At 28.4% G+C, this 60,948-nt stretch overlaps 1 protein-coding gene across 1 annotated transcript; it reads right to left on the bottom strand.

Annotated features, from left to right (window-relative positions):
- Positions 1-14,710: 14,710 nt before the first annotated feature.
- Positions 14,711-34,577, bottom strand: LOC129987692 (zinc finger protein 234-like). The gene is made up of 2 exons (XM_056095643.1): positions 33,422-34,577; positions 14,711-15,776 (listed from the first exon to the last, which is right to left on the bottom strand). The coding sequence occupies exons 1-2, from the start codon at positions 34,002-34,004 to the stop codon at positions 15,010-15,012; spliced, it is 1,350 nt and encodes a 449-aa protein (XP_055951618.1). The 5' UTR covers positions 34,005-34,577; the 3' UTR covers positions 14,711-15,009.
- Positions 34,578-60,948: the final 26,371 nt, after the last annotated feature.

The following is a 60,948-nucleotide window of genomic DNA, read 5'->3' as shown; positions in this document are numbered from 1 at the left end:
AGCGGATGTTTTGTGCCTCCATCAAAGTTATATTTATAGAAATAAATTCTTAATAGCTATTTAAAAGTGAAAATGACAGACAAAATCTCGCTTTTTCTATTCATCGTTGATGAAAAAATTGTTTAAGAAAAACTATACATTTTTATAACTTGTTTGAGGCAGACAGCATGAAGACTAATATTAGGCATCATTTCCAACTAGAATTGTGTGTCTGTACAAATTAGAATTTACGATATCATGTTTCAAAAAATAGGCTAATTAGCTCCTTAAATATAATTTAATTAATTAATAATTAGTGTAATATGGTTTTTTCTCACTCAAATGAGTTTAAACATATATTAATAACCTACTGTGAAAAAACTGGATTTTTAAAGTTAAAATTTAAAAAAAAAATCTTCAAGTGTGTACGTACACCTTAAATGATTTTGAAAAAATAATCATTAGATATAAATGCTTACACAAATCGGTTCAAAACAATAGGAAATATACATGAAAAAGGACTTTGATGTTGTTTCAGTATATGCAAATGTAGCAAACAGATCACTCTGTTATTATTTTCCTTCATTCAAATTTTCGTTTTAAACATGAATGGGACAAATTTGCTGTAGGAAGGATAAATGGTTTTTTTTTATTCACAGTAACGGACGATGAAAAATGTCTAAATAAGGATTGGAAATGCATATTCATAGTTGCATTCAAATTTCCCCGTACATAAGAAATAAATTGTCTTTGTGGATTTATAACTCATAAATCGTTTACTTTAAATTAGGAAAAATGCTATATATATCCGAGTTTTTCTAATCTGAAGAATTTGATTATATATTAGAAATTGAGTTTTGCAATTTGAAAAAGAATGGTATGTGTAAATTGAGGTAGAAAGACAATCCTGCGCAAGAAAAATGACTTCCTAAATTTATAGAGAAAGTACATTTAAGGCAACAGCTTGAAAAAATTAATTCCGGAATAGCAAGCAAAATTTGAGTACTCATTTAGTGGAGTGTAAATCCAATTTTTCTTCTCGAAAAGCAGATTTGCTATTGGTTATAGAAACATCACTAGAGTTGCAACAAAATAAAATGTATAGTAGTATCAGCATAGCGACAACTTTAATCCAATTACGTAAGAAGATTAACTCACGTTTTCATTGTTTTTATCGTTTGTTAAATTTTCAGAGAATGGGGTTACAACAACGTGCAGATGCAGCTTGAAGAATTTCATGCTTATTTCCAATAAATGCTTAAGTATGAAATTTTTGTTTGGGGAATTGAAGGCTCTTATATTCAATAATAATTAAAAGTAAAAAAAAAATGAAAAGCTGTCATACCTCCTGTGAATGGCATAATATACATTTCTGAAGGTTACAAGAATACAATTAATTTATTTTCGCTAGATGGCAAGAAAAAAAATATATTTAAAAATATAATGTTTGTTAAAGTAAATTAATCTGCTTTAAAGACATTAAACTTAGAAAATTTATAAATTAATATAGTGGCAAATTCCACTAATTTTATTTCTCAACTTCTAATTTATCTTTAAATGCATAGTATAATTATATATATATATTATCACATTTTATGTCAACAATTCAAGACGGCGCAAATTCTTATGGATGTATAAGTGAATGTATAAGATAAGCAAGGAATGAGAGTGAAATGGAGTGCAGAATCTAAATGAAGATAAATCGGATGAAAACAAACAACTTTTAGTATTCAAAAAGTACACAAAATAAAAATTGGAAGTAAAGGAGAAATAAAATAAATGTAAAATTAAATATAGACAGTACACAAAAAAACTATAACACAAAACATTAAGAGTGAACAAAACTCATGTATATCAAGAAAGCATATACCTAGCGTAAGAAAATCAACAAAAAAAAAGAACATCTGAAAAAAAAAATATGAAAAAAATAAATAAAACAGGAAATAAAACCTACATAAAATTGAAAAGGCACTTCTTAAAATCTTAAAATTATTTACATAAAAATTTATTATTATTATTATTAGAAACTTTCATGAGAATTATAAAATTAAGTATCAAAATATATTTAAGCACTTAAAAAGAAATAGCACTGTACAATGTTGTCATAAATCAATTTAAATAAGGAAGCTCACTAGTAAGCTGAAAATGCTAAAGATAAGACACCTTCAATCAATTGTTTAGGCTCAAATCAATGAGAAAATAAAGAAAGAAATACCATACAATTAAGTTATAATGAGAATCGCTATACATTTAAGATTTAATGAGTAGTACCATACATTTACGATCTAATAAGTAGTTCCATACATTTAAGATCTAATGAATAGTACCATAAATTTAAGATATAATTGAATATTATCATACATTTAAGATCTAATTGAGTAGTACCAAACATATATCTAATTGAGTAGTACCATACCTTTACGATCTTTTGACAAAATTTTGATATTACTTATGATAGTAAGAGATCATAAGCAAAAGTTAATTATATAGAAGAGAGTTCATCCTGAAATGGAACATAAGTGGATGCCACCTGAAGTGGAACATAACGTAAAAAATCAATTATCCAAGTTTGTCAAATCAATACCTAATATTTTAGTTGCTCCATATTTATTTGTTTCACTACGGCTTCATACTTTTAATACTTTTAATCTTAAGCTTTTACTTTTGTATGATCAAGATTATGTTCATCAACGAAAATTAAACATCAACAATATTATTGGAATGTCTAAAGCTTCTTTTCACCGTAAGTGTGTTATGAATGTACTGCAAATTTTGTTTATAAACACCGATACATAAAAAAAATTAAAGAACATAACCAGAGACAATTAATTAATCAGTTAATTGTCCATTTGTAAAAAAACATGAAAAGTACCAAAACAATAGATTTTCTGAGAGAACTGTTAATCGTCTATGCAGTTAAAGTTTTCTATTAGAACTTCGCTCATCATCTCATCATATGAACACTTGTTCATAAAAAACAAAAACGTATTGTACTTGCGTCCAGAAGACATAATTTTCTAGTCTTAGTCTGAACTAAACTAACTAATTTACTTAGATTCGTGGATATAGATGCTATGGAAGTACGGATTGCAATGCCGGGATACCGAATACCGGTATTTTGAGCCATTTGTACAATTTTGTAATACCGGTATTCACAAGTTTAAATACCGGTTTTTCGGTATTTACTAGACATTTTTAAAATTGTCTCCACTATATGTTCAGGGATCACCAACATAGCAAAATAGTATACGTTTTTGTTTTTAAGTCTCCCTAACGGGCTAAATTAATTTGCTAATTAAATACTTAATTAATTGCTTAAATCTAAATTAGCGAAACATGGACTATCCCTGAAAGAAAATATTGTATCCATAACGACTGATGGAGCAACAATTATGAAAAAAGTTGGAAAGTTGATTGGTGCAAATCAGCAGTTGTGCTATGCACATGGAATTCAATTACGAATAATAGATGTATTATACCAAAAAAAAAAGAACAGAAGAATCCAAATATTGTGGATATAGAAACTTCGGATTCCAACTTAGAAGAGAGTAAGTGTGAGAGTGATATTGGCAATGAAGATAATAACAATGTAATTGTTGAAGAAGATATTGCTAATGAGGATGAAATATTAACCTATCAAGAATTGCTTCCTATAATTTATAAAGTTCGAAAAATTGCTAAGATATTTAAACGTTCCTCTATAAAAAAATTACATATTACTAAAATATATACTAACTGAAAATAAAACAGAATATATGTTAATATTAGATTCTAAAACACGTTGGAACAGTTTACTCTTAATGATGGAACGATTTTTGAAACTGAGAAATCCAATCCAAAAAGCAATAATCGACTTAAACTTGTAAATTATTTTTTTCAGATAGTGAATTCGACTTAATATCCAGAACTATATCAGCTCTACTTCCAATAAAATTGACTATTGAGGCATTATGTCTGAAAGATTCTAATTTATTAACAGCTAATGCAACAATAAATTTCATGTTGCAATCACTGAAAGAACAGCACACATCACTATCTGAAGAAATATATATTACATTGAAAAATCACACAGAAGAAAGGCATACCGAAATAGAAAATGTCTTATGGTATTTACATAATTATAATGATTTTAAAAATGAAAATGAAAAAGAAGAAAAGAAAATAACCAATTCAAATCTGATTAAGTTTAGAGTAAATTTTCTTAAAATTTTTTACCCACAAACCTATCCGCATTCAGAAGAATTCGGTTCAATTATAGAAGATTATGATGTCACTACTGTCGATAGTGAAAAGGAATTGTCTCTTGAACAAAAATTAGAATTAGCGATAAATAAAAAAAATTTCAACGAACCAAAATGCAATACAGAAATCAGCTATATCCAAAACCATCTGACGAGAAATCGATTTATTTGAAGATGAGTGATTTAGAGGTAAATACTTGAAAAAAATATATCTCTCATTGCTAACAGTACCACTAGCTAGCGTAGATGCTTAAAGAGCATTTTCGACTGCTGGTAAGTTTTACACAAAATTACTTTTCAGGCTTAATGACAGTACAATGGATGCATTATGTTTTTTTAAGATCACATTTCAAAAATTTGTAATAGTACCACAGACTGAATAGGGATATTTACACTTTTTTGTGATTTAAATAAATAAAATGTTCCTTTACTTTTTTGTGATTATATACTGTTATAATTTATACGTTACAAATTATTGTTTGTGATATTTACACTCTCTAACAAAACTGGCAAATAAAACAAAGAAACACCTGTGTGTTCTTTCTTTTTCTAAAATTTCTAATACCGGTATTAAAATCGGTATCCCGGTATTAAGATTTAAAAAATACCGAATACCGGTATTGAAATTTTGGTCCGGTATTGCAATCCCTAAATGAAAGTGATGTATTCCGTATTTCGACATATGTCTAACGAACTTTTTAAAATATACAAAGAAAATGAAAAGAAAAAAATATTTAATAAAAGAAGAATTGGACATTATCTCAAAGTGTAAAGAAATTTTTCAAAAAAAAAAAAATGGCTTAAAAAATGTTCTCTTTCTAAAAGAATTTATTTACAAGAATAAAAAAAAATCAATTAATCAAAACAGACTTACAAATACGCATTTTCTTTAATAAATTCGAATAATAAAATGTAAATTCTTAACTATTCTGCAATTCATACCTGTCTTTTAAAGGTTTCCTAGATTCAAAAACCCCTGAAAAAAAAAAAAAACGCTATTTTTATTAATTTCAATTCATTTATTAGAGATTTATACCATTCAAGCAATAGAAACGTTTTCTTTTTATTTCTAACAATCTTTTGAAACGAAGCATATTCCAAATTCCTTTTGAAGCAATTCTAAATTAGAAGAAAAAATATATTTCTATGGTCTTTTTTGATGAATGTATCTTCAATTAAAAACAAGTGACACATACGAAAAGGAGAACCGACAATTTCTTTTATTGAAATCAAAACCAAAAAGGCATTTAACATAGTAATATAAAATCATTCATCCGAAACAGAATTGTATACATTTAGATTGATTAATCAACTGATTTTCTTGAGGATGAAATCAAAATGGATCAAATAAAAGAACAGTTTATGTATGAACATAAAAATTGAGATAACAGTACTTTTCGAGTAACTATCAGCCTTTTAAGAATATATATATATATATATATATATATATATATATATATATTTAAATTTAATATTGAATATCATATTCTTAATTTCTTCTTAAAAACAATTACAGACCTTCTAAACTTGCATGATCCGTTTAAAATAGCTGCTATTATTCAAAGAAAATATAAAGAATAATTGAATAACTTTAAGTAGATATTTTTAATATTTATATTCAAAACATATTATTAATAGGTACATTAAAAGTACCTACGTACTTTTATGTACCTATTAAAAGTACCTTTATGTACCTATTAATAAACATATTATTAATAGGTACATAAAGGCCCAAAATCAAATAACATTAAAGAAAGCAAAAACTTGACTTTATACTAATAAAATGAAACAACATTTCATTTACTAACCCTTTACACTCGAACGTTGTTCTCAATCAGCATTCAAAACAGTGCATCATTTTGACATTTTATTTATTTATTTATTAAATTTTAATTGTTAAAAATACCTACAGATTGATAAAAAGATGCAGATTCATTTTTCAGGGAAATACAACTTGAAACAATTGCATGTACTTATTCCTCGCAACAATATAAAAGTTCATGCATTGAACGAATAATTATGCATCGATTTACTTTTCCGAGTGCAAAGAGTTAATAATTCAAAATGTAAATGAACAACATCTTAATACAGAATTATTTTTATATCTTATTCAATCACTATTATTTAAATTCTAAACTAAAAATACCTTTTCCTTGAGTCTTCTTGTGCATGGCTTTTAAGAAAGATTATTATATCGCAAATCAATTGTTTTTTTAAAATTTGTTATCGATTATTTAAACGAGAATTTCGGCAAAAGTTTCAATTTCTTTATATTACAATTGATTATCATATCTTAACTTCATACTATTATTATTAAGCATTTTATTTTGTATGATCAAGATTATGTTCAGTTAAATCAGGCTTTCTGGATGCTGTTTTAATACATATTATACAAATAAATGACTTTTCTGACGAGTGAATATTCAAACAATGGTGATGAGATTTCTGAGAAGATTTTCGAATGCAAATTTCCGTCGCATGGTTTTGCATTTATGAACAAAATAATGTCAAAATAAATAATATTTCTTAGAACAATGACTTCCTTTATGTTTCACAGATATACCTTTTATTTCGTATGAATTTGGTAATTCTTATTTAAATTATCTTTCCTAGAAAATGTCTCATTACATATATCACAGCTGTAACTCTTTTGTTTCGTATGAACCAAATAGTGATGATTTAAACTGGATTTTATGGGAAATGATTGCTTGCATACTTCACAAACGAATGGTTTTTTCTTTGGTATGAACAAGATAATGAAAATTTAAACAAGATTTCTGGGAAAATTTCTTACTACATATTTCACAGACAAATGGTTTTTCTTTGGTATGAACAAGATAATGATTATTTAAATAATATTTCTGGGAAAATTTCTTACTACATATTTGACAGACAAACGGTTTTTCCTTTAGATGAACACGCCGATGTCGATTTAAACTGGATCTGTGTGCAAATGTCACATCGCACACATGACAGCAAAATGATTCTACTTGTGTATGGATAAGATAATGTCTCTTAAAGCTGTCTTTTCGGTAAAATGTCTTACTACATATTCCACAAATGTATTGTCTATCTTTTTTATGAACAAGATAATGCGACTCTAAGTGATTTTTTTGAGAAGACGCATTACATACCTCACAGACAAACGGTCTTCACTTTTGAATGGACAAGATAATGTATTTTTAAATTCGATTTACTAAAAAATGTCTCTTTGCATATTTCACACGAATGTCGTCTTTCCATGGCGTAAGATGATGATAACGTAAAGCAATATAATTTGAAAATCCGTTCTGGCTCTATTCTTGATAAGTTATAAGAAGAAGAAAAAAAACTAATTAACTTGTTTATATTTTGATAATATTGATCTTCCACACAGGACGAATAAAAAATGTTCCTTCTTTGGCACAATGCTTCAAATAGAATATTCATAGAATTTGAATTTTAATAAAATTTTTGGAAATCAAAATCGTGATCTTCTAAACTACCAATACGATTGAATTTCTCGTAGTAATTCACAGATAAAAACTCTTAGATTCAATGGTAGAGATAAAAAACAATATAGAAAGCAAGAAGCGGTGAATAATATGCTTCTATCATACAGTAGTTTCAGAATTTATTAAAGTACTTTAATTCAGATTAAATTTGCATTTCACAATAAAATAATGAACTTTCTGGTTAAAAATCAAATGTCACTCGCAGTGAAAAACGCGTATAATGATATTACGAAAGAACGTTTACTTTCTAATATTGTTGCAACTGATGACGGTTTGAACATCCATTGTACGTAATTGCAATTGAATAATCCCGCCTACCTCAGGAATATCACGAGTTCCCAACGGAACAAAGGCAAAAATTGTCTCATCGGAACAACTGTTTGCCATTGTCCAATTGCGGTCACATGATATTCCAGAAGTAGGCGTGGCCTGTAGCTCGAAATAGTTGGTCTCGTGCGAACGCGCTTAAGTATTCCGTTCTCTTGTGATTAAATGGAACCCTTTTGCTCAATGGCACAGAAATAAGATTGATTATTTGATTTAATTTCTTGTCACATGCTTCATTTAGAAAAAATCTTATTTCATATCATTTTATTCAGAAAGCTTGCATTCTAAAGGAATAAGATAATTAAACTACAACTTCTTGTGTACAACCGATCACCCTGCCATCGTAGAACGAAGCATTAAAGACACAAATACTTGATAGCTTTTGGGAAATATTCGGATATATAGTAAATAAATTCTCATAAGATGTATAAATTCAACTGATTGTTGTGACTTTTATTATTGAGATTTCATATTTATTTACTATATACGCATTTCCTTCAAATAAAGAGCCAAACAAACAAAATGGTCTGAGCCTTAAAAAAATGAGAATAATAATCTAAGAAAATCAAATCACTGATTCTAAAAGATAATAGTTTTTCGGATGGCCAATAATGATCATAAAACCAAAAATGAAGGAAGATTTAAAAACCATCTATTCAAAAATGAATAATGGTCACATTTGCCTTCTTACTTTTTGTCTTCGTTGATATTTTGAAAATTCTGAAATAGAGATTTTCTGAGATCCGGTCATGATAATCCTGCGTTAGAGAATTGCCTCAAAGTTGGCCAAGAATTTCGAATCTAAAGGAAGCAATGTCACTGCTTTTTGCAATTTTAAAAGCATCCAATAAAGTTATTTCCCTTGACGGGGATGCATATTTCAAAAAGGCACATTTATTTCGCAATAGTTCAATATTTTAATTTTCGAAAATTCATGTTTTGCATCAGATTTAAAAAAAAGAGAAATATTTAATTTTGAAAAAAAATGTAAATAAATACTATCATTCTATTGTCTTTATGCTTGTGTAACATTTTTTTTTTGGGGGGGGGCATTTTTTGTGAATGCAGTCCTAAGTGTTTATTCTGATAAAATTGCTATTTTATATTGAATAATAAAGTTTTGTTTAAAAAATCAAGTTCCCTCATTTCAATGTAATTAGTTGTACCTTCTAATTTTCAATATAAGGAGAAACACCTACCTGAAAGTAGCAAATATTGTTAAATACATCTTTGGGAAATTTTTATATTCCATTATGGGATTTTTGCTAGAAATGAATTCTAATATTAAAATGAATTAATAAATTTAAAATAGGATCAAGATAAGAGAAATTAGTACGAAGAAAAAAAAAGAACGTAAATGTTTGCTTACTATAAGACTATATCAAACGTGGTTAAGCCCACTAACCTTCAACATGAGTCATAAAATTATTAGATCGCCTTCAGTTTGAACGTTAACAAATATATTTAGGATTTTATAATGCAACATTTGCTTAAATTCCTACTTTTAAATCATACGAAAACAAAGCTGTGAGTAGTTGAAGGCTACGATATCACCCTAGGTTGCAACATGAATTTGCTCTTGTGAAATATGCTAGCGCCATATTTTCAAGTTCCCCCAAACAGTTGAAAGCTGATATATTAGTAATATTAATGCAAAAAATGTTGTTCACAAATTGGGAAATATAAAACCAATTTAAAGTATATATTGAGGGACAATTATTTAAACAATTAAATTTTCATTATTAAAAAAATTGAAAAAAAAACTTAAATCAAAAGCATACAAATTGTTAATGGTCTCTTCTACTAGCGTTTTCGATTAGAATATCACTCGTGTAGTTTGGCTTCATCGCTTTATACACACTCTTGTTGTTCAAAAATAACAAATTATTGCAGCTGCATGTAAAAGATTTCATTTTCAATCTTCAATCGGATTTCAGCAGTACACTTTTATATTTTTTCATCATCGTAAAATATCCTACTTTAAGGAAAATAAAAGTTTTTAAACATTAATTAAAATAAAAGAGAAATTTTAGGAAATAGTCTGTCTGTCCATCTGAGGCTACGATAATATAATAACGATTTGAGCTCGATGGCTGAATTTTATATGTCGAATGACGATAAAATGTGTATATATGTATTAAATTTTGAAGACAATCCATTCACAGAAAATAAATCTGTTTGATAGTTCTAGATCGAGTAAATTTGATAATTAAAAACTTAGAGAGCTATATTAATAAATAAATATATAATATTGTTTAGCATCTAAAATAGATATGGTATTTTGTAATAACCCTTCAAAGTGCTAAGCATTTGCCGGTCTTTAATTTTTTGATGCATTTAAACAAATTAACTCACAAACACTTTGACACACTTCTGTACTCAAAGTTATGAACATTTTGGTTTTAATCAGTTGATAAAAATGTTTCCAATGTATATATTCTCGGGATTTAGTAAAAATGCTAGCTTCTTGTCAAAATAGCTTCTTTATTTTGCAACAAACGTCCACCAATGCCATGCAAAGTACTCGCGTCCTGGTCCTAAGTCTTCAATTTTATATAGAAGAAACCGGGAATATGTATTTTCTCGAAAATTATTTTTTGAAGTTTCAGTAGAGACCACTGCAGCTGGTTTTCATTAATTAAATGGTATATTCTGTTTGGAGAATGTTTCTGCATTGTTTATTACATTAAGAATCCAGATAATACTCAAGGGATTGCCGATTACGTTTAAGTTTTTCATAGAATTATTACCCTTTTGTATTACTTAATTTCAAATTAAACGCTCTGATTCATTTCACGTCAAATATCCAAGCACTATTATTAGAGGCGCATCCAAATGTACATTACAATATTTCAATTCTGCGAGAGAATAGTTTATTTTTGAAAAACAAAGCCCAGAATTGTTAAATAAACTTAAAAGCTTTTGTTTTATTATTTCAGTAACAAATTCTATAATAATGCACATTATAATTAAGCTTGAAAAATGAACAGTTAATTCGCTAAACATTTTGAATAAAGATGTAGGACATGCTGTACTGCTATATAGGGAAAATTTCTAAATAATCCATGAGAGGGCAAAGCAAAAGGAAAATATTTAATGGAAAAATAATTCAATATCTTAAATTGAGCACTAATTTTTTAAAGCGATAATTTTTTATCTACAGTTTTACTCACAAAAAGGCATAATAAATTCCATTGATTTAAATTATAGCGCTCATGAGTTATTGCATTTACATACATGTTAACGTACAGACAGACAGGAGATCAACTGTTTCACAGAGTTGATCAACATTTTTGATATTTATATATTAGATGCTAAACATGTTTACCAACTTACATGCGAAACTTCATATGCGAATTTACTAACGCTATATAAATATATATATATATATATATATATATATATATATATATATATATATATATATATATATATATATATATATATATATATATATTGTTTTTTGATGTTCTATACTTGTATAGCCATGCAGACAGATTTCTCATGGATAGATTTTACTCAAAATTTGAAGGGAAGTCTACAGATTCAGTTGTAATTTAATATGACAATTTCCAGTCATTTAGCCGAAAATACTTTTAAGTTATCATTTAACAGACAGACGTAAAGTCAGAAATGTTTTTTTTTGGGGGGGAGGGGGGATCAGATAGTTCTGAAAGGAAAATTTGCCAAAGTGTCGAATTTGAATTTTTTGAACGATTTCAATACTTTCTCCTTGTATTCTTCATATGCGAGAAATTAAAAATGATTCGCGTGAAACATAATTCATGTGCTTTTCTTTAAATCTTCAAATGCATTATCTCTAAAAAGAATGATTTTATTCTTTTCTTGAAAAAAGTTGATTCAATAGATTCTTTAAAGAATCGGAAACCAAAGACGGATACCAGCGTCCAAGTAACATGAATCTCACGAATTGCACTAATCTTTCTTAAACCTCGCTTAAATTTCCAAGTGCTGATTTTTTAAAGACGAATTTAAATGCAACCTTTGAGTTATTGGTTTAGTTATACTAACGTTCCATTTTAAAGCAACGCTAGGACTATTCTGGGACTAACCTCGTAATTTTAAACCACAGTCAGATAACGAGGACGGCACCTGAACTCTCACCCCCCTCTCCACACCACGCCACACTAGCAGGATGATGTTTGGCTAAGACGTTTAACATTCACCAAATCCACTTACACGATGGTTCTTTGAAGGAAACGTGTCTGGACCCTGAGACCCTCCGGTTTCGAAGACTAGACCTTACCACCAGGCCACCGCGGCCCAACAACCTTTGATAACGATAATATTTTTAAAAAAGAAAAGCTTTGTTATTCAAAACCTACTCAATAATTCATCGAATTAACCTTTTTGCTGATTTTCAGTTTCATAGAATACAAGCTGATATATCCGGAGCTGCTCGGAATAAAACCCATTTATACGTATTTTTTAAACTACTTTTCTATAAAACATATAATCCTTTTATCATCTGCAAATCTTTCCTTTTTTACGACTATATCTGTCTTTTTACAAGTATAATAAAACAAAGCTGTTTATTATTTTAATTGTTTTGAATTAAAAATAAATTTTATATTATATATATTTTATTCGGAAAAAAATTATATTGTAATTTTTTTTAACTTCTTAAGGCTGATTTAAACAAGATTTTTCTGCAAAAATACAACAAATATCCTGCAACTTCATATTTTTAATCTTTAGCTTTCTCTTTTGTATGATCAAGATTATGCTCATCAACGAAAATTAAACATCAGCAATTTTATTGGTGCCAACAATTTAAAAAAATGCCTAAAGCTGCTTTTCACCATAAGTGTATTATGATTGTACTGCAGATTTTATTTAAATACCGATATACAAGAACAATTTAAAGAACATATTGAGAGACAATTAATTAATCAGTTAATTTCCATTAATAAAATACATGAAAAGTACCAAAACAATAGATTTTCTGATAAAGATTGTTGATCGTCTATGCTATTAAAATTTTCTTTTAGAAATTTGCTCATTATCTCTTTATATGACAACTTGTTCGTAAAAAACAAAAACGTATTGTACTTGCATCCAAAAGACTTAATGTTCCAGTCTTAGTCTGAACTAAACTAACTAATTTACTTACCTTCCTGGATATAGATGCATTAGAAGTGATGTATTCCACTTTCGAAATATGTCTAACAAACTTTTTTAAAATACAAAGAAAATGAAAAAAAAATTTAATAAAAGAAGCATTGGATATTACCTTAAAGAGTAAAGAAATTTTTAAAAAAATGGCTTAAAAAGTGTCCACTTTCTAAAAGAATTTATTTATAAGAATAAAAAAAAAATCAGTTAATCAGACCAGACTTTAAAATGCAAATTCTCTGTAATAAATTCGAATAATAAAATGTAAATTCTTAACTATTCTGTAATTCTTGCCTGTCTTTTAAAGATATTCTAGATTCAGTAACACCTCTTAAAAAAGAAATATAAAATGTTATTTTTATTAATTTCTATTCATTTATTAGAGTTTTATACCATTCAAGCTATAGAAAAGTTTCTTATAATTTCTAACAATTTTTATAAACGAAGCATATTCCAAATGTCATTTGAAGCAATTCTAAATCAGAAGAAAAAATATATTTCTATTTTCTTTCTTGATGAATGTATCTTCAATTAAAAGCAAGTGACACATAAGAAAAGGAGAATCGATAATTTCTTTTATTAAAATCGAAACCACAAAAGTATTTAACATAGTAATATAAAATCATTCATGCGAAACAGAATTGTATACATTTAGATTGATTAATCAAATGATTTTCTTGAGTATGAAATCAAAATGGATCAAATAAAAGAAACGTTTATGTATGAATATAAAAATTCATTAACGATACTTTTCGAGTAACTATCAGCCTTTTAAGAAATTTAAAATTTAATATTGAATATCATATTCTTAATTTCTTATTAAAAATAATTACAGACCTTCTAAACTTGCATGATACGTTTAAAACAGCTGTTATTATTCAAAGAAAATATAAAGAATATAAAGAATATTTAAATAACTTTAAGCTGATATTTTTAATATTTATATTCAAAACATATTATTAATAAGTACATTTAAATGCATAAAAAGGCTGAAAATCAAATAACATTAAAAAAAGCCAAAAATTGACTTTGCACTTGTAAAATAAATCCACGTTGCATTTACTAACTCTTTACACTCAAAAAGGCTTATCTCAATCAGCATTCAAAACAGTGCATCATTTTGACATTTTAGTTATTTTTTTTATAAATTTTAATTGTTAAAAATACCATACATATTGGTAAAAAGATGCAGATTCATTTTTCAGAGGAATACAACTTAAAACAATTGCATGTACTTATTCCTCGGAACAATAAAAAAGTTCATGCATTGAACGAGTAATTATGCATCGATTTACTTTTCCGAGTGCAAAGAGTTAATAATTCAAAATGTAAATGAGCAACATCTTACTACAGAATTATTTTTATATCTTATTCAATCATAATTATGTAAATTCTAAACTAAAAATACCTTTTCCTTGAGTCTTCTTGTGCATGGCTTTAAAAGAAAAATTATTATATCGCAAATCAATTGTTTTTTTTTAAAAATTTGTTATTGATTATTTAAACGAGAATTTCGGCAAAAGTTTCAATTTCTTAATATTACAATTGATTATCATATCTTAACTTCATACTATTATTATTAAGCTTTTTCTTTTGTATGATCAAGATTATGTTCAGTTAAATCAGGCTTTCTGGATGCTGTTTTAATACATATTATACAATTAAATGACTTTTCTGACGAGTGAATATTCAAATAATGGTGATGAGATTTCTGAGAGGATTATCGAATGCAAATTTCCTTCGCATGGTTTTGCATTTATGAACAAAAAAATGTCAATTTAAATAATATTTTTTAGAACAATGACTTCCTTCGTGTTTCACAGATATGCCGTTTATTCGGTATGAATTTGGTAGTGCTTATTTAAATGATACTTCCGGGAAAATTTCTCGTTACATACATCACAGCTGTAACGCTTTTCTTTCGTATGAACAATATAGTGACGTCTTAAACTGGATCTTATGGAAAACGATTGCTTGCATACTTCACAAACGAATGGTTTTTCTTTGGTATGAACAAGATAATGATCATTTAAATAAGATTTCTGGGAAAATTTCTTACTACATATTTCACAGACAAACGGTTTTTCCTTCCTATGAACAATTCGATGTCGATTTAAATTGGATCTAGATGCAAATGTTTCATCGCACACTTCACAGCAAAATGGTTCCACTTGTGTATGGAAAAGATAATGTCTCTTAAAGCTGTCTTTTCTGTAAAATGTCTTACTACATATTTCACAGATGTATTGTCTATCTTTTTTATGAACAAGATAATGCCTATTTAAGTTATTTTTTTGAGAAAATGACGCATTACATACCTCACAGACAAACGGTCTCACTTTTGAATGGACAAGATAATGTCTTTTTAAACTCGATTTCGTGAAAAATGTCTTTTTGCAGATTTCACATGCATGTGGTCTTTCCATGGCGTAAGAGGATGATAACGTAAAGCAATATAATTTGAAAATTCCTTCTGGCTCTATTCTTGATAAGTTATACGAAGAAGAAAAAAAAAACTGATTAACTTGTTTATATTTTGATAAAAATGATCTTCCACACAGAACGAATGAAAAATGTTCCTTCTTTGGCACGGTGCTTCAAATAGAATGTTTATAGAATTTGGATTTTAATAAAATTTTTGGAAATCAAAATCGTGATCTTCTATACTATCAATACGATTGAATTTCTCGTAGTAAATCACAGATAAAAATTCTTAGATTCAATGATAGAGATAAAAATCCCAATAGAACAAGAATCGGTGAATAATATGCTTCTACCGTACAGTAGTTTCACTATTTATTAAAGTACTTTAATTCAGATGAAATTTGCATTTCACATTAAAATAATGATCTTTCTGGCTAATAATCAACTGACACTCGCAGTGAAAAACGCGTACAATGATATTGCAAAAGATCGTTTACTTGATAATATTCTTGCAACTGATGACGGTTTGAATACCCATTATAGATAATTGCAATTGAATAAACACGCCTACCTTGGAAATATCACATGATCCCGTTGGAACAATGACAAATGGTTGGCTCCACCAAACAGCTATTTGCCATTGTCCCATTGCGATCACATGATTTTCCTGATGTAGGCGTGGCCTTCTGTTGCTCGAAATAGTTGGTCTCGTGCGAACGTCGCTTAAGTATTCCATTGTCTTTTGATCAAATGGAACCTTTTTCGCAATGGCCCAGAAATAAGATTTATGTTCTTGTCACATGCTTCATTTAGAAAAATCATATTTCAGATCGTTTTATTCAGAAAGCTTGCATTCTAATGGAATAAGATAAACTACAACTTCTTGTGTACATCCGACAACCCGGCCATCGTAGAACGAAGCATTAAAGACACAAATACATGATAGCTTTGGGGGTAAATTTTAATATATAGAAAAGAATTTCTCGTAAGATGTATAATTTTACCTGATTATAGTGACTTTTATTATTGAGCCTTCATATATATTTAATATCTGCATATTTCCTTCAAATAAACAGCCAAAGAAAGATAATGGTCAGACCCTTTAAAAAAAGTTGAATTATGATTTTAGAAAATCGAAGCGCTGATTTAAAAATGATAATAATTTGTCGGATGACAAATAATTATCATAAATCCAAAAATGAAGGAAGATTTAAAACCCATGCATTAAAAAATGAATAATGGTAACATTTGTTTTTGGTACTTTTGTCTTCGTTGATTTTCGTTGATCTTTTGAAAAATCTGAGTTGAATGAATAATTTCTGAAATCGGGTCATGACAGTCCTGCTTTAGAGAATTGCCTCAAAGTTCGACAAGAATTTCGAATCTGAAATGTGGAACGTCAGAGCGTTTTGCAATTTAAAAAGCATGCAGTGACGTCATTTTCCTTTGACGGGAAGGCATATTTCAAAGATGCACTTTTATTTTGCAATAGTGCAATATTCTAATTTTCGAAAAATCATGTTTTTCATCAGATTTAAAAAAAGACAAATCTTTAATTTTGAATATATAATCAAATACTATCCTTTTATTGTCTTTATGCTTGTGTAACATTTTTTTGTGGCATATTTGTGAATGCAATCCTAAATGTTTATCCTGCTAAAATTGCTATTTTATATTGAATAATAAAGTTTCGTTTAAAAAATCAAGTTCCATCATTTCAAAGTAATTAGTTATACCTGTTCATTTTCAATATATGGAAAAACACCTACCTGAAAATAACAAAGACTGTTGAATACATCTTTTGGAAATGTTTATAATCCATTATCGAATTCTGCTACAAATGTGTTCTAATAGAAAAATGAATTAATAAATTTAAAAAAATACAGATGGATAAAAATATTAGTAAGAAGCAAAAAAAGAAAAAGTGTAAATGTGCTCTTATTACAGAATATATCATACGTGGTTAAGCTAACTATTATTCAATACGTGTCATAAAATTATTAGAGCCAATCGGCTTCAGTTTGAACCTGAACAAAGATTGTAAAAATTTTGTAATGCAACATTTGTTTAAATTCCTACTTTTAAATCATACGAAAACAAAGCTGTGAGTAGTTGAAGACTACGATATCAACCTAGGATGCAACATGAATTTGCTCTTGTGAAATATGCGAGTGCCATTTTTTCGAGTTCCCACAAACCGTTAAAAGCTGATATATTAGTTATATTAATACAGCAAATTTTAATCACAAATGGAGAAATATAAAACCGATTTAAAGAATATATTGAAATACAATTATTTAAACAATTAATTTTTCATTAATAAAGAAATCGGAAAAAAAACTAAATCAAAAGTAGAAATTATTAATCGTCTCTGCTACTAGCGTTTTCGATTAGAAAATCACTCGTGTAGTTTGGCGTCATCGTTTTGTACATGCTCTTGTTGTTCAACAATAACAAATTATTAAAGCGGCATGTAAAGGATTTAATTTTCAAACTTCAATCGGATTTCAGCAGTACACTTTTATATTTTTTGGTCATCGTAAAATATTCTACTTTAAAGAAACTAAAAATGTTTAAACATTAATTAACATAAAAGAGAAATTTTAAGAAATAGTCTGTCTGTACATCCATCTGAGATTACGATAATATAAAAATGCTTTCAGCTCGATAGCTGAATTTTAAACGTAGAATGACGATAAAATTTGTTGGTATATATATTGAATTTTGAAGGAAATCGATTCACAGAAAATATATCTGTTTGACAGTTCTAGAACCAGTAAATTTGATAATTACAAACTTAGAGAGCTAGATTGATAAAAAAAAAATAGATATATTGTTTAGCGTCTAAAATAGATCCTTATGACATTTTGAACCAACTACTCAAAGTGTTGAGCATTTGTCGGTCTTTATTTTTTTCATGCATTTAAACACATTAACGCACAAACACTTTGACAGACTTCTATACACCATGTTATGAAAATGTTGATTTTAATCAGTTGGTAAAAATGTTTCCAATGTATATATTCTCGGGATTTAGTAAAAATGCTAGCTTCGTGCCAAAATAGCTTCTTTATTTTTCAACTATCATCCATCAATGCTATGCAAAGTACTCGGGATCTTGCTCTAAGTCGCCAATTTGATACAGAGGAAAGCGGGAATATGTATTTCCTCGAAGAGTATTTTAGGAAGTTTCAGTAGAGACCACTGCAGCTGGTTTTCATATTTTAATTAATTGGTATCTTCTGTTTTGGGAATGTTTTTGCCTTGATTATTACATTAAGAATCCAGATAATACTCAAGGGATTGTGGTTTACGTTTAAGTTTTTCATCGAATTATTGCCCTTTTGTTTTACTTAATTTCAAATTAAACGCTCTGATTCATTTCATCTGAATAATCAAGCATGACTATTAAGAGCGCATCCAAAAGTACATTACAATGTTTTAATTCTGAGAGAGAATAGTTTATTTTTGAAAAACTAAGCCCAGAATTTAAAAAAAAGAACTTAAAAGCTTTTGTTTTATTATTTCGGTAACCAATTCTACAATAATACACGTTATAATTAATCTTCAAAAATGAACAGGTAATTTTCTAAGCATTTTGAATAAAGATGCAGGATATGCTGTACTTCTATATTGGGGAAATTTTGATATATTCCATAAAGTGCAAAGAAAAATGAAAATATTTAAGGGAAAAATTATTCATTATCTCAAGTTGCGCAATAATATTTTAGAGCGATAATTATTTTTAGAACAATAATTTTTTTCTACAGTTGTAGTCACAAAATACCATAACGAATTCCATTGATTTAAATTCTTGCGCTCATGAGTTATTGCATTTGCATGCATATTACATACAGAAAGACGGGAGATAAACCGTATCACAGAGCTGATTAAAAATTTGATATTTATACTTTAGATACTAAACATACTTAGATATCAAATTTTATTTACCTAACGCTTGATATTTTTTTTTTATGTGCATGTACTTGTATAGAAATACAGACAGATTTCTAATGGATGAATTTTACACAAAATTTGAGGAAAGTCTACAGTTTTAGTTGCAATTTAATATGACAAGTTTCACTCATCTAGCTTAAAATACTTTTTTGTTATCATCTTGACAGCCAGACGTAAAGTCTAAAATATGTTTTTTCGGATCAGGTAGTTCTGAAAGGAAGATTTGCCAAAGTCTCGAATTTGAATTTTTTGAACGATTTCAATACTTTCTCCTTGTATATTCATATGCGAGAAATTAAAATTGATACCCGTGAAAAATAATTCACATGCGTTTCTTTAAATCTTCAAATGAATTATCTTTAAAAAAGGATTTTATTCTTTTCTTTAAAAAGTGGACTCATTCTTTAAAGATTCGGAAATCAAAGACGGATGACAGTGTGTCCTTGTCCAAGCACAACATAAATATCACGATTTGCTACAATGTTTCTTAAACCTCGATTAAATTTCTGATTTTTTTAAAGCAGAATTTAAATGCAACCTTTGAGAACGTTAATATTTTTAAAAAGAAACACGTTGTTTATTCAAAATCTACTCTATAAATCTATAATATAATTCGCTGGGTGGCGTCCTGGGTGGTAGCGCGCCTTCCCCGTGATCTGGGCGTCCTGAGTTCGAGTCCCTGTTAGGTACTTCTTCTGTATTCTGTCTGTGAGATATGAGAATGTTCCTCCCCCCGTAAAAAGGAGTTGTGCAAGCGAATGTGACGAATAAAGTAGCTAAGTCGTATTGTTGGCCCTAGTTGGCGCTACTGAGAAAACAAGAGACTCTCACTCGGTTTAAATTCGTTGACAGATGTCTGTTAGCGGGCTTGTAAAGTGACATAAATCACAACAACAGAAAAATTCGCTGGAAACTGTAGAATAAAAAGTCGATCTACAAACGCGCAGAAATCTTTGGATGAAGAATTGAAGGTTTAAATGCTCAATTGAAGAATAACAAATTATGCATCAGTTCTGTCTGTTTCATTTGAATCATCTGAATATTTATAAAAACCAATAAATTAGACACAGAAAAAAAAACCTACTTTTAAGCATTAAACTACTTTTATTTAATTGCTCTTCATGTTTACGTATACTTTTAAATTTTGAGTAAAAGCCGATCGTGAATACTTATTCAAAACAATAACTATTATAAATTACAAGACAATGTTGACAAGATTTTAAAATTCAACACACTTACAGTTGTTTGAGAAAGATTTCTTTTGTGATTATTTATAACTAAAATTTTTGGAAAGTTCCTATTCTTACTATCCGATAGTTTTGCTGTACCTGATATCATGTATTCATCCTTACTGGGGAGGTGCGGTCTGTCAGACCGCTAACAATGGACTTTCGGTCACCCCTATTCAATTTTTAGCTCAATCGAATGGTTTTATCCTGCTACTTCCCGTTTCGTGACCTTCAATACGCGTGCTCTTTTTAAATCGATTTCAGTGGATGCTTTTTTAAATAATTCAGCTATTTGTTTGTTCGCAACTCCCTTTTAATGTTCCAATATTAAACAAGGATTAATAGATGGCGCTAAAACTTGACCCTGTAAATATCTTAAAACCTACTGTTCCTAGTTATGAAGTAGAGCTCCAGAAACTTTTAAATTAAGCAGAATGTGCTTTTAATGATAAGGGTAATTGAACAGAAGATTTTTTCGATGAAAGTTCGCATTCGGCTGATTCTAATATGTATGTTCAAATATAGTGAATTTTTCTAGTGATAATGTATATTGAAGTATTTCTAAAATATAGTACGTATAATATACGAAGTAAAATATCTACAAAATTTATACACTGATTTTTATACTTGCAGTTAACCTATATGTTAAAATGCCCTCGAAAATCAATGATGCTGATAAAAAAAGGGTCAATTTTACCCATTGTCATTTTTTTTTCATATAATTGCTGAATTTTCTATTGTATTGTTTTCTATATTCTTTTGCATACTGGAAAAATAAATATGATTTTAAAAAAAATTTAATTATATGTCTTTTCAAGAATATAATTTGTTGTACTATATAATTTGAGAAAAAAATGTATGTTCAAACTGAAATACATTCTTCAATGATAATATATTTTGAAAAAATTCTAAAACATTTTTATATATTAAAAGGAGTATCTGCAGAATATATGCTAATAATTTCATTAGAAAATTAAATTTGTAAAGAAAATGCGGTTTCGTAGACCGATATCCCCAGTTAAGTCCTAAATTTTCAACTCCCTTGTTAAGGGTTAAATACTACAAAAAAAGTTCCTTTGAAACGTTGAATTTAGTAAAAGGCTTCAATAACAGATAAAGCTTGCATACTAAGAAGATGTATAGAGAAAAGAATCTTGAACCGAATTTTTACAAATCCATTGAAAAAATAATTTGCGTGTGGGGATGAAAGATGAATAAATCAATGATTGTTACTTTGAATTCTTCCAGAAGTTCTCATATTCACTTTTTTTTAGCTGCGAGAGGTAATGATCGGTACGAAGATGAAAATTATGTTTAGAATAAAATTATTAAAACCTATTTAACTATCAGCGATTGCTATTTATTAGAAAAATCAACAGATTTATTGCGATAAATATGGATAGATCTTATCAATTCTTGATTCATATTGAAGAATATCTTCTTTAAATTAAATTTTACATTCTAGCATATTTTTAACTTAACATTATGGTAATGATTTTTTTCAAATTCATATTTTTATTTTAGTAACTTTGTGAAAATATGCTTTTATTGATTTATAAGAAAGCATAGTATACATGTTTGTCCACGATATTATTCAAGCAGATATTCTATACATATAAATATTCTACTAAACAAGGAAAAGAAATGAAAAAAAAAAGAATTATTGATAAAATTTTATGATTATTTTAATATTTTATAATTAATATAATTAGTATTATACAAACTTTATTTCTGTAACTTGATCCTCTCTCTCTTAGGAATCAATCTTTCTGTGGCTTTAGACCGGTTGTCGAAAAGTCATCACTGATGATGAAATGTTGTCATGAACTGTGTTATAATATTCTCTTTTTCTGTTGTGTTGTGACTTAAGGCGCTATTACAAACCCGATATTAGTTATCTATTAGTGTTTATGTCGAGTGAGCGTCTCTTGTTTTTTCAGTAGCGCCAACTTAGGGTTAAGAGTACGACTTAGCTACTTCATGCGTCACATTCGCTCGCACAGCCCCTATTTACAGGGGGGACACATTCACACATCTCACTGATAGAGCACAGAAGAAGAACAACCATACCCAAATCGGGACTCGAATCCGGGACGCCCTGATTACGTGCTACTCCTATGCCAGGACGCCGGCTCCCATTTTCTACTAAACATGTATCACCATTTTCAAGATAAAGTTTTTAAATAATATAAAATAAAGTAGACAGCGTATTTCTAATGGAGATTTGTTTGATGGCAATGAATAGATTAATTAATATTGTAAAGGTTTAAAAAGTTAACAGTTTATTTCGATTTAACGTTTCGGTTGGCAAAAAAGTTATGCTCCAATCGGTCTGGTCAAAATTACATAGTTTTCCGATTAGTATAATAAAGATTGTGGAAAAATTTATTGAAGTATGATACATATTATACCTTATATGTAATCTATGTTGCTATAATTCATGTTTTTATTTCCATTGTTACGTACCAAATTATATTGGGATATCACTACGCTTTTTGGACAAAGTTGTGATGGACTCTGGAGAGATCTCCTATATTTCGAAGAATTCTAGATCTCAGATCTGATAATGATTCAGAATGCTGAAGTCGCCATGAAATATCCTTCGAAGTAATTCAATACAGGAAATTAATATTACTGAATGCGCGCAGAGAGATTTTATATCGTTGGCAGAATTTGCTATTTCTGCTATATTCTGAAAAATGCTGCTTAAATGAAATATGCTTTTGGAAATGTAATATTATTGGAATTTAAATATATTATTTTCAAATTTAAAATTTATATAACGATTATATTTTTATACATATATAACCAAGGAATATAAACCGTCTGGATAAGAAAAATCCAAAGAATTAAAAAACACTAAGAATTCGGGGATTTATCAGAGCGAGGGGTGATCTGCAGATGATGTTAAAATGCAGATAATTAACATATTATAGATTTTTTGAATAAAAATTATGAATCTGCAATATTTTTGTGAAATTAATATTTGCTTAGTACTAATGAAAAAAAATTCAAAAATTGGGAGCTTTCAAACATATTTCAATTTTGCTTGTGATGTATGTATTCAGACAATTTAGAAATGCTGCAATTTTGAATGAAATAAGGAAATTATCGGCACTGTAAATGCCTTCATAAAAATAGACAATTAAGTTTGCTTCAAAATTGAATCTCAAATTTTAAGACTTTTTTATGAAAAAACTGATCATTAACATTATGCCTATTTAATATAATAAAATTAAGGAAATATGGGGGGGGCATCATATTTCGAAAGATCAAAATTATCAAAGCTAAGTTTAGTAAGTATTATTGAATTAAATAGCATTTACAATAGTCTGCTGATTAGATATCTTTAATGTCGAAATTTCGGTTAGGGTACACTCTTTTAATAAAGAATTAAAAGCGTTTATAACTACTGTGTCCTCAAATTTATCAGGACCATAATAAGATCAGCATGCGATTGCTGAAATAAATTTTGCTTTCAACTGATATAATCAGATATATAAAATGTGAGGAAAGAATTTCAGATTAAAACCTTTGGAACTATCTCCTTTTCTCCAGTGAAGCAGCACATATATAGCATATGTGTTTCCCTCAATGGCATTAGTCTAGACAAATATTGAATCTCTAAAGTCTAGACACATATTTACGCCCCACTTTTCTCAACAACCACGTTAAAATAGTACTGCGAACTAACCAACAAAAGCCATTGGCGTCTTCCAGTCAAGTAAGTTTCATTCTAGTTTCAAGGGCTGAGACTTGCTAGAGCCAGATGAAAGTTTGGTTGTCCGCCAAGTGAAATTGACTGTATGAATTTCTATTTTATGCCACAATGAATTTTACTCTCTTTGGGCTGTAAGTTTAAAATATATAGCTGGCAGATTATATGCAAATATGCTAGATTAAGCATGAATATCTTCTTATAAACTGTCAAAACTTTTAAACGTCTACTGATATTGCGACAGTCATTTGAAGGAAATAAACTTAGAGTATCTAACTAGCACCTGTGAACATAGGTAACCTTAAGAGTTGCGATAAAATATCGTAGCTTAATAGGTATTCCCGGAAATCTTAATTTTTACGAATTCTGCAGAAAATAAGTTTTCTCTAAGAAATAAAAGAAAATATTTCATTTATATTTTCAATTTGTACGAACACACTTCCATATCATTTACGAAAAATAATAAATTCTTCATCATTGTTTGCGAAAATTTCAGATATTCATTTTCCAGAATTTGGAAAATTGAGATTAAGGTGTTGTTTATTACGCAAATACGTATTAAACTGAAATTGTATCTATACAGCTAAATTAGTAAAGCTTTGAAAATATATAGATAATTCAGGGGGAACATTTTAAATTAGTCAGTTTAAAATTATATAACCAGCATATAAAAATATAATCCTATGGATGCTTTAGAAATCATGATCCAATTCTAAACCCTAGAATGTTAAATTTCAGGATTCTCTCAGTGCTCTTAAAATCACAATACTAATTTTATTATTAAATGAGAACATGATATTGTTTTGGCTTGATTTTTTTAAAACTACAAAAGGCACGGGAAGAAAATTCAGCTTTTTAGGCATCGAGTTTTCGCATTTAAGTTTATTAGAAAATGTTGAAGAAAGTTGTCATATTTCGTGACTTATCTCCAAATTAAAATCCCAACCTAACGCAAATGACCACCAAATGCCCGAATATCTTATCTGGCCAATAAAGGGAAGGATAGTAAGAGGTTACAGCGCAAAGAAGCCCAGAGAAGAAAATGAGAATGAACGCGAAACAGCAGGGTTGGTATTTTGAGATTAAAAACTGAACCGGTTTTCGATTGTGTAATAAAATAGTACCGTCATCATTCCAAACCAGTTTAAACCCAATTTTCGTAAAAAGTATTCTGGCCTAGAGAAGTTTTGGAGTTCGAAGGATTTTCAGATGAAAAAATAAATCTTATTGTTTTCTAAATATCGACCCATGCAGGTACTGATAGTCAAGTCATTCTTGCAAAAAAGTTTAAATCGGTTAATGGCTTAAATTATTTAAGACAAACAATAACTAAAAATATTATAATGTTCTCCACTAATAACACGAAATGTGTGATAGCAGATTTCATTTTTTTTAATTTTTATTTTTTGTGAGTTGCAGCACATTTTTTGGCACAAATAAAATTATGAGTTTAGATTAATTATAAACAAGAGGGTAAAAACAGTTTTTTTTTCAATAAAATTCATTTCGGGTTTTTTTTTTTTTTTTTTTGGCAACGCTGTGTATTTCACGCCTACGTGATAAGATGGCCTTTATTCGCAAAAGAACATCACGTTTTTACATAATAATAAAGTGCTAGATCGTAAATAACTTTCATACAACTGATGTTTATCTTGCATGCCAAAGAATAGAAACTAGGAGAGGAAAAGCAAGAGAAAATGGATAATTTCCACACAACAAATATAAATCTTGTGCTTCATAGGAATACTGGATATGAAAGAATATAGAGTTTGAAAATTATCCAAAAATATGAACAATATTTATTCCCTGAAGGGTTTTTACCGCATGAATGGTAATTTCAAACTGATTATTCTAGTTTTGAAATTTTAATTTTTGATTCATATTTAGGTAGCAATATCTGCTATCTATTTTTAGGTATTATCATTATTTGCGTATGAAAGAAGAATTAAAAAATTTAAAACTATAACATTTCAGAACAATTTACGAATAACAATTTAAAATTGAATATCCACTGAAAGGTAAATTCGTATAATACAATGCTTCTACAACATGATCTTGATTGATCATTATTCATGCATTTGAAAATATATTACTTAAGCTACTAAAACCATTATATTGAAACAAAAGTTCTGCATAAGTAGACCTAAATCTACACACAATTTTTGATTTAGTATTCAATAAAGAAGCAATAATATACATGAAATCTTTATTCCTCTAATTTATATCAATGGAAAGATATAAATTAGAGGAATAAGAAATATTGACAATTTCATATATTGCAATTGACCATATAGAATATTATTGATAATTTCCAATAATTTTAATTTTTGGAAATAAGACTTTATGGTTCGAACAATGACGACTCATAGATCAGGAAGAATCTTTGATTGTATCAATAGTTATTGACTATAATCTCTTCGTTTCTAACAGGAATTAAACCTAATTATGAAATTTGAGTTGTACATTCAAAGTAAAATATATTGCATAGACATTCACTGAATATGAGAAGTGATATTTTATTCTATGATTTAGTTTTTCAGCTTTTTCTCTCTTTTTACTAAACATAGCTTTATCAAACTTCCATCAGTTCGATCTCCAAAGACATCACTCAAATTAAGCTAATTAATACTCAAAATAAATAAATTAATTTCGATTAATTAATGCATTTAATTGTAAACCCTACATAATAATATTCCACATATTATTATGTAGGGTTTAGAAAAGTACTAATTCTATGCAATGCTTAGGCCCATTCATAAAAGCCAAAGTCTCGATTTCAGAACTGTAGGATGAAATAAGTCAAAACAAGATTCCATTGACGATTTGCGACGTATAATAATGATGATGAGGTGTGTTCCAAACTGATGTTACACTGATAAAGAACTAATAGTTAAAATTTAAAAAAAACTGTTATTCAAATAGCTATCAAAAAAGCAGCCATTCGGAAAAAAATCTTTAATACGCATGCGTTCTAGGTGCAAAGATAGCTAAAGAAAGCGAAATAAGTCTAAATGACTCAAACAGTAGAGTTTATTGACTATTACACAGTAACAGTAATATTCAAACATAATTAGTAAACAACAAATTATACTGATTTATGCGATTTAAACTTACAAAACAGAAAAAAAAATTTAAAGAAAAGAAAATTATATAAATAAATAGATGATAAAAAAGGAAAGAAAAATTATATGCATTCTTTTTTTTTTACTTTTCACTTTTAACAGTATTTGACTCCCATTGAATATTTTGTAAGACTGTATAATTTTCCACATACGTCAGTCTAGTGAACTTTTGGAATTCTTCTAATGCTATGCAGAGAGAAAGAACCAGAAATGTACACTTTCGTACATTTGTACAGATGCACCAAAAATGTACATCTGCTCATAGCTCATAATGACGACCTTCGTGCCTATGAGTATTAAGAGTAAGGAAAGTGTGTAGTCTAATCTGTTTGGTATAGGCCTCTTGCAGTCAAATAAGTAGACTCAAAAGAATCTTTGAAATTATGAATTTTGTTTTTAGATTCGATGTTTCTGTGACTTTTACCAAGCAAAGAACTTAGTTCTTGTAAGATTATATCAAATAAGTCCTTATAAGATGAACATACAATTCGGGAACTTCGCATTATTTGCAATTTTTAAAAGATAAATCGCAGAAAACAAAGTTTTGTAGCTTGGGAAATATGTCCTCTTTAAAATGTTAAAACGTATTCGCATAAAGGGCTTTCTACATGAATATATTTGTATAATTCTTAAATTTTACAGTTTCACTGTTTTCAATGATTTTGAATAAAGAATCCTTAGATATAAATGCTTATACAAATCGGTTCAAAATAATGGTATATATACAAGAAAAAGGAGTCAGAAGTTGTTTCAGTATATGCAAATGTAGCAAACAAATCCCTCTGTTAATATTTCCCTTCATTCAAATTTCCGTTTTACACATCAATGAAGTAACTTCGCTGTAGGAAGGATAAATGTTTTTTTATTCACTGTTAGGGACGATGAAAAATGTCTAAATAAGGATGAGAAATGCATATTCATATTTGTATTTTAATTTCCCCATAAAAAGAAATAAATTGTCTTTGTGGATTTACAACTCATCAATTGCTTATTTTTAATTAAGAAATGCTATATATTTGAAGAATTTGATTATGCATTAGAAATTGGGTGTTGCTATTTCAAAAAGATGGGTATATGTAAATTCAGGTAGAAAGAAAATCCGGCGCAAGAAAAATTACTTCATAAATTCATAGAGAAATTACTTTTAATGCAATAGGCATATAGTCTGGAAAAATTAATTGTGGAATAACAAGCAGAATTTCGGTACTCATTTAATGGACAGTAAATCCAATTTTGCGTCTCGAATATCTGATTTGATATCAGTTATAAAAACATCACTAGAGTTGCAACAAAATAAAATACATAGTAGCATCAGCATAACGTCAACTTACATCCATTTCCATAAGAAGATTAACTGACGTTTTCATTGTTTTTATCGTTTGTTAAATTTTCAGAGAATGGGGTTACAACAGCGTGCAGATGCAGCTTGAAGACGTTCATACTTATTTCCAATAAATGCTTAAGTATGAAATTTTTTTGGGGGGAATTGAAGGTTAATATATTCAATAATAATTCAAGGCAATTAAAAGTAAAAAAAAAAAAATGAAAAGCAGTCATACCTTCTGTGAAGGGTATAATATACATTTCTGAATGTTAAAAGAATTTCGCTAGATGGCAAGGAAAAAAAAATATTTAAAAATATAATGTTTGTTAAAGTAAATTAATCTGCTTTAAGACATTAGAGAATTTATAAATTAGTATAGTGGCAAATTGCATCAAATTTTATTTCCCAACTTCTCATTTTTCTTTAAATACACAGTATAATTATATACATATTATAACTTTTTATGCCAACGATTCAAGACGACGCAGCTACTTATGGATGTATAAGTGAATGTATAAGATAAGCAAGGAATGGCAGTGAAATGAAGTGCAGCATCTAAATGAAAATAAATCACATGAAAACAAACAACTTTTCATATTTCAAAAGCACCCAATTTAAAAATTGGAAGTAAAGGAGAAATAAAATAAATGTAAAATCAAATATATACAGTACACAAAAAAACTATAACACAAAACATTATGAGTGAATAAAACTCATGTATATCAAGAAAGCACATACCTAGCGTAAGAAAATCAACAAAAAAAGAAAATCTGAAAAAAAATATGAAAAAAATAAATAAAACAGGAAATAAAACCTACATAAAATTGAAAAGGCACTTCTTAAAATCTTAAAATTATTTACATAAAAACTTATTATTATTATTATTAGAAACTTTCATGAGAATTATAAAATTAAGTATCAAAATATGTTTAAGCACTTAAACAGAAATAGCACTGTATAATGTTGTTATAAATCAATTTAAATAAGGAAGCTCACTAGTAAGCTGAAAATGTTAAAGAAAAGACAAATTCAATCAATTATTTAAGCTCAAATCAAAGAGAAAATAAAGAAAGAAATACCATGCAATTAAAATCTAATGAATAGTACCATACATTTAAGATCTAATTGAGTAGTACCATACATTTGAGATCTAACACGCAGTACCATACATTTGCAATGTAAAGAGTAGTACCATACATTTGCGATCTAATGAGTAAATTTTGATATTGCTTATGATCGTGAGAGAGATCATAAGCAAAAGTTAATTATATAGAAGAAAGTTGTTCCCCAGATGCCACCTGAAGTGGAACATAACGTAAGAAATCAATTATCCAAGCTTGTCAAATCAATACCAAAAATTTTAGTTGTTCCATATTTATTTGTTTCACTATGGTACAATAGACAGATGAACAAGATATTTTTAAGTTCCAGTTTCCAAAAGAGGGATCCTCTAAAATTCAAAATTTTGGAAGCACTGGCAACTGCTTCTTTTTTGCTTTAAACTTTTATCAGAGAAACATGATTGTTTTCTGTTGGTCATGAAATGGGTATATCTTTTATAATTATTATAATAATCTACATAAATTAAAATACGTTAAACCAAAAAACCTCAGCCAATTTCAGGATTTTAAATACGTTAAACAAAAAACATCAGCCAATATTTAGATTTAAATTTTAACTACAATCGATAGATAATGTCTGCTAAATAACTGAATCACTCTTCAGTATAAAAATTGACCGTAGTCTCTTTTCAGTAGAAAAAAACTGCGCTTAAAAAGAGCATCATTGAATTTATCTTTTTGCTGTTTTACAGTATTATAAAATACTAGATGATATACAAGGCATTTCTCGGGAGCAAAACCCATTTATGCATGTTTTTAAAACATAAAACAACTTTTCTACAAAACATTATAACCCTTTTGTCATATGCAAATCTCCCAATTTTTACGACTAAATATGTCGTTTTACAATTTTAATAAAACAAAGCCATTTATTATTTGAATTATTTTAAATTAAAATTAATAGAAAATCATATTATTGATATTTTAATCGTAAACATTTTACATTGTGATTTAATCGTTTTTTAACATGTTAAGTCTGATTTAAACAAGATTTTATGCAAAAATATTAACTTCATACTTTTAATCTTAAGCTTTCACTTTTGTATGATCAAGATTATGTTCTTCAACGAAAATTAAACATCTACAATATAATTGGTGCCGACAATTTAAAATAAATGCCTAAAGCTTCTTTTCACCGTAAGTGTGATTGTACTGCAAATTTTTTTTATGAATACCGATATATAAGGAAAATTCAAACAACATATTGAGAGACAATTAATTAATCAGTTAATTTTCCATTTATAAAAAACATGAAAAGTACCAAAACAACAGGTTTTTTTATAGAAATTGTTGATCGTATATGCTGTTAAAGTTTTCGATTAGAACATCGCTCATCATCTCATATGATCTCTAGTTCGTAAGAAACAAAAACGTATTGTACTTGCATCCGAAAGACTTAATGTTCCAGTCTAAGTCTGAACTAAGCTAACTAATTTACTTAGCTTCCTGGATATAGATGCAATGTAAGTGATGTATTCCGCATTTCGAAATATGTCGAACGAACTTTTTTTAATATACAAAGAAAATGAAAAAAAAAAAATATGTAATAAAAGAAGCATTTGATATTATCTCAAAATGTAAAGAAATTTTAAAAAAATGGCTTAAAAAGTGTCCACTTTCTGAAAGAATTTATTTATAAGAATGAAAAAAAAATCAGTTAATTAGACCAGACTTTAAAATGCCCATTCTCTGTAATGAATTCGAATAATAAAATGTAAATTCTTAACTATTCTGTAATTCTTGCCTGTCTTTTAAAGGTATTCTAGATTCAGTAACATTTCTTAAAAAAGAAATATAAAATGTTATTTTTATTAATTTCTATTCATTTATTAGAGTTTTATACCATTCAAGCTATAGAAAAGTTTGTTATAATTTCTAACAATCTTTATAAACGAAGCATATTCCAAATGTCATTTGAAGCAATTCTAAATTTGAAGAAAAAATATATTTCTATGGTCTTTTTTGATGAATGCATCTTCAATTAAAAACCAGTGACACATAAGAAAAGAATCGGCAATTTCTTTTATTAAAATCAAAACCATAAAGATATTTAACATAGTAATATAAAATCATTATTCTGAAACAGAATTGTATACATTTAGATTGATTAATCAAATGATTTTCTTGAGTATGAAATCAAAATGGAACAAATAAAAGAACAGTTTATGTATGAATATAAAAATTCAGATAACAATACTTTTCGAGTAACTATCAGTCTTTTAAGAATATATATATATATATATATATATATATATATATATATATATATATATATATATATATATATATATTTTAAAATTTAATATGTAGGAATATCATATTCTTAATTTCTTCTAAAAACAATTACAGAACTTCTAAACTTGCAGGATATGTTTAAAATAGCTGTTATTATTCAAAGAAAATATAAAGAATATAAAGAATAATTAAATAACTTTAAGCAGATATTTTTCATATTTATATTCAAAACATATTATTAATAAGTACATTTAAATGCATATGAAGGCTCAAAATCAAATAACATTAAAAAAAAACATTGACTTTATACTTGTAAAATAAAACCACGTTGCATTTACAAACTCTTTACACTCAAAAAAGGCTTATCCCAATCAGCATTCAAAACAATGCATCATTTTGACATTTAGTTGCTTATTTTTATAAACTTTAGTTGTAAAAAATACCTACATATTGGTAAAAAGATGCAGATTCATTTTTCAGAGGAATATAACTTAAAACAATTGCATGTACTTATTCCTAGGAACAATAAAAAAAGTTCATGCATTGAAAGAATAATTTTGCATCGATTTACTTTTCCAAATGCAAAGAGTTAATAATTCAAAATGTAAATGAGAAATATCTTACTACAGAATTATTTTCATATCTTCATCAATCATTATTATTTAAAGTCTAAACTGAAAATACCTTTTCCTTGAATCTTCTTGTGCATGGCTTTTAAGAAAAATTATTATATCGTGATTCAATTGTTTTTTTAAGTTCGTTATTGATTATTTAAACGAGTATTTCGGTAAAAGTTTCAATTTCTTAATATTACAATTGATTATCATATCTTAACTTCATACTATTATTTTTAAGCTTTTTCTTTTGTATGATCAAAATTATGTTCAGTTAAATCAGACTTTCTGGAAGCTTTTTTAATACATATTATACAAATAAATGGCTTTTCTGACCAGTGAATATTCAAATAATGGTGATGAGATTTCTGAGACGATTTTCGAATGCAAATTTCCGTCGCATGGTTTTGCATTTATGAACAAAATAATGTCAATTTAAATAATATTTCTTAGGACAATGACTTCCTTCGTGTTTCACAGATATGCCATTTATTTGGTATGAATTTGGTAGTGGTTATTTAAGTGATACTTCAGTGAAAATTTCTCGTTACATACATCACAGCTGTAACGCTTTTCTTTCGTATGAACAAAATAGTGACGTTTTAATTTGGATCTTGTGGGAAACGATTGCTTGCATACTTCACAAACGAATGGTTTTTCTTTGGTATGAACAAGATAATGAGCATTTAAATAAGATTTCTGGGAAAATTTCTTACTACATATTTCACAGACAAACGGTTTTTCCTTCCTATGAACAAGGCGATGTCGATTTAAATAGGATCTACATGCAAATGTCTGATCGCACACTTCACAGCAAAATGGTTCCACTTGTGTATGGATAAGATAATGGTTATTAATACTGTCTTTTCGGTAAAATGTCTTATTACATATTTCACAGACGTATTGCCTATCTTTTTTATGAACAAGATAATGCCTATTTAAGTGATATTTTCGAGAAAATGACGCATTACATACCTCACAGACAAACGGTCTCACTTTTGAATGGACAAGATAATGTCTTTTTAAATGCGATTTCCTGAAAAATGTCTTTTTGCAGATTTCACATGCATATGGTTTTTCCATGTCGTAAGATGATAACGTAAATCAATATAATTTGAAAATTCGTTCTGGCTCTATTCTTCATAAGTCATAAGAAAAAAAACCTGATTAACTTGTTTATATTTTCTTTAGGTAAAAATGATTTTCCACACAGGATGAATAAAAAATGTCCTTCTTTGGCACAATGCTTCAAATATAATGATTATCGAATTTCGTAAGTAATAAAATTTTTGGAAATCAAAATCGTTATCTTCTATACTACCAATACGATTGAATTTCTCGTAGTAATTTGCAGATAAAAATTCTTAGATTCAATGGTAGAGTTAAAAATTCTAATAGAAAACCAGAATCGTTGAATAATATGCTTCTATCGCACAGTAGTTTAAGTATTTATTAATGTACTTTAATTCAGATTAAATTTGCATTTCACAATAAAATAATGAACTTTCTGGCTAAAAATCAAATGTCACTCTCAGTGAAAAACGTGCATAATTATATTACAAAAGATTAATTACTTGCTAATATTGTTGCAACTGATGACGGTTTGAACACCCATTATACATAATTGCAATTGAATAATCACGCCTACCTCAGGAATATCACATGATCCCGCTGCAACAATGACAAATGCTTGACCCCTCCGAACAGCTATTTGCCACTGTCCCATTGCGGTCACATGATTTTCCTGAAGTAGGCGTGGCCTTCTGTTGCTCGAAATAGTTGGTCTCGTGCGAACGCCGCGTAAGTATTCCTTTCTCTTGTGATTCAATATAATCCTTTGCGCAGTAGCCCAGAAATAAGATTAATTATCTGATTTTTTTTCTTGTCACATGCTTCATTTAGAAAAATCATATGTCAAATCATTTTATTCAGAATGCATGCGTTCTAAAGGAATAAGATAAATAAACTTCAACTTCTTGTGTACAACCGATCACCCTGCCATCGTAGAACGCAGCATTAAAGACACAAATACATGACAGCTTTTGGGAAATATTCGGATATATAGTAAATAAATTCTCATAAGATGTATAATTTTACATGATTACAGTGACTTTATTATTGAGCTTACATATTTATTTACTATCTGCGTATTTCCTACAAGTAAAGAGCCAAACAAACAAAATGGTCTGAGCCTTAAAAATGATAGTATGATAATAGTTTCAAATAGATAATAGTTTTTCGGATGACCAATAATGATCATAAAACCAAAAATGAAGGAAGATTTAAAAACCATCTATTCAGAAATAAATAATGGTCACATTTACCGTCTTACTTTTGTCTTTGTTGATCTTTTGAAAAATCTGAAATGGAGAATTTCTGAAATCGGGACAGGACAGCGCTGCGTTAGAGAATTGATTCAAAGTTCGCCAAGAATTTCGAATCTGAAGAGAGCAATGTCAGAGCTTTTTGCAATTTAAATGCATCCAATGACGTTATTTTCCTTTGACGGGGAGGCATATTTCAAAGATGCACTTTTATTTTGTAATAGTGCAATATTCTAAATTTTGGAAAATCATGTTTTGTACCAGATTTTAAAAAAGAGAAATATTTGATTTAAAAAAAAAATGTAAACAAATACTACCATTTTATGGTCTTTATGCTTGTGTAACATTTTTTTTTTGGGGGGGGGCATTTTTTTCCGAATGGAATCCTAAATGTTTATTCTGATAAAATCGCTATTTTATAATGAATAATAAAGTTTAGTTTTAAAAAATCAAGTTACATCATTTCAAAGTAATTAGTTATACCTGCTAATTTTCAATATGAGAAAAAACACCTACCTGAAAGTAGCAAAGATTGTTGAATACATCTTTGGGAAATTTTTATTTTCCATTTTACGATTTTTGCTACAAACGAGTTCTAATATTAAAATGAATTAATAGATTTAAAATAGGATCAAGATAAAAAAAATAATTTAGAAGGAAAAAAAAATGTAACTTTTTGTTTATTATAAGAATATAAATATGATGAAATATTTTTATGATTCAATATCGGTCATAAAATTATTAGGACCAATCGGCTTGAGTTTGAACTTCGACAAATATTGTAAAGATTTTGCAATGCAACTTTTGCTTAAATTCCTACTTTTACATCATACGAAAACAAAGCTGTGATTAGTTGAAGGCTGCGGTATCACCCTAGGTTGCAACATGAATTTTCTCTTGTGAAATATGCCAGTGCCCTTTTTTCGACTTTTCAAAAAACCGTTGAAAGGTTATATATTAATTATATTAATACTGCAAATTTTGTTCACAAATGGAGAAATATAAAACCGATTTAAAGAATATATTGAGATACAATAATTTAAACAATTAATTTTTCATGATTGAAAAAAAAACCTACATCAAAAGCATTACTGATAGAAATTATTAATCATCTCTGCTACTAGCGTTCAGATCTTGCAAAAGTAGTTTGGCGTCATATCTTTGTACACACTCTTGCTGTTCAAAAGTAACAAATCATTGCAACTGCATATAAAAGACTTAATTTTCAAACTCCAATGGGATTTCAGCAGTACACTTTTATATTTTTTGGTCATCGTAAATTTCCTACTTTAAAGTAAATATATTTTACTAAGCATTAATTGACATAAAATATAAATTTTAAGAAATAGTGTGTCTGCCCATCTGAGATTACGATAATATAAAAATGCTTTGAGCTAGATGAATGGAATTTATATGTCGAATGACTATAAAATTTGTATATATGTATTAAATTTTGAAAACAATCCGTTTGATATTTCTAGATCGAGTAAATTTGATTATTACAAACTTAGAGAGCTAGATTGATAAAAATAGATATATTGATTAGCGTATAAAATAGTTACTTACGACATTTTGAACCAACCCATCAAAGTGTTGAGCATTTGTCGGTCTTTATTTTTTTCATGCATTTAAACACATTAAATCACAAACCCTATGATAAACTTCTATACACCATGTTATGAATATTTTTTGATTCAATCAGTTGGTAAAAATGTTTCCAATGTATATATTCTCAGGATTTAGTAAAAATGCTAGATTCGTGACAAAATAGCTTCTTTATTTTGCAACAAACGTCCACCAATGCCATGCAAGTTACTCGCGATCTTACCCTAAGACGCCAATTTTATACAGAGGAAAGTGGGAATATGTATTTTCTCGAAGTTTCAGCAGAAACCACTACAGCTGTTTTTCATTAATTAAATGGGATATTCTGTTTCTTGAATGTTTATGCCTTGTTTATTCCACTACGAATCCAGATAATACTGGATTCTTAGTGTTATTGTGGATTACTTTTAAGTTTTTCATCGAAATATTGCCCTTTTGTATTACTTAATTTAAAATTAAAAGCTATGATTCATTTCTCGTGAAATACCCAACCACGCTTATTGAGACTGCATCCAAATGTGCATTACAATATTACAATTCTTTTAGAAAATAGTTTATTTTTGATAAATATAGCCCAGATATTTTTTTTAAAAAACTTAAAAGCTTTTGTTTTATTATTTCGGTAGCAAAAATCTACAATAATACACATTATAATTAAGATTAAAAAATGAACATGTAATTAACTAAGCATTTTAAATAAAGACGTAGGACATGTTGTACTTTTATATAGGGAAAATTTCTAAATATTTCACGAAAGTGCAAAGCAAAAGGAAAATATTTAAAGGAAAAATTATTCATTATCTCAAGCTGCACATTACTAATTTTAGAGCGATAATTCTTTTTAGAACAGTAATTATTTTTCCTACAGTTGAAGTCACGAAGTAGCATAACGAATTCCATTGATTTAAATTATAGCGCTCATGTGTTATTACATTTGCATATATATTAAAGTACAGACCGACAGGAGATCAACCTTTTCACAGAATTGATTAAAAAATTGATATTTATATTTTAGATGCTAAACATACTTGGGTATCAAATTTTATTTACCTAACGCTAAATTTATTTTTAGTTTTCGATGTGTCTGTACTTGTATAGCCATGCAGAGAGATTTCTGATGATTTATTTTACTGAAAATTTTTGATCCCGTTGTAATTTAATATATCGAATTTTACCCATCTAGCATAAAATACTTTTAAGTTATCATTTGACAGACAGACGAAAAGTCAAAAATGTGTTGTTGTTTTTCGGATCAGATAGTTCTGAAAGGAAGATTTGCCAAAGTCTCGAATTTGAATTTTTTGAACGATTTCAATACTTTCTCCTAGTATGCTTCATATGCGAGAAATTAAAAATATTCGCGCGAAACCTAATTCACGTGCTTTTTTTAAATCTTCAAATGTATTATCTATAAAAAAAATGATTTTATTCTTTTCTTGAAAAAGTTGAATCAATAGGGCATTCTTTAAAGACTCGGAAACCAAAGACGAACACCAGCGTCCAAGCAACATAAATCTCACGAATTGCACCAATCTTTCTTAAACCTCGCTTAAATTTTAAGTGCTGATTTTCTAAAGACGAATTTAAAGCAACCTTTGAGTTTTTGGTTTAGTTATATTAACGTTCCATTTTAAAGCAATGCTAGGACAATTCTGGGACGTACCTAGTAATTTTCAACCGCGGTCAGATAACGAGGACGACACCTGAACTCTCATCCCTCTCTCCACACCACGCCACACCGGCAGGAGGACGTTTGTCCCGGACGTTTAACGTGCACCAAACCGGCTTACATGACGGTTTTTTGAAGGAATCGGGTCTGGACCCTGAACCCCTCCGCTTTCGAAGACTAGACCTTACCACCAGGCCAACGCAACCCTACAACCTTTGATAACGATAATAATTTAAAAAAGACACCCTTTGTTATTCAAAACCTACTCTATAATTCAAAAGAATTAACCTTTTTGCTGATTTTCAGTTTCTGAAAATGAAATACAAGTTGATATATCCGGCGCTACTCGGGAACAAAACCCATTTATACGTATTTTTTAAACATAAATCTACTTTTCTACAAAACAAACTAATCCTTTTATCATCTGCAAATCTCTCATTTTTTACGGCTATATCTGTCTTTTTACAATTGTAATAAAACAAAGCTGTTTATTATTTGAATTGTTTTTAAATAAAAAGGAAATTTTATATTATTTATATTTTATTCGGAAAAATTTTATATTGTAATTTGTTAAGGCTGATTTAAACAATATTTTTCTGCAAAAATACAACAAATATTCTGAAAATCTGCAAATATTCTGCAACTTCATATTTTTAATCTTAAGCTTTCTCTTTTGTATGATCAAGATAACGCTCATGAACGAAAATTAAACATAAACAATATTGTTGATGTTTAATTAGGCATTTTTTTAAATTGTTGGTGCCGACAATTTAAAAAAATGCCTAAAGCTGCTTTTCACCATAAGTGTGTTATGATTGTACTTCAAATTTTGTTTTTAAATACCGATAGATAAGAACAATTTAAAGAACATATTGAGAGACAATTAATTAATCAGTTAATTTTCCATTAATAAAAAACATGAAAAGTATCAAGTCCATAGATTTTCTGATAGAAATTGTTAATCATCAATGCTATTAAAGTTTTCTATTAGAACTTTTCTCATCATCTCTTCATATGAACACTTGTTCGTAAAAAACAAAAACGCATTGTACTTGCATCTGAAAGACTAAATTTTCCAGTCTTAGTTTGGAAAATTTAGTCTTTCTAAGGGAATTACTACGCTTCCAGGATATAGATGCAAGGGAAGTGATCAATTCCGCATTTCGAAATATGTCTAACGATTTTTTTTTAAATATACAAAGAACATGAAAAAAAATTAATAAAAAGAAGCATTATACATTATCTCATAGTGTAAAGAAATTTTTAAAAAATGCTTAAAAAGTGTCCCCTTTCTGGAAAAATTTATTAATATGAATAAAAATATGAATCAAAACAGACATTAAAATATGCATTCACTATAATAAATTCGACTAATAAAATGTAAGCTATTCTGTTATTCTTGTCTGTCTTTTAAGGTGTTATGGATTCAGTAACAACTCTAAAAAAGAAATAAAAAATCCCTATTTTTATTAATTTCGTTCCTTTATTCGAGTTTTATATCATTCAAGTGATAGAAATATTTTCTTATAATTTCTAACAACTTTTCAATCGAAGCATATTCCAAATGTCATTTCAATCAATTCTAAATTAGAAGAAAAAATATATTTCTATGGTCTTCTTTGATATCATATGGTCTCTTCATATCTGAACTTCATACACTTTATAACTTCATACTATTATTATTAAACTTTTTCTTTTCTATGATCAAGATTATGCTAATTTAAATCAGTCTTTCTGGAAGCTGTTTTAATACATATTATACAAATAAATGGCTTTTCTGCCGAGTAAATACTGTAATAACGGATTAAATGAGATTTCCGAGAGAATGTTTGAATGCAAATTGTCCGTATCGTAGTTTTGTCTTTATGAACAAAAGGATGTCAATTTAAATAATATTTTTTAGAACAATGACTTCCTTCGTGTTTCACAGATATGCCATTTATTTGGTATGAATTTGGCAATGCTCATTTAATGGAAATTTCAGGGCCTTTTTACATATACCACAGCTGTAACGTTTGTGTTTCATGTGAACAAAATAGTGACGATTTAAATTGGACTTTATAGAAAATTATTGTTTGCATACTTCACAAACGAATGGTTTTTCTGTGGTGAGAGAAAAGTAATGCATGCTTAAATGAGATTTCAGAGAAAATGTCTTGCTACATGTCTCACAGCTATATGGTTTTTCTTTCATATGGACAAGATAATGGTTATCTAAAGTAGATTTTACGGAAAATGATTTGCTGCAAACTTCATCAAAAAATGGCTCGTATTTGGTATGAATTCGATTATGATTTCTGGGAAAATGCTTTACTACATACTTCACAGTCAAGCACTTTTTCTTTCACAGGAATACGGTGATGTCGATTTAAATTGGATGTGTGTGCAAATGTGTCACTGCACACTTGACAGCAATAGGCTTCTTGTGTATGGACTAATGCATATTATTGCTATCTTTTTGAGAAAATGACTTACTACATATTTCACATTTTCATAGTCTCTCTTTGGAATGAACATGATAATGTCTAGTTAAACAAGGCTTTTGGGAAAATGACATATTACATACCTTACATATATACCGTCTCTTTTTTGTATGAACAAGACAATGCCTAGTTAAGTGAGACTTTTGGGAAAATTGCATATTACATACCTCACAGATATACGATCTCTCTTTGGAATGAACAAGACAATGCCTAGTTAAGTGACGCTTTTGGGAAAATGACATATTACATATCTCACAGATATACAGTCTCTTTTTTGTATGCTCTCTTTGAAATGAACAAGACAATGCCTAGTTAAGTGACGCTTTTGGGAAAATGACATATTACATATCTCACAGATATACAGTCTCTTTTTTGTATGAATAATACAATGTCTAATTAAGTGAGGCTTTTGGGAAAATGACATATTACATACCTCACAGATATAAGGTCTCTCTTTTGTATGAACAAGATAATGTCTTCTTAAATGGTACTTAGAGAAAAATGCCTTTTTACAGACTCCACATTCATAAGGTCTTTCCATGGCGCAGGATGATAATAACGTAAAGCAGTGTAGTTTGAAAATTATTACCGGCTCTTTTCTTGATAAGTCAAAGAAAAAACTGCTTTATTTGTTTACATTTTCTATTGATAAAAATGTTCTTCCACATATTTCGAATAAAAAAAGTTCCTTCTTTGGGATGATGCTTAAAACAAGATGTTTATAAAATTTCATTAGTAATAAAATCTTTAGAAGTCAAAATCGTGATTTTTTATACCGTGAATACAACTAAATTTCTACGTAGTAATTCACAAATAAGATTTCTTAGATTCATCAGTAGAAATAAAAAATCCGAATAGAAAACAAGAATCAGAGATTAATACTCTTGTATCATCCAGTATTTTCAGTATTTATTAAAGTACTTTAATTTCAGATCAAATTTGCATTTCACAATTAAAAAATGAAATTTCTGTCAAAAAATCAAATGGCACTCGCAATGAAAAATGCTTATAATAATATTACAAAAGATTATTTAATTGTTAATATTCTTGCAACTGATTACGGTTTGAATACCCAAAATACAAAATTGCTATTGAATAATCCCGCCTATCTCAGGAAAATCACGTGTTCCCAACGGAACAGGGGCAAATAATTGTCTCATAGAGACAACTTTTTGCAACTGTCCCATTGCGGTCACATGATCTCTCTGAGGTGGGCGTGGCCTCCTATTGCGCGAAATAGTTGGTCTCGTGTGGACGTGGCTTAAGTATTCCGTTCTCTTGTGATTAAATGGAATCCTTTTCACAATGGCTCAAAACTTAGACTGATTACCTGATTTATTTTCTTGTTTCATTTCACCAAAGTCAACGTGACTTTCAACAAAAGTCACATTTCAAATCATTTTTTTCAGAAATCATGCGTTGTAAAGAATAAGAAAAATACACGGGAACGTCTTATGTACTTGACCGCCGTAGAACGAAGCAGTATTCATTCAAATACATGAGAACTAATGGATGATAGTAGATAATTTACATGATGGTAGTGACTTATATTATATAGCCTGCTTATTATCTGCATATTTCCTTCAAATAAAGAGCTACGGCCGCAGTAGCCTAGTGGTAAGATCTTAGCTTCGGAACCTAAGGGTTTTAGGGTCGAGATCCGATTCCATCAAAGACCCGTCGTGTAAACAGGTGTGGTGCACGTAAAATCCATCGGGGCCAAGCGTCCTCCCGCAGGTGTAGTGAGAAGGTTTGAGGAGGAGTGTAAGCTCAAGTGTCGCCCTCGCCATCTGACCGTGGTTCAAAATTACGAAATCCATCCCAAAATGGCCCTACACAGCCACACAGAATACTACCATCTGACCAGATGGTAGTATTCTGTGTCGCCTCGCCATCTGACCAGAATATTTGGCTGTGTATTCTGGCCCTACACAGAATACACAGCCAAAGAAAAATTGTGGCCAGAGCCTTCAAAACGAAATGTGAATCATGATTTAAGAAAATCAAAACACTGATAAATACAAATTCAGTGATGATATCAGTTTCAAATATGACAAATAATGATTGTAAATTCGAAAATAAAGAAAGATCTAGAATTTCTGAGATCCGACTGTGATAGCTCTTAGATGGAGAATCGCCTCAAAGTATGCAATGATTTTGGAATCTCAAGATAGCAATGTTAGAGCTTTTCTTTTCTAACGTAAATGCATCTCACAACGTTATTACCCCGTGAAGGAGATGCATATTTAATAGAGGCACCTATATTTTGAAACTGTTGCTGGTACTCTAAATTTAAAACAATTCTGTTAAATATCAGTGTTTATAAAGGTCTCCTTTTCGTGTATTTTTTTTCTGATTACCATCCTAAATGTTGTCCCTACAAAAATTACAATTTTGTAAAGTTCCATTTGAGACATAAAGTTTGATCATTTCAAAGTAATCAGCTAATTTTCAAAATGGGCAAAAACACCTTCCTAAAAAAAATTAAATTCATTGAAGGCATCTTTGGGATATTTCATATGCCATTACTATGATTTCTGGTACAATTTAGTTCTGACATTAAAACGAATTAATTAATTTAAAATAAGATCAAGATAACGAATCAGCAAGAAGAGAAAAAGTAATATTATAAAATTATTAAATCACTCAAAATAAGTAAGTTAATAAATAGAGCCGATCAATTTCAGTTTGAACCTTAACAGATCAGAGCTCTCGAAACGCAGCATCTGATTAAATTCCTACTTTTGAATCATATGAAAACAGAGCTGAGATTGTTTGAAAGTTAGGATACAGCTCCCTGTTGAAAGATGCATGGGCACTTGTGAAATATGAGTCGGAAATATATGTGGACCAAAAAAAGTATAAAAGCAGATTGAGATTGATTTTAAAAACATATTGAGAAACAATTAATAACATAACATAATGAACTAACATCATAACATCAAGATAATTTTTTAAGAATTATTACCTTTATAACCAGAGGGAGTGATCTACAGGAAACTTTGTCGCATACATTTTAGTTAATTTCATACATTTCTCTCTCACTTCCGTAGGAAATAAACCTTGGGTTAGACCCCAAAATAGCATGGCATCAGTGAACAATAGTTACGAAATATAAATATTTAGCGTTAATCTAATACTTCTATTGAATCTATCGTGTGAATATGTATTTCGAAAACCCATCTTTTGTTTCAAAAGAATAAAGCCAAAACTTCATATGAAATGACGTTGTTATCAAAAGATAAAATATAGAATTTCGAAAAGTTTACTTCATTCAGCTTATGAGTAATTATGTTTACAAGCACAAGTAGGTAGTAGTCAAAGTACAAGTAGGTAGATTGTCAAGCTTTTCATGAATTTTTTTTAAGATTTTATAATATATATTTTAGGTACTAAACATGTGACGCAATGCCAGGTAACTCTTTGCGCTTTTAAGTTATTCGATTTAATTGTAATCCAACAATCAGACAATCAACTTCCTGTAGAAAAATTTGATGGAAATTCGTAAATTTAATTGTTAGTCCATGTACTACATTTCATCTGTCCAGCTCAAACTGATTTAGAGTTATAAGTTTCTCAGCCAGATAAAGAGGCGTAATTCCAAAATTGTATTTTTCGAATACAAAGAGGTCTAAAGCTTAAAGAATTGTCAAAATCTCGAGTTCAAACTTTGAGTCAAAAACTCGAGTTGGATTACAATATTTCACCATAACTTGTATAAAAGAAAGTAAACATCATGAAATATATAATGTAAACAACTAAATGTATTGAATAAGATAGGTTGGTCATTCAACCATATCTAAATTTCACATAAAAATATAAGGAAAAAGAGAATTTTGGAAATAGTCCTTTGTAAAACGGCAAAAAATCCTAACAGATAATTAACTACTGAGTTAACCCTTTAAAGGGCCATTTTTTTTCTAGTCATATTATTTTAAAATATTTTTAGGCTTGAAATTAGAATGAGAAAAGAGATTCATTTAGCTTATTTGATAAATTTAATTTGATTCATTAATTAATTTGGAAATTAATAATTAAGTAACAAATAAAGAGACATCATTTTGTGTGAGATAAAGAACTGAAGCATCTAAGTTTCTTTCCCAAAAAATTTGTCAGAACTTACGTCAACCAACATAATTTCATACAAAGATTGATAAATTTGGTGGGAAGCATATTTCCCACGGCCCTAGAAAGGGTTAATCTATTAGCGAATATTTTCGATAATGAAAATAATATTTACAAATTATTTTAGTTCATATTTCGTTTGTCTGAATCATCTGAAAGAAATTCTTCTGAGAAGGTGGAATTTATAAGGAAGAAAGGATCCAAGGATCCTTATCACCTCCTTGATCCTACTTTGAAATCCTCAAAGTATTCTTAGATTTTTTTCAACTCTTTATCTTCTTAGTGTTTTGTTTTCTCTTATATAAAGTATTGCACAAGTGTAGTAATCGTTCAAAAGAATTCTAATTCTAGACTTTGAGGACTTTCTACATTTCATGCCTCTCTCTAAGTACGAAAAGCGGATTTTTGTCGCTGGTCTCTTTGTCTGTCAATCAGTTTGCCTGTCCGTCTAAGATTATGATAATACAAAAATGCTTCGAACTCGATGGCTGAATTTTGTATATAAAATGACTATAAAAGTTGCAGATATCTATTAAATTTTGAACGCAATCCATTCACAGAAAATATGACCGTCTGAAAGTTCCAGAATAAATGAATGCTATAACTACAAACTCATAGAGCTAGATTGATAACATTTTATATATTGTTTAATATCTAAAATAGATACTTATGGCATTTTGAAGTGCTGAACCTCTGTCGGACTGTATTTTGTCACGCCTTTAAACATAATATCTTACAAAAGCAATGATTTCAATTTATGAAACTGTATACGCAATGTTGTGAAAATTTTGGTTTCGATCAGATGAAAAAAAAAATAGGCCCCAAATACATATTCTAGGCTTAAAAATGCTATTTTTATGCCTAATATTTTTGTTTTCTATTTATCGTTCACCTGTGCCATGCAAGGTATTCGCATCCTTGCCCTGGGTCCCCAATTGTATACAGAGGAAAGTGAGAATGAATTCTTTATCGGAGAGTATTCGAGAAATTTTTAATTCAGACAACTAAAATTTTCATTCAACTAAGATCCAAATTGTTGATTCAACTAAGGATCTACAGAATACTCAAGTGATTGTTGATTACGTTTAAGTTTTTCATCGAATTATTGCATTTTTGTATAACTTAATTTCAGATTATAAATTTTAGAATCTATAATTCCTTACTCGTGAAATAACAAAGCATGGTTATTGAGAGTTCATTAAGATCTACATTAAAATATTTCAGCTCTGCGATAAAGTATAGTTTATTTTTGAAGAAAAACTGATTTTTTAAGAAAATGGAATAACATCAATTTTGCTATTTCTGCAAGAAATTCTACAATAACATACGTTATAACGAGGCTCAAAAATGATCAGGTAATTTACTAAGCATGTAGAAAGAAGATGCACATATATTATATAATTCTGTATAGTTAAATTTTTTAAATATACCAGGGAATTGAAAAAAAAGTAAAATATTCAATGAAAAAATTACTTAGGAAAAAAAAATAACAAATGCTCTATTGACATATTTATATTCATTCTTTATTTTTTATTTCAATCATTACGAACGTTTTCTTATCATATTTAACAAGGATTTTAACTAAATCATATACTAAATATCATTTGAAAGAATTCTAAATAACAAAAATAAGTACATTCATAAAAGAAAAACATAGAGATTTATCTTCAATCAAAAACAACTGTCCCATAAAAAAGAATTATCAGCCTTTTTTTTTATTAAAAGTAATTCCTTAAATTATTTAACATTGCAATTTCTAACTATTAATTCTTAAAACAATTAAAAACTTTTAGATTTGATAATCAGAAATTTCTCCTACACATGCATTGTAAATAGATAAAATGAAACAACAATTTATGTATGCAGATAAAAATGCAGAAACAAACATTATTCGAGAAATAATAAGCCTATCAAGTATATTTCTTAATGTTCCTTAAATTTAAGAATATCATATTTTAAATTTGTATGTAATTAAAAACATACAGCTTTCAGAGATACATAATTCAAAATTAGTCGTGATTATTAAAAATCAATGCAAAGAACAAACAAATAATTTTGAGGGGACACTGGCAATATTTCTATTCAAAATTAATATTAATTAACACACATTAATATGCATATAAAAGATAATCAAATAAAGATTAAAAATGTATCAAAAATTTGACTTTCTACGTGAGAAATGAAGGTATGTTGAATTTACTAAAAATTAAAAATATAAATTATGATCATCTTTAATAGTGATCGTTCCGATATCTCATTTTACAAAGATTATTTATCAAATCTAAAGTATGATTTTATTTTTCTTGTATCTTATTGTAGTAGGCTTTGCGGGGGGGGGGTATTTTAGAGTATGATTTAAGTTATTATTTGTATGAACTTGCTAATGTTGATTTAAACGACACGTTTTGCAATAGCATAAAATATAGCCTTCTAATGTATAAATTTATACTTATTTAAATAGAATTTCATGAAATATGTCTGTTACTATAAAAATTGTAATGAACCATTAAATGAGATTTCTAAAAAGAATTTTGACTGCAAATCTCATTGATATGATTTTTTTTTTCCATGAACAAAGTAATGCTTTTTTAAATGAGATTTCTGTCTTCCTACGTACATCACAACCATATTGCTTCTCTTTCGTATGAACAAGATAATGTTTATCTAAATTAGATTTTACGGAAAAGGATTTGCTGCATACTTCACAAACGTATGGATTTTCTTTGGTATGAGTTCGATAATGAATATTTAAATAAGATTTTCTGGAAAAAGTCTTACCGCACACTTTTCAGCAGTTTGGTTTTTCTTTTGTATGAACAAGATAATGCATATTGCATTTATCTTTTCAAGAAAATGAATTGCAACATATTTCACAGATATATGGCTTTTCTTTTGTATGAACAAGGTAATGCCTATTCAGTGACCATTTTTGGGAAAATGAAATTCTACATATTTTACAGAGGTATGGTCTATCCTTTGTATGAACAAGATAATGGCTTTTTAAATTGTATTTTAGGGAAAATGACACACAGCATATTCCACAGACGAATGGTCTATCTTTTGTGTGAATAAGATAGTGCCTCTTTAATTGATATTTTTGGGAAAATGACATACTGCATATTTTACACACATTTGGCTCATCTTTTGTATGAACAAGATAATGTCTTTTTAAATTAAATTCTTTAGAAAGTGTCTTTTTGCAGACTTTACATACATATGGTCTTTCCATGTCGTAAGAGGAAGATGGCGAAAAACAGTCTAATTTGGAGATTCGTCACTTCTATGTTCACTGGCTTCTCTTGATAAACTACGATATTTACTTAATGAAATATAACGAATTAGTTCTTTCTCTTACGTCATGTAGAATGTTTTCATCCTTTAAAAGATGCTAAAAAGAATACATTTATGACTTTTTATTATTAAATCAAATTCAGAATTCACAATGGTCATCGAATTGAATTTCTCGTCATTATTCGAAAAAAATTTCATAGATTCATTGTCGGAAATAGAAAATTCGTTTGATTCACAGAGAAGAATATGCCTGCATCATACATTTGTTTCAGTTTTTATTAATATACTTTAAATTCAGATCAAAATTGCAACGTTTATAGAAATCATACAAAATTAGATGTGTAATTACACTTCACAGTTAAATAATAAAATTGCTTACTAAAAATTGTATGAAATGTCACTTACGGTGAAAACATGCGTTTAACGATATTAAAAAGTAGTGTTTACTTGCTAATAATATTACAGTAGTTGAAGTTTTAAACACGCATTTTACATAATACCAAAATTATGCTTTCAATAATTCAAAATGAGTTTTCTGCAAACTTTGTGGAACCACTTCGAAATAAGATTGATCCCTGATTATTTTTATATTACATGTTTCATTTTGAACAGTTTTATTTCAAATTATCTCATACAGGGAGTATGCATTGAAAATGAATATATGAGAATATACTCTTGTGTTCAGCAGACCACCCTGCCACCATAAAACGAATCTCTACAGGCAAAATACATGAAAACTCGGGAAATATTCGGATATATTGGAATGGAATTGTAGTAACATTTTGAAATTTATATTAAAATAATGACTTTCATTATTGAACTTGTTTTACATCGGAATATATCCTTGAGAAATATCCTTTAGACAATATATCCTTTAGGCAAAGAAACATAGTGGTCAGAACCTTCAAAACGAAATGCGAATACTGATTTAAGAAAATCGAAGCACTGATAAATGCAAATTCAATGATGATAGCAGTTTGCTGCATGACAAATAATGATCAAAAATCCGAAAATGCAGAGAGATTTAAAAACCATCGATTCGACAATTAAAAGCAATGACATTTTACGCCTTATTTTGGCCCTTGCCGATCTTCTTGTGTATATCTAGAAAAATCTGAAATGGAGAATTTCTGAGATTCGGTTATTATAGTCTGTGATGCAGAGTTACCTGAAGTTCGCAATAATGTCCGAATCTGAAAAACGAAATGTCATTGCTTTATCTTTTTCTAATTTAAAACGTATCCTATGACTTCATTATCTCGTGATCGTTACGCATATTTAACAGATGCACATTTATTTTGCAGTTTTATTCTAATGTTCGTATTCTAAATTTCAACCAATCATGTTTTGTATCAGTGTACAAAAATGAAAAGTCTTTAATTTTGAATGAATTTAACAAATACTAACATTTTATTGATTTTGTAATTTGAGACACTTTTTCATGCATTTTCATTGAATGTAATCCTAAATGTAGATCTTACTGAAATGATAGTTTTATAATGAATAATAAGTTCTATATAATGTATCAAGTTTATTTATTTAAAAGTAATCAGTTATGGCTTTTAATTTTCAAGATAGACAAAAACACTTCTCTAAAAATAATTAAAATTGTTGAATGCATCTTTAGGATATTTCATATGCAATTAATATTATTTCTGCTACAAATAAGTTTTATCTTTATTAGCTTATCAGAAGGAATTGATAAATTTAAAATAAAATTGAGCTGAACAAATCAATAAGAAGGGGAAAAATTGAATACTTATTTATTATAAGAGTATGTTTTATAAGATTAAAATCTTTATCATTCAAAATAAATCATTAAATAAATCCAACCAGTCATTTTAATTTTGAACCTCAACAGACATCGAAAAAATTTTCAAATGCAGCGTTTGTTTCAATTCCTACTTTTAAATTATAAGAAGATAGAGCTGTGAGTAAGTGAAGATTAGGATATCGCTTCCGATTGAAATATTAATTTGTACTTTTGAAACATGCGACAGGAAAATAAGAATGGCATCTTTTTTCAAGTTCCTAATGACCAAAAATGAAAGGCAAGGAAAGAGGATCAAAAAGAAATTCAAGTATTAACAAAACTTATGTAGAAAAATTTCGACATCATCGCCAGGAATATTTCAACATTCCTCATATCAGTGGATCATGTTTCCGATTCCTTTTCCGAAGACCATTTCCGCCAGTGCGTAAGATGTCTTAATGTTCCTGTGAAGCTTCTTATTACTTTCAAAATTCTTTGTTTAATTTAGTTATATTTACGTCCAGTTTTTTAAAGCAACACTAGGGTTATTTTATCAGAGACTTCATAATTTTGAATAACCATCAGATAACGAGGACGGAACCTCAACTAGCACACCCTCTTCAAACTTCCTCAACAACCAACTGGAGGACATTTGATCCCGACCGATTTCATGCGCACCAAACCCGCTTACACGACGGTTCTTCTGTGGTATCGGGTCTCGAAGGGTCTCTGTGGTACGGGTCTACATTACCATCAAGCCACCGCGGTCCCTCAAAATTCTTTGAATTTTCATCTAAGGAAATAATATGAAACTCGAATTTCTAAGCATTCTGCAGTTTGTATATATTGTATATATGTTATTGTGACTTTGCCAGAGGGCATACTCTGTAGCGATCGTGCTAATTCTCTCAGAGAAAGCGCACATCACAATTCGCTACATTGGTGACCTCAGACGATGATCTTTCAATCTTTGTACAGTTGTTGTGGCGCCATCTACCCGCAACCAAAGTCGTCAGACTCACTTGACGCAGCAACAGCAACCACTCACACACGCTCGCTCTCTCGCCATAACGCTTGGCTCTACTCATATGGGTACAGGCGCATTATACTCAACAGCTAATAAATGCATCACCACTCAACAGCTATATCGTTCGTCTCACCTCCGACTCATTGGAGGGAGAGTCTGTGGTGAAAGCTTATAAGCCAGTTAACAGCTACGCTACTCGAGCAATTGCTTTTGAATCGTGATCATGTTACTGGGCTGCGAACCACAAGGTCCAGGTTCTATCCTCGCTCCTAACAATCCGCCACAATTCACTCTCCAAAATGGCAGTTTCGTCATACTGGTCACCAGCTCGTTACCTAGCATTCCAGCATTCTCTTGAATTCATCTTATCAGTGGATAAGTTTTCCAATTCCTTCTTCGAAGAAGTTGAATGCCGCTAATGTGAGATAAACCTTAACTCTCCTTTGAAGCTCCTCATAAGCCTCGAAATTCATTGAATTTTTTTGAAGGATAGACTGTGGAACAGGAATGTATAATCATTCATTTTCCAAAATGGTACTTCCAACGTACTTGTAATTAACTCTTTACGTAGCATTCTGCCATTTTCCGACATTCATCTTATCATTGGATAATTTTTCCGATCTCCTTTTCGAAGACCATTTCCGCCAATGATGTGAGATAATGTCTCATTACTCTTTACTCAATGAGAGCAAAATCTAATAACTTTACCAGCGCATTAAGCGTTATGTTTCTGTATGCAAGCCTATATATTCGTCAAGGATTTTTGGAAAGAAGCACTCCAGAATATGAGGGTGCCAGTGTGCTAAACTTGTAACGTTGATTTTACTATCAACATAGTCCCTCGGGGAGTGGCACCTCGAAATGATGATGAGATGCTTCCGACATGGTGGTTGGATCTCACCACCCTGGAAGATGCACAAATAGGTGGGGAATCTGACTCATTCCATTGATGACGGGACGTACTTCCTTCGGGGAGGGTTGTACCGTAGCTGGTGATGGCCCTTAGGACTCAACCACAATTCCAACCAGTGTCGCTGTTGTGGCGGTCCGGTCATTCATTCATTATTTATTTGTATAAAAACAGCATCTTTTACAGTTAATGTTAAATGAAGCAGTACTAATAAAAGTGGGAATTTCAGTTCGAGTAATCTTCTGAAACAGCATCTGTTGTTATTAGTGCGTGAAATATTTTGTCAAAACATGAGTGATTTTGCTTTATCCTTAGTTTGGAGAAATGAGTTCACCTTATACTAAAAAAATGACAAAATAGAGAAGTCAATTTCATTTCGTAATCATAACCATAACGAAAATCATTTTATGATATAAAACTAGCAGCTTTGATAGTTAAAATTAATTGAAGCAGTACTGTTAAATGTGTACATTTCCGTTATTAACATTCTGAAACAGCTTTTTTTTTTACTAATCTGTGAAATACTTTGTCAAAATATTTTCATTTTGCATATTTTGAGTTTGGAGAATCGAGGTGAACTCATAATCAGGAAAATTAAGAAATTCGTGATGCCAATTTCATTTCGAAATTAAGTTCATAACTTGCCGGAGAAAAAAAAGAGACATGCTTAAATAGTGAGAAGAACAGAAAATAATAAGCAGATTTACTTTAGTAATAGGTTAATTTTATTATATTGTTGTGACATAATATTAATAGTATTATATCTAAAATAAATAAATGTGGTTTCTTTTTTTTCGAAAAAGAATACAATAACAATGTAAATCGAGTAATTAAGTCTTATTAATTTAATCATATTGTTGTGACATCATATTAATAGCATTATATCTGAAATAAACCGATGTGTATTTCCTTTTTTTTTCGAAAACGAATACAATAACAATATAATCGAGTAATTAAATCTACACACAAGAAGAAAAAACTTTCAATAATGGTGTAAGTCGAATAATTAAATTTACACACAAGAAGAAAAAAAAACTACAAAAACCGTGTAAGTCGTCGAGTAGTTAAATCTACACACAAGAAGAAAAAATACAATAACAATGTAAATCGAATAATTAAATATATGCACAAGAGAAAAAAATACATTAACAATGTAATTCGAATAATTAAATCTACACATCAGAAGAAAAAAAAATGCAAAAGCATGTAAGTCGAATAATTAAATCTACACATCAGAAGAAAAAAAATACAAAAGCATGTAAGTCGAATAATTAAATCTACACACAAGGGGAAAAAATACAATAACAATTTAAGATGAATAATTAAATCTACACACAAGACGAAAAAAAATACAATAACAATTTAAGAAGAATAATTAAATCTACACACAAGACGAAAAAAAAATGCGTTAACAATGCAAGTCGAATAATTAGATCTTTACGCAAGAGAAAAAAATATATATATAATAGCAATTTAAGTCAAATAATTAGATCTACACACAAAAGGATAAAAATATAATAACAATGCAAGTCGACTAATTAAATTTACACACAAGAAGAAAAAATACAATTACAATATAAGTTGAATAATTAAATTTACGTTCAAGAAGTTAGCGTATATAGAACTTTGACATAAATTTCACTGAAACACTATTTATATTTAACGCTGCACAATATTTCTTATTTAAAAATTATGTTTTGTTTTATTTTTCATCTAAATATTCATAATTTCTATTTGTCTCGGAAATTTACCCCCAAGAGTATTCCAACAGAAATGCAAATGCGAAAAATCTGTAATAAGTACAGGAAAAATAAGATAAGTTATTACTTCTTTATCTGTTATCCAAGCCATATAAATCTAACTCTTCTATTATGTAGAAGGTAATGTGGTCATATATTACCTTGGGAAGGTAACACTAAAACAAAAATCCGCCTCTATTTTCTTATTCCAGATTTTATTTTTATATATTTCCTATTTTATGCTTTATCCTGTATTATTTTTTTATTTTATCTAAACTATAAAAACTATTAATTGATTGATACGATGAAACCTTGTAAGAGAATTCTTCATTATGTTTGAATTTACATAACTCATTGAAATTCTAATATCCCCTCAATTCAAAAAAATCTATGGTAAAATATTTTTTATTTTTAAGAAGTTTTTTTTATACTGCTAATGATATTTATATAATAATTAGTAGTATAAAAGTTATAACAATTAATAGTATCAGTAGTAAGTATAATTTCTAAGCGCACACATAACTCTGGAAATTTATTTATTTTATAATTTACAGTGCTGTATGTGCTTTTACATTGTATGGAATACAGTAAAATAATTTAAATTTATTGCAAATTATTTTACTGTAATGTTCAAAACTGTACTGTACACAAATTGGTTTAAAGTAAAAAATAAAAATTTGATAAGTAAAATGTATATTAAAAAATTTAATAAATAAGAAACAAAAGTATTCAAGGAGTTGATGTCTCAAACTTACTTATTTAACACAAATTGTTTGCCTAAATTAAGGAGAATACCTCGTTGAAGATAAAGTTAGAGAATTTATTTTAATCGTAGACTTTACATTTCTATCCATAACTGCCATATTTAATTGTGGAATACATTGTTTGAGCTAATGATTTGTGTCACGCCCTATATACAATTTATGAAAGGATAGATTTTTTTTTATGCTTGGATCCTTTAGAGATATTTATACATTATTTTTCAATGACTTATGATCATTCATGCGGAGATGTACGAAATCTATCAACTAGGTGGTTATACGACCGGAATATGTGTTACGCGGAATTGTAATTTTGTCTGTATTTTCTCATAAATAAACTGAAGAATACAAAAAGGGGCAGTAATACTATTTAAAACAATATACATGCTAATTAAAAAATATAAAGTAAAACTTCAATAACTTTTAAAGTTTTATGGATTAATCACAATATATATATAAAAAAACCTATCATCTTTAAATTATATTGCAGAATTATAGTTAATGATATTTTATTACTCTCACAAGTTTACTATTTTGTTTTCTTCTGATTATAATACAATTGTAATTATTTAAAATTCATTCTTTCCCGATTTTCTAATTAAAAATTTAAAAAAGAAAAAGAAGCGCAAAATGAAGTTTCCGATCGCCTGAAGACACGTTTCATCCATGAAATGCCAGAACGCACTTATTACTTGAATAAATTATTACAAATGAAATAAAATTATCCTCTTTATACGAATCATTAGAGTGTAATACAAGATAACTCACACCTGAAAAATGACTTATCGTATCTTTCAGACCTCAAAGACGATTTCAGATAATCTATCCATATTTCAAAAAGCATCATGTCTGAAAAATATCAAATAATTCTTTCTTCACGACAACGGATTGCTTTTGGTGAACTAATCACGAACATTTCTACTTGTTCGGATGATGTTAATAGTGGGCATAAATTTTCAGGTCTTAAGTTTCGTCTTTATTCGTAACCGAATTCTCATCTTTAAATCTCATCTTTATTCGTATTCGTAATAAATGAAAGCACTTCAAGAGCATTACTGTACTGCTGATTCATAGGATTAGAGGAGGGGAGGGCATGCACTTGAAATTAATTACAAATGGCACAAATATACTGTAGCTGAAATTATTTTCCGAAACTGAAATATTAAAAGGCATTCACTGCGTCTTTCAAGATGATAAACTGCTTCTTTCAAATCATAAATTGTTTTAAGTTTTATGAGATGTAATCCTTTTTTCCGAATGGCATACAGAATATGACGCAAGGATTTCTGTGTGTAATTAACTAAATAGTGTCGGAAAATTCGGATCAGTAATATAAAATTATTCTGTTAAACAGAAATGCTAACTAGAATTAGTGCTTTAGTAACAAAAATGTAATGCTTTTATCCGAAAAAGAGAATGGTTCGGAAGAATAATTCAGTTATTAATTTGAAAAGAATGATCTGAAAATTTTATAATTTTGGATCTTTTTAAATGTGCTTCGAAATATGATTTTTTTTAATACATAGTATAGAGAATATATAGTAATCATGAAAAAATGAAAATTCTAGATTTTGGTGAATATCCATGAGTTAGAATATAGATTTTTTTTGAAGAATATATATCTGTCTATCTGTGACAAAGATAACTCAAAACCGCTTTGAGCTAGACGGTTGAAATTTGGTATATGGTCCTTACACCAAATTTACAGTTTCTGAACTTTGAGTAAAATGTGTACAGAGGAAGTCCGTCTGTCTGGGTGTTTGAATATAAGTTAACACGCTAACTACAAAGTGAAGAGAGCTAGATAGGTGATATTCAGCACATGGAGGCAATATTTATATTGTAGACACCTGTCATATTTTGAGCCGAAACCAACCAAGCGTCTTCTATCTGTCTCTCTGTACTTTCAGAAAATTGTAAACGCGATGGTTCAAAATCCCACTGACTTAACCCTTTAAAGGGCCATTTTTTTCTAGTCATATCATGTTAAAATGTTCTTAAGCTTCAAATTTGAATTAAGAAAAGTGATTGATTTAGCTTATTAGTTAAATTTAATTTGATTAATTAATTAATAATTAAGTAACAAACCAAGACACATCATTTTGTATGAAATAAAGAACTGAAGCATCTAAGTTTCTGTCTTTCTAAAACAATTTATCAGAACTTATGTCAAACTACATAATTTCATACAATGATTGATAAATTTGGTGGGAAACATACTTTCCACGGCCATAGAAAGGGTTAAATATATATAATTACGTATGGGATTTTATAACTACAAATGCTGTAATCTGTCAAATAATTGTTTCAATTGACTTAGAAAAATTCCTCTAAACACAAATTAGATTTCAGATATTATTAACCAAACGCCAGCGATGAATCGCCAAGTATGACGCGATTGATTCAGAAAAAATTCCGAATTAACGCCAAGAGTTAATATATTGTAATTGTTGCACACCAATGCCATGTAAGCCATTCTCTGGTATAACACATTTATTAGAAAGTATGCAAGAAAGTATTATGGAGAACAATTCCGCTTATTGCATTATTAATTAGACAAAACTATAAAGAAAATAACAAAAAAATCATAATAAATACAAGATTTTATTCCGCCTTTATACTGAACTTTAAAATTTCTTTTAGCCCACGTCAAGTTATAAAAGCCGAAAACAAATCGTTAGCAAAATACTTTTAAAACATGCTCTCTCGTAAGTATAATGTAGAGGGCAAACTACTGAGTTATTAATTTTAATCTACATTGGAAAAATGATGCTTATTATCACGAGAAATCCATTAAATTTCGTAACTATCAAAAACTTTATAAAGGTCGTTGCATAAGCACGTACTCTAAACATAGTCCTTCATGGAAATTTTTATCAGGAGATGGCAGGATAAGGACATTTAATTAGTCATCTCGCAAAAGGCGTTGTCCTTTAGCACCTACTTTCAGAGACCAAAATAATTACCTCCAATCTCTCCATCATTAATTCATCTTCTTCAGATTTTACATCATTAGTAAAGTTGCTGTCGCCAAGAAGAACAAAGGAGATATTTGCAATGTATTTCGCCTTTTTTTAACACCAAAATATTTTGCTGGAGATAAATTTTCTTAATTATTATGCAGAAATCAGTTTTAGCTAATGACTTTTGTTCTCGAATTTTATACTATTAATTCTTCTTATTTATATAAATTATAATTAAGTTAAAGGATTAAAAAATATTTAATGATTACATATTTTGAATAATTAAGAAATAGAAAATACTTAGTGTAAGTAGAGTATGATCGATAATGATATTTTGAATTCATTTATACATAAAAAATGTCTGATATAATGCGTAACGATATTTTAAAAACAGGAAAAAAATTGATTTCCTGTGAATTTTTATCATTTGGAAACTGTAGACCCTTTTCTAGGATTTAAGTGTCTTCAAATATATAATGCAAATTAGTTCTGAATAACTTTTTAATCGGCAAACATATATCAGTACCCATCAGTTACAAAAAGTAATTAATTTCCTGCAATTATAAAAATTCAAAATCAGGAAAGTTTAAATATTATTTTCATATTTCATTTATAATAAATACATTTATTTTAGGAAGAAATAAAAATTCTAACTCAAACTTCAAATCAAGCAAACGATTTGTGAATATTTACCAAAAGCAGAAAATATCGTCTGATTATGATACGAAATTTCGATGATGTTTATCCACATAATCTTTGTATAACTGATGAGTGAAATATAAGGTAAAAACTAATAAATTATTTTGAAAATTTAGTTGCAGCTAATTGATAATTCTCAAATTTTCGAGAGTGATTCAGTTGTATAATAATGATTGTATTATTTATTTTGAAATAAATTCTTACAAACATATTCATTAATTTCAAAGGTAATTATTTCTTTAGAAAAATTATTTTATTCATTATTCCGATGTAAAATATTCCTACTTTCTGTATAAATTTAATTTTGAACAACATTCATTTCGAATATTATCCTTATTGAAAGAAAAAGCAATTATTTTAGATATAATTATCAGAAATCTTTCTCGAAATATTTTGTTCTCGATGTTTTCTAATATTAAAGATATAAAAATTCCCTCAAAATGAAGTCATTAATAACCAAACCTCTAAGGTCTTGGTAATGTCAAAGTAAACATACTGAAGTAAATGCAATGATTTTAATTAAACTTACTAATATGTTTGCAAAATAATATTATCTCTTATGAGGCTTAGTTTTCAAGTAATTAGGAGTGATTTGTACTTTGTAATGCTAATTACCTTTAAAATATTGTATGTACTCCGAATTGTTAATACGATGGAATTAATTGAAATGGACTATAAAAGGTTTTAATACTCTAATAAAATGATAAATTTAAAAGTTAAAATTTTTAATGGAGTGGCTATTTTTAAATAAGTAACTAATAATCGCTAACAAAATTTCTGTTTTAGAATTTTATCACTAAGTATACGTATATGATAATAAATTGTCTTGGAAAATATATATTATTAGATAAAAGCAAAATTAAAATTTCAATGATATTTCTGAATGAATTAATTCAAATATATTATATCCTACTATTCATCTTTTAAATTAAATAATTAAATTATCTCCTTTTTTATTTTAAATTTTTAAAATAATTACTAAACACTAGTAGTATCTTAATGTTTTAATTTTAAAAGTTAAAATAATATATTTGCCTTAATTAGTTTTTTTAAATTTAACTAATACTAATATGTCGATATTAAGCAATAAATGTTAATAATTTGTATATGATTTGCTATGTCTTTAAGCAAATCTCTTTCCGTACATTTTTAGTAAATTGAATTTTATATAAGGGTTTTTATTACTTAATTTCCTACATGAAATATATAAAATGTTGCAGAATATATTTAGACTGTAATTTCTAAAAAAATTGTATAAAAATATTTTTCTTTTATTTTTTTTTAAATTTTAAATGTTTTGTATTTTTTTATAATATCTTTTCATTTATGTCTTTAATGCTGGGAAGATTTTCAAATTATAAAAGTATTTCTACATTATTTAAATAGTTGCTTTATATATTAACATACTTTAGATGCTTTTAGTTTCTTCAGCTTCAACTGTTGTAATTTGAGAAGAGCATTATAAAAGACATTTTAAATACAGATGCATTATAAATTTTTGGATTATAATCTTACATATGTCATACGATTTTTCCGTTAAGATATTTTTCGTGAAGTGTTATCGAGATTTGCATAAAACATTTCATGCGTCTGTGAAAGGAATTAATATGCATTGAGAAATTATTATATAGTATAAACAAATAATTATCTTTTTTATTTTTGAAAATATAATTTCTACAACGATTGTATCAAAATAATTATCAACATTGCTGATGATTTGGATCAATGTAAAGAAATATATCTGTTGTATAAACGCATAGTTCACTACTGAAAAACAAGAGTGTGTCAATTATTTTTCAGTTATAAATTACGGCCAGACAATAATGAAATAATGTATGTACATTTTTTTATTCCGGGCTTTCAGATTCCGATTATGAATAGATGTTGCCATCTTTTAATCCGAATTATTATCCATGGGACTTGTAGTGAGTTGTTTTAAAAAATAGAATGGAATTGATAAATCATAATAATACTGATACCCAGATTGAGATGTAGACTTTATTGAAAAAAAAAGTTCAAGACGAATTTAAGGACAATATTTTTTTTTTACCTGCATTAATTTAATTATCTATATTCGGTCGTTATTCTATAAATAAAGAACACCTAGTATCTTTGAATTATATACCATAGTTTTACTGTATTTCTTGTTCAAAATTTGTACATTTAATGTATTTATTTAATGAAATTTTTATTTTGATCATGATAATTCATCTTTATTTTTTCAAATATTCGTATAAATGAGCAATTTTGTATTTTGCTTCTTATATTTTATAAATTTTTGCATATGCTTTATCCCCTGCTCCTTGATATTTGTTTTGTACTAGTGTATTTCATATGTGAGGCTTCTTTTTACGATTGATTAAACATGGATATAAAATTATGTCTTGTATTATATTTATTGTACACAAGAAGTATTTTGCTTCCAATAATAAAAAACACTCCTTTTCTTTAATTAAACTATTTATAATTTCTTCCATCCTTTGTTTACTCATAAGAAAAATCGGTCCTCAAGATATCATGGTAAAATTGGCAGTTTTTTTTAAACAGCTGTTGCATGATTAAAATCTTAAAGATATTTCTGTGTTTTGAATATTTGGTTTTGATTTTATAAGGAATATTTTTTTAAAAATGGTTCAAGGTAGCTTTGTATTATTTTAGGAACTAAATTCACGTGCTTT

The sequence above is a fragment of the Argiope bruennichi genome, chromosome 10 (genome assembly GCF_947563725.1).
Source record: "Argiope bruennichi chromosome 10, qqArgBrue1.1, whole genome shotgun sequence".
In the NCBI taxonomy this organism is placed as follows: Eukaryota; Metazoa; Arthropoda; class Arachnida; order Araneae; family Araneidae; genus Argiope; species Argiope bruennichi.
Note: the sequence above shows the minus strand (reverse complement) of the source record. Positions and strands in the feature narration are given on the sequence as shown.

Coding starts and splice junctions, on each gene's coding strand:
- LOC129987692 (XM_056095643.1), bottom strand. CDS start 34,004: ATGGAAAAACCATATGCATGTGAAATCTGCAAAAAGACATTTTTCAGG. Junction 15,777..33,421: donor AAATAACCACTACCAAATTC/ATACCAAATAAA, acceptor AACATTCTATTT/GAAGCACCGTGCCAAAGAAG.